The 71,873-nt window shown below is 38.4% G+C and overlaps 2 protein-coding genes across 6 annotated transcripts in view; both read right to left on the bottom strand.

Annotated features, from left to right (window-relative positions):
* Nucleotides 1-363, bottom strand: part of PHOSPHO1 (phosphoethanolamine/phosphocholine phosphatase 1) — a 23,180-nt gene extending 22,817 nt beyond the window's left edge. For 2 of the 3 annotated variants that reach the window (XM_081969716.1, XM_081969718.1), the window contains exon 1: nt 1-57. This exon is cut by the window's left edge. The gene's annotated coding sequence lies outside the window, so the exon portion shown is untranslated. The other variant, XM_081969719.1, reaches the window with a different exon arrangement.
* Nucleotides 364-17,797: 17,434 nt separating this feature from the next.
* Nucleotides 17,798-64,055, bottom strand: ZNF652 (zinc finger protein 652). Of its 3 annotated transcripts, XM_081970069.1 has the most exons (7): nt 63,466-64,055; nt 57,752-57,896; nt 40,572-41,694; nt 37,480-37,627; nt 35,607-35,722; nt 22,209-22,353; nt 17,798-20,460 (listed from the first exon to the last, which is right to left on the bottom strand). In XM_081970069.1, exons 3-7 carry the CDS (start codon nt 41,475-41,477, stop codon nt 19,940-19,942), a joined length of 1,836 nt encoding a protein of 611 aa, XP_081826195.1. In that variant the 5' UTR covers nt 41,478-41,694; nt 57,752-57,896; nt 63,466-64,055; the 3' UTR covers nt 17,798-19,939. The 3 variants fall into 3 exon arrangements, with proteins under 3 accessions (XP_081826195.1, XP_081826193.1, XP_081826194.1); XM_081970067.1 differs by lacking the exon at nt 57,752-57,896; XM_081970068.1 differs by lacking the exons at nt 57,752-57,896; nt 63,466-64,055 and adding an exon at nt 44,654-44,804.
* Between the last annotated feature and the right edge of the window lie 7,818 nt (nt 64,056-71,873).

The following is a 71,873-nucleotide window of genomic DNA, read 5'->3' as shown; positions in this document are numbered from 1 at the left end:
GATCACGGTGTCCCCGTTGCCCTTGGGCAAGTCTGAAGTCTCCCCCTCCTCCTCCAATGTGCGGCAGACTCACGTGTTCTTTTGGATCGGATCCCGCTTGCAAAAGGGAGTGAGGGGGAGGTCTACTTTCGCTTCAGACTCCCAACTTTGGTCACAGCATGGTTCTGATTTCGGCTGGTGGGAACAGCTTTCCCCTTTCCCCGTCCAGTTTGGCAGCGAGTCTAGCGGAGAGCTGTCCCCATCCCCGATGACCGGGGCGGAGCGGGGGTGGCGAGAAGGCAGGCCCGGCTCTTCTTGGCTTCTGCCTCTCCTTGCAGCATACAAGAAACCCCGCGACCTCCGGTCTCTCTTAAGATACGGAAACTAAGCCCGGCGCCTGATACATAGGACAACCGCAGTCCCCAGACGTCACAAGGGAAACGGCCAATAGGAATGGCTCGTGGTCACAGATCAAAAGAGGAGATCGCGACGGAGAAAGAGCATCCATTAGCGCTGCCCTCCCTTACTTCCCTACTTCTGCGCATCTCGAGACCACCGCGTAAACAGAATTTGCCCCGAAGTTTTTCCCGCGGACAATGAGCTCTTCCTCAGACCTTTTACGCACGCGAAAGATTAAAAAGCTAAATTTACTGCCACGCATGCCTGGAACGCCTGCAAAGAAAGAAGGGGAATGCGGGAAAACGTGTGAAGGAGAAAGAGCAAACAACCAACCTGTGCTTGCGCCATTCCGACGATAAAGCCACGCGCTGCCAGACTCTAAATAAGTTCTAACTAGGTCGCCTGCCCGCCCAGACCCATCCTTTTCTCTGTAGAGCAACCCGGACAAGCAAGAACTTCTTGAGCCACCTCCGCTATTTGCAATCGCAAACAAAGAACAAGTAGATTCTTCTGATAAAACTTAGTGTTCGTGCAACGCCTTATTCAACGCCATAAAACAATCTCCTTCCTTTACACTTTTAATATTTTTTCTACACTGTAAACTGTGTAAATGACATTCGCCAATCGGGGGTGGGGGTAAGTAAAATACAGAGAGTCAGATGAAGTAAAGAAAAAGCCCAGAATGCAGGAACTACAAAGTTCTACAATTCTTTAATACTTGTTCTACAGTGTTACATTTGGAAATACATAAAGAGGCTGATTTTTAAGACCCAATAGAGATGCTAGGAAACATACTGGTGCAGAAAAAGTTTCAGCGTTTTGCAAATCAACCCCTCCCCCGACTATGAAAAGTAGAATTAGGTATATCCTGAAACTGGAACCCCAACTTTTGATGGAAATAACAGAAACCAAGCCATTTTTGGAAAGTGTCAGAATATTTCCAGTTTCTAAACAAGATATGGGAACAATAGGTATGTTAGATCACAGTTGAAGGCACATGGAAGTCCCAGGTTCAATTTTGAGCACTCTCAATTCATAATAAAAGAAAGTGAGGCTGAAAAAGACCTTTCCCCTAAAAGAACTTGTAGGAATGATCAGGCTCAATATCCTAAACAAAGGAATGTTAAGGAATATCAAAGTAAACAGCAATATAATATTGTAGTATTTTTTCTCTCTTCATTCATTGTGCAAGTGTTCAACTATCTGCACATTTTGCTGGAAAAAATAAATCTATGAGACATGATACAAGGCAGGAAAATTCACTCAGTATTGACCAACTCATGCAAGTAAGACCAGTAGATAAATGCTATTGATCAACTCGGTAATCTAAAGGCCATAGTCATGTGTTGTTGTGAGGTAAGAAAAAATATATCCACACACAAGTTCCACTTTACTCACTTATTGTTATAATCTATACACAGAAATCGACTAATAGCACTTGATTAAAACTAGATAAGGGTCAACAACATTCAAGGGAGTTGAACTTAGTTCGTCTGTGACTATATAACAATCCTAAACTGATGCCTCTTTTAACCTTTCCCCTTAGCATTGCCCATCCTTCTCCCACATTTGTGCCTATTTCATGATTTAGAAATACATCAGAGATGAAATCTGCTTAAGTAAACACAATCTCAGATCCCTAAAAGTTGTTGGGAATTGGGTGAAACTTACAAGTTTGTCAATTAAATAAATAAAATTAATCTGAGTGTTGTCATTTTAAAGAACCGACATTAAAGATCTAAAGATTTACTTCCCCTCTTAACTTTCCATTTTCTTTTACCAACTTATCCTTCCAGTCTTTATTACTATACAACTCCAAACCTCCCAAAGGAAATTATAAATACGATGAAGACTTTGCCTCAATATTTGGTTGTAGGCAAACAAATTGATTTATAGAATTCCAAGTCAATATAAATAGCTCAATGAAATATGTCATCTCACCAACCATATCAGACTCCAATTTTACAGGTTACAAAATTCAGTACACCTCAGATGCCTTGAATAGTTTTAACAAGGCTAGTTCTCCCAACTCCACCTCCAGTTCAAGAGCAATGGAAAAGTAGTTTACAGAAGATCTGTCTGTCTGTCCATCTAATAACATTTTCATTTTTTCTTCCCTCTTAAGAGATATAAAATATGGGTACATCAAGAGTAAAAATTACTATGTTTCTTAGCATAGGATCATTTTTAAAATGGTAAATTTCAAATTAAGCAGCTTACAAAGATGTACAATATGTGCCCAATCTCAAGTCTTGGGTTTTGCCCCCAATCTCTTTCAAGAGTTGCCAGAAGCACATTTTTAATATGACAAAATCAATAAGGATCAACACATTAAACTGAAGCAACTTCAGTTTTTAGTAATGGCTTCATCTGCTTCTGACAGTATTCAACCCAGCCTATGACCCCCCCCCCAAAAAAAGGTTGGATCACATGCTAGATAGCTACCCCATTCCATAAGGAGAATGTGAAAATCAAGCAAACAAAAATAGACATGTTCTTCAAAAGGTTACCACAACTGGAAACCATTGCAACACTAATGGCTACTTTTACATTTCAAAGTCTGCCACATGGAACATTAGATTAGATTATAGGCTTCTTTGTAAAAACGTTGGATTACAGGCTTCTATATATAAAAAACTGGCATGTTAAACAAGTCTGCCTCCACTTTTTAGCATTTTGTGGGCAGTTTAGCAGCATTGGTTTTGCACACCCTTCTAATTCAGTTCCACATGGTTCAAAGAGATAAGGGAAACAGGTAATTAAAGTCCAGGGTGTGGACTTTACAAAAACTATTTTTGCCTGCAGGAACAGTTATAGATATTTTAAGAAATTAGTTGAAGAATGCCTAAAGCATGCTCTTTTAAGGGAAATGCTGCTTTTTCTTCAGCTGGCTATGCATTCCTGTAATAAACCTGCTTGCTACACATTTTCAAACTTTAAAAAAGTGTTTATTCTATATTCTTACTCAATATGATAGAAAAAAAATTACTCTAGTTTTTAGATTCTATTCCAGAAGAATAGAAAAATGACATTTGCCAAACATTTGTCAAATTTTCATCAAACTAGACTAATGTGAAAACAACACATCTTTAAGAGTCCAATCGTTATCCTAAATAAAAGTAGCAATAGCAATAGCACTTAGACATACTGTATATCAGGCATGTTCAAAGTGCGGCCCGGGGGCCAAATGTGGCCCTTTTTCAAATTTCAAGCGGCCCGCAGCCTCTTCTCCCCACTGGAATTATTTGTTTAGTCTTTCATAAAATACCGTATTTTTCGAAGTATAAAGATGCATCTTTTTCCCCTCAAAAAAGAGGCTAAAAATCTGGGTGCATCTTATACATTGAATACAGCATTTTTTGCCTCCCAAAACTCTGCCCCCTTCACCAAAATGGCTGTGCATAGCCTTTAGGAGGTTTTCAGAGTGCTCCTGGGGGCTGTGGAGGGCATAAATGAGCAAAAAATGGGCCATTTTTTGCTCAACTTTGCCCCCCCCTAGCCCCCAGGAGCACTCTAGAAGCCTCTTAAAGGCTATTCATGCCCTTTTAAAAAAAGGCCCATTTTCGTGAAAAATGGGCCATTTTTGGAAGAGTACAAAAACTTTTTTTAAAATTTGCCTCTTCAAAATCTTGGTGCATCTTATACTCTGAAAAATACGGTAGTCAATTTGCATTTAATGTTAAGGGTTCAAAGAATGTCAGGCTGAATGATCGGCCCCACACATTTTCACCTCACCAAATCTGGCCCTCCTTGCAAAATGTTTGGACACCCCTGCTGTATATACTGCTTCACAGACCTTTACAGCCCTTTCTAAGTGGTTTACAGAGTCCACATAATTGCCCATACAATCAGGGTCCGCATTTTACCAACCTCGGAAGGATGGAAGGCTGAGTCAACCTTGAGCCAGTGAGGATCAAACTGCTGGCAGTCAGCTGAATTAGCTGCAGTACTGCATTCTAACCTCTGCACAACCAGTACTGGGATACCACATACAGTACTGACCCAAAGGTGCTTTTTCAAAAGGCAACTGGGCTTTGTTTTACCTTGAAGACATTTCGCTTCTCAATTAAGAAGCTTCTTCAGAAGCTTCTTGGATGACAAGCAAAATGTCTTCAAGGAAAAGTTGCCTTTTGAAAAAGCACCTTTGGGGCAACCATGATCTCTATAGATACGTACAGTAATGAAGCACTGGTGAGAACTTCCAAAAAGCTTTGGGACACATATAAATCCCCAAATTTCCCATTATTTGTCAAATTAGCCAAAATCAATCATACAGAGGTATCAAACTCAAGGCCCAGGGGGCGGATCCAGCCAGTGGGGTGCTTAGATGTGATCCATGCGACTGCCCTGGAAACAGTGAAGGACTGGCCTGTGGTGCCTCTGCCAACAAAAATGGAGCTCGGGAGGGCTGTGGGCGGCCCTCCTGAACTCCTTTTTCGCTGGCAGAGGGATGCAGCTGAAAATGGAGTTCAAAAGCCCATTTTTGTTGCCAGAATGCTTGGGTCACCACAGGTGCTCCCAACGTGAGTGATGTCAAGCTGGCCATGCCCATCCTGGCCTCCCAAAGTCAAACACAATTCTGATGCGGCCCTCAATGAAATTGAGTTTGACACTTCTGGTCTAATATATGAGCAAATAGAAAGTTTGCTTGTCAATTCCTTAAAAAAAGCACCCCTACATCTGCTTTGCAGATATGTGGTAGAGACAAAAATCTAACCAGAAATAAGCAAGGAAACCACTCCAAAACATGTGTATTCACAAACCATGCCAAGTCAACATTGCAATGCGTACCAACTCCAGTTTTATTTACACTAACTAGTTTACTCACAATTGTTTTCCCACATAAGCCACAAATTAATGTGCCATATTTACTCACATATAAGCCCATCCAAGAATAAACCAACCCCTCAAACCTTTAAGCAATGTACCTGCAGATAAACCAATTTGTATTTTTCACGGTTGTTGATTTTTTAAAAGAAGTTAAATGTATATTAAGTTGCTGGTACAACATTCCACAAAAAAGTTCCACACAATTTACATCAATGCCTTTTAACAGCACAGACTATACTCTCTTTTTTACTATTTAGCAGCAACAGACAACAGTGTGGCTTTCTTAAAAAGTCTTTTGAGGCTTTTTATTCAGAAACATTTCAATAAACCGACTGCATTTATGGGGTGACCAACTAATATCAGGAGAGAACTGCCTGCATTCAATAACAAAAATCATTTAATCGGTCACTATAACAGCAATAGGAGAGAAGACCATCAATTACTGTGTGGTGAGAAGAGGGAGAAGTGAATTGGGAATATCTGAATCCTTCAAACAAACCAGGTGGTCCTTCATTAATATATTAATAGAGTTACCAGGGGTTGTTGGGAATACAAAAAGAGCTATTGTTTTATTCTTAAATCAACTGATTCCTCTGCTGTCAACTTCATCTTAAAGACCTTCAGTAGAAGGTCTTTTTATCTTCTAAAAAGGGAAACCAAGAATTCTGCTGACATTCAAATTCTCTACAATACCTAGCATTGTGTTTATAATGAAACAATTTCTAGGCAAATTTCAAATATTCCTAATATGTGTGTTTCAGGGTTATAAAATGTGTTTTTTCCACTCTTCTAAGCAAGCTGAAGATCATCCTCTAGATTCTAGGAACTATAAGCTGCCTCGTCAGCCAGTTGGGATTGACAAGAAGCAACTCAGAGAATCTCCCAAAGTCACGAGAGAAGGTTTTTGATGAAACTCTAGAAGCACAGCTGATTCACTTATTTTGAACACTGCTAATAGTGAGCAAGATGAAATACTAAGAAAAGGAATTAACAACAAACCCTATTAACATGATAACAGCAGAACCTAAGACTGGATTAGTGATAATATCCTCTCAAAAGGGCTGCAAGAACATTTATACCAATCTACAAAACCTCTGATTTACTAAGGGTTAGTTTGGTCTAGTGATTAAGGCTCATGAGACCATGAGTTTACGTTCTGCCTCGGCCATGAAACAATCCACCCCTATTAGGTTATCTTCCTGTTCTCCTACAGCTGATTTATGATACAATTTGTATATTAACATGGAATCTAGCAGGATGGAAGGAGAAACTGTGATCTATCTGAATTTCTGTCCAATTTTAGCCTGATCACAGTCATGGATAACATTTGCAGATGAATGAATCTCAATACCTGGTTCTAAGTCCTGGGTCATCCTGGCCCGGAAAGTAAAAGAGTGTTTACTTTCAGGTCAGGCCATATTGACAACAGTAGAACTGGGAGGGAAGGACACAGAAAAGACCACAGACGCCTCACCTTTTTGCTTAGCTATTAAATTCCAATATATGCCCTCTGTGATTGTGATGTTAAATGTGCATATATCCCTACAAACGTTTACATTTACTTCCCTGACATATGGATGAATTCAGAGCCAACTCTGATAGAGCTATATCTTGGAACTCATGACAGAGTTACAATTGTTTGGGAGATTTTAATGTGAGGTTGGCGCCTTCTATGCAAGATATTAATAATCTGAAAATCCTCAAAGAATTTAACTCTGCATTATCTTTATGGAAAAGAAATACTGCTGCATACTAGTTGTTAAACCCAGTATGCAAGTATAACTTGCAAATCCTAGGGGGCAAAGACCAAAGTTTTGTATATCCCTTTACTTACCACTGAGAGAAATCATGTAATACTTTATATTAGGTATGTCTCTCCAACAGTAATGTGACCCTTTTCCTCAGACTTCCAGGTTTATGGAAGAGAGGATATTGACTACCAATCTGTTGCTGTTAATTCCTATGAGCATTCAGACCTCAGACCCTACATTACAATTGATTTCCCAGGACAGAAGGATAAAATGGAACAGTGTGGATGTGAGAGCTTGGACTGAATATATGAAATCTATGTAAGCCCTGACTCTGGTAAAAAATTACCTCACTTTGCACAGATGTCAACTCTGTACTTATAGCCTATGAAAATTTAAATGTAGGATTTAGAAAACTCCTAACTGAAAGTGCCTTCCTAGAAGACCCCAAATAAAAATGTCACTCCCTGAGAAAAAGATTAAGGCTAGCTATGCTTTCGGTATGGAATTATGCATCAAATAAAAATCATGCTGTCATATTAGCATTTAGACAAGAGTACAGGAAAACTATCAAGCACAAGATGCCTCATTAATTGTCCTCTCTCTGGTTAGACTTAGCAGCCCAAACCCGTCTTTTTCTGGCATTCAGTTGCAGGACTATGGGTTCTCCTTGGTCACCCCTATAACTGCCACCACGCGTGAGGAATATTAGCGTTAATAATTCATTGTTCCAAGTTGCAGTGGACTACAGCAGGAGCCCCCACACCACGGGCAGGGGATCAGTATGGTCCATGGCCTGTTAGGATTTCGTCCACGCAAGCGGTTGCTGAGAAAAGCTTCATGGGAGAGGGATCTAGGTTGTGTGCAAAACCATCCCCCACCCAGTCCGTGAAATAATAGTTTTTCATGAAACTGGTTGCTGGTGTCAGAGAGGTTGGGAACTGCTGGAATGGAGGACCTACAAAATGATCAACAGGAGGCCTGTAGCTCCACTCCACCATGGCATTTGGTGACTGAATGGGATACTAGCGGATTCATCCATCCACTGAATTCCAATAATGCTCCTATATATGATCCTCTAATTATTTAAATGTTACATTGGCTACTAGGCTCTGTTACCTGCAGGTTTATTTAGCTACATAAATAATTCCTGCTAAATTGCAACTGGTTGGGAGCTCTCTATTGTGGTCCTCATTGACAAAAAAGGCTGATTCTTTGAATTATAGACAATTAGTCTAACTGACATAATAGCAAAACTGAAGACCAAATATCTTTTATATAAGGTTCAGGACAAGGTAACTGAAAAAGGTTTGCTTCCCAAGGAGCAAACCGATTTTGTGTTCGGTGGTTTCACTACTGAAAACATCGTTTTATGCCATGCCATCTAACAAAAAAATATAGTTAAAGGGATACAACTTTTTTAGGCCTCAGTGCAGCATTTGATTCAGGGACCTGCTCTGGACTTGAAAATGGGACTCCAGGCTCATCTTAATCAAAATATTAAACTTATGCCTAAGAATACCGGCAGGAGCACATTTGGAATACTGAATCCAGATTCAGAGAAGAGCAACAAAGATGATTAGGAGATTGGAGGCTAAAACATATGAAGAATGATTGCAGGCATTGGGTATGTCTTGTTTAAAGAAAAGAAGAAGAGATGACATGATAGCAGTGTTCCAATATCTAAAGGGCTGCCACAAAGAGGAGGGAGTCAACCTATGCTCCAAAGCACCTGAAGACAAGAAGCAATGGATGAAAACTAATCAAGGGGAGAACCAACCTAGAACTAAGGTGAAATTTCCTGACAGTGAGAACAATTAACCAGTAGAACAACTTGGCTCCAGAACACTGGAGGTCTTAAAGAAGAAATAGGACAACCATTTGTCTGAAGTAGTATAGGGCAGTGATGGTTAATCTTTTTGGCACCGAGTGCCGAAACTGGAGTGCGCACGGGAGCCTGGAAGACAGCAGCTGGCCGGTGTGCATGCGCCGGCGGCCAGCTGCACTTCCAGGTTCCATTGTGCACATGCACAACGGCCAGCTGTTCCAGTGCACGAGCACCAGCCAGCTGCTCTCTTCTGGGTTTTGGCATGCAACTAAACCTGGAGCAGCTGGCAACGGTTCGTATGCCCAGAGGGCTCTGTGTGCCACCTCTGTCATGCATGCCATAGGTTCACCATCATGGGTATAGGGGTTCTTGCCTGAGCAACAGGTTGGATTAGAAGACCTCTAAGGTGTTTCTCAAGGTGTTTATTTCTGTTATGAATAAATCCAAAATTAAGGTAGCTGTTTTTGGGAGAAAGTGTACGAGTTATTATCATAGCCTGTATTTGGAAACATATCTATACTTAGGATTGTTTTCATAGAGACAGGCTTCTGTTCCCACATTTTAAGAAGAGTTTTTTAAGGGTTGCAGTCTGTGCCAATGCCATAAGACAGTTCAAGAGCTATAACTATCGGAGTTCTTGAATTCTTCATAAAGATGTAAAACAGCAAAATACTTATACATGCAAGAACTTACAATGCTTACACATGGTGCAGAATTGTGGGGAAAAGATACAATCTACTTTTATGAACTATTTCTTGGGGAAGAATTAGTTTACATCAGTCCCTTCAGTAAGGGACATACCCTTTGTACAAAGTCATTTAATAATTCAGTTATTTAATTGCTGGCTGAAGATCCTATCCAGGGAACACAGATACCCAAACTGTTTTGAAGAACAGTTGCACAATATGCAACCTCACACTTAGGGCATCCAACTTTCAAATGCCATCTCTCAATATGGACTCTTCTTAAAAGCCAAGGAAGCTTTCAAACAAAGTATTATTAATGTGGTTGCCCAGTGTGATATTGCATCACTTTATATACAGCCTTAGAAGTGGCTGGGTCATGACAAATCATCCTCCCAGTTAGAAAAAAAATATGTAACGATCTACATGCACCACCATCTTGGAAGAGCTTTTTGTAAAGCTCACTTCAAACATCTGAACTCGATGGTAAGTCATGGGAGCATGAAGACTGCACTTGGAGCACCAGCCACAGAAGACATAGGGTACATTCTTGTGGGTTGCAAACTGTACTCTGCAGAAAGGGCTGCTTACTTAGAATCTTACTTAAAAACTAAATAATATTGGGGCACTGGGAGAAACCCTTACTTTTTGGAGGGAATGAATCTGCAAATTACTAATAAAAGTCCACTCTTAATTTCAAAGGCCATTTTGAAGAGGACACATCAGATTGGGATTATCTGTAGGGGTGATGACTTATTATAAACATGTCGTATTACTTTCTTTGTATTTTTTTGTATTTTTGTATTAGTTTTTTTATTTGAAATGGTCAATTGGCTTAATTAATAAAGTCAGATTATTCAGACAGATATTAATTAGATATATGTGTAGTTTTAAAAAGCATTATCAATACAATTGCAGATAAGGCCATCTCTGGATAAACTGAAACCAATTTTTAAGGTGTATTCTAACATGCACAATATTCAGTTTATCTGCAGGTGTATTTGGTACCATAAAAACAAGCAAGCCATTTTACTTTGGTGTGAGGTGCAAATTCCATCTGCAGCAATTATGCAGCAAAGCTACTTTCTGAAAGAATAATCTGTCATGAAAACACTGACCTTATTTTTTAAATATCTAGGAAAAATAGACATGCAGAAAACAATGCAGTGAATTCTAGAACTCAACATGAATTTGTCAGGAATAAGTTTTGCTCGATTAACTTTATCTCATTTTAACTATAGTCAGTCCCCATGTTGCAACCATTTATTCTGCAATCACTCAAAATTACTAAAATGCTGAATGAAAGGAATTTATTATAACTCCTGGGAGTTCCTGCTGTCACATGGTCACATTATTACAATATAAGTATTTGGTGGCTAGCTTACTATTATGACTTTGAAGTGAGTTGTAATCACATTTGTGAACTCTGATGTTTCCTCTGATTTCATTAAAGCATTTGGTATTTTATTAGGAAGCTATTTAAATGAGGGGTGGTGCATATAATTATGTGAAAACACAGCTGGTTTTATTGTTTTCTGATCAAACTAGACTGAGGTACTGAGCAAGGGGCCAATAGTTCAATCTTTTTTTCTCTATGTTCAAACATTTGCATTAATTACTACTCTACTAGACTGTCACACAACAATATGGGTTTGTAAATACTTCAGTTAAACATTTCCTCCCGATTTTTTTGTCTTACATATTTTAAATATGATCTGGTACTCCTGTTCTTTCATGCTGCTTTTGCCTTTTTTCCTCTTTTCTGCCTTCTTTTTGTGTAAATTGGCTACCTTTATGCCCTTCCCTATATAATACTTCTACTGAGTTGTACCTATATCTTGGTCATCAACTGTAATAAATGATTTAATTTATAAATTACTTAAGGAGGTGGATGGAACACTTTTCCCACTTGCAGATATCATTAATCAGATGGGATTGTATTTGAAACCTGAAATGACAGAAATATCTTCCACAATAATGACAGGAAAGAGAAACAAGCTAACATAGAAAAAAATAATGGAGACAAATGTAAGGCTGATGATTCAGTGTTGAAAACTACATATTAAGAAACAATCAGAGAAATTAGAAATAGTTCAAAAATGAGTAGTGATGTTGTCTTTAGCAGCTGGGTTTAACGAACTTGGTATGTTTAGCCTTAGGCAAATGTAACAAAGGGTATGATAGCAGTGTTCAACTCTACAGGATATTCTCTGCTACTCCAGAATGGAAAATATGAATTAATGATTTTATATTGATTGAAAGGCTGATTTCAATTAGTATTGTTTTTAATTTTATTGTTCACTAATGAACTAAATTATCTAGAAATGTGGATGTTGTGGTTACTGGATGTATTCAAGCAGAGGGTACCAATCACCTACAGGGAACTTTTAATTTGAATTTGTGCACTGTGTGCAGATTTGATTTGAGACCTCATTCAGCATAAAAACTCAAGGAACAAATCCACAAAGTGGATTTTTAAAATTTCAATATGCTTTCAGGTTTTTGCTTAGCTTTTTGTTGGTAGATAATACTTGTATTGCTATTAATCTGATAGATGAAGCATTGGACAAACTGGAATGTAATTTTCTGAGATTCTCCATGTAATTTTCATTTTGGATAGCTGCAGTTCAGAAGATTAATTTTTAATTTGTTTTATTTATTTGTATCCCACCTTCGTTATTTTTACAAATAACTCAGGGCAGTGAATATATCCAACACACTTCTTCCTATTTTCACCACCACAACAATCCTGTGAGGTGGATTGTGTGGTGAGAGAGTATCTAGTCCAAAGTCATGCAGTTGTCTTTCAATATTCTGAATCGAACTACAATTTAAAACAAGGAACATTTTGGTATTTTAAATAAAAGCAATCCATCTATTTAATAGATTTCAGGATATATACAAGAAGCATATTTTCCCCCTTCAGAAGATAAATATTAAAATATTATTAAAGGATATCACAATTGTTTATTAATATTAGGTGTGAAATGTTACAAAACAAAAATGGCCAAGTTTAATAATGCAGTACAAGCGCATAACTTTATACTTTGATTTTGCATGAAGAAAATTTGATATTGAATACAAAAACTTGGTTTTGCAATCTATTTTTAAATTGCTCTTATAGCAGTATCACTGATTCAAAAATGTGAGAAACATTGAACTGCATTCTTCATAACTCTTTTCTCTTGCACAATTTTGATAAATAAATTTGCATTAAAAAGTGAAAGCAAACACAGGCAATTTTGAAAACAAAAGTACAGATGCCAGATTTAGGTTTCTACCTAAACTACAGAATGTTACAATTACTTTTCTATTACACTCTGTTTTGTTTTCATAATTGCTGCAATTCCTTCAACTGGCATCCCACTATCTGGTTTCATTCTCTCTTCCTACTATACAAAGTTTTTGAATAAATGTTGGAACCTTTTACCTTGAATTGTGCACAAACTGTGTTGTATTTACAGCTTAAATATGAAAAGGTCTATGGTACTGACTGTACCAACAGTTTGTTCACTGACATGCAATTGGTGGGGATTTCAAATATTTATCTCAACTACCAAAGGCAGCACAGAATATTTCTCAGCATCAACTGGTCAGTTAGGATTCATAAATAAGTAATATTCTGACCTAACATAGCACATGATAATGGACAATATCATCCTGGGTCTGTAATAGCAATGTAAGATATAACACCTGCATCACAAATAGATATACAAAAGCTTCACTTTTGCACTCTAGCCTTTCTTGTTATTCGACAGATATTCTTCATATATATCTAAATTAACTAAATTACAGCAATTGCTTTTTCCTTCACTGATTTGTTTAACTTGCCCCGAGTTACACTTAATTTGTGGAAGCAATAGGCCTTTGAATACAACAGAAGAACCACAGAGCTAATCTTTAGTGATTTGCATATGGATTCCCCCAAGTGGATGGCCATTGGGGAAACAGAATGCTAAATGTTTTTCTGGTGTGAATTACAGAAAACTCGTTACATTTTTATCTGTTCAAGGCAAAGTCAAATGTAGCTTAACTGCTAAGACATCCAGTTGTGGTCGATGATATAACTGAAAAATAAAAGCAAACCTTATAGATTTCAACATACCAAAAACACAGCAAGTCAGGAGCCACAATGCCTATGATCATGTTATTTTTATCCAAATGAAGATTTAAAAAAATATATCATTGTTAACACATAAAAGACATATATGCATATGCACTTCTGAAAAAAGAGAAAGTATGCAAAGAAATGCTAATTTAATTTTTAGGAGGAAAAATAACAACTAGCTTTTTTGAAAAAAATAATGGCAGTTCTGTTTTATGGGCATGCGCTCTTCTGGATAGAAAAACATATTGTCATGGAATTTAGAATTTAAATGTATATAAAAATGATGAAAGAAAGCTGGCACTGTAGTAAAACAAAGCAGATATCTTATCTCTTTTGCCTAGTTGCCATTCCCTACTCTTGCATTTCCTTGCAGTAGAATATTCAAACAGTAGATTACCATATTTCTGTTCCAGGAAGCTTTCAGTTACACATTTTCCAAAAAACAAAAGACAAAAAGAACCTTTTGTATAAAAAGTAAGCTGCTCCCAGCATAGAGGGGAAAAGGATACATTAACTTGCAACTGTTTTGTTAGATGGAAGTTCAAAAATGATCAAGAAAGGGTGTTGGAATATCTGCCTAAATGTCTATCTAACTAGAATTTGTTTAGTATCACAGTAGCAGAATTGCTTGGCTCCTCAGTGTGCATTTGTCTATATATCTATTAAGCATACAAAGAATAAAAGAACAAATTGCACAAATCAGCAATTTCTTTTGAAGTCATTCTCAGTTATATACAGGATTCTACAGGCCAAGGAAAATGTCTCAGCTAAGCTGAAAGAATATTTGTATCAATTATACTAAGAGTTGCATACATTATAAAATAGTTGTGACTATGTAATTCAACAAAAATAATATTCAATTTTTAATTTTCACAGCATTTGAAATATATCAACAAGAACACTGATGGGAAAAAATTCACAGAGAAACAGAAAGGGACACATAGACAGAAGAGAGAGGTATAGTATGCAGTCCTAGAAAACCATATTTAAATTACATTTTAGTTTTCACATATAAGATGGTCCTCTGTTTCTTTTCATTTCAAAAATTGTTTCATAAATGCATCTTTTTTTCTTATTGCTTTAAATCCAATTAAATTTGCATGTAAGTTCTTAAGTATTCTTTCTCAGTATGGATTAAGATGGCCTCTCTGCTCCAGGTTTTAACAGTGCCAAGCAGAACACAAACTTCTTATAAAACAATACAGCATATATGTATAACACATTCCAGTCAACAACAGGAAAGCTTCCTTTTCAGGGAAAAGGCAACACACTAATGTTCCACATACTCTTGTCCATCTTACGTTAAAAAAAAATCTATCTAGTCCAACCCTCTACCCCCAATGAAACTACTCTTGAAGATAATCCAGTATGATGTTGTATAGGTAATTATGGGTATTTCCTGTTATGGCCACATGATATATCCATTTCACAAGCTGCACCTATTCCCCATAGGCTTTCAAATGCAATTTAAGGTGCTGTTCAACACCCAATTGCAGATTATTAATGGAACTGCCTATTTCCTAAGGTATCTGTCCCACCCACATATTTCATCAGGGAAGATTCACTCCAGGTCTCCTCACTGAGGCGCTGCCACTTTATGAGAGTTCAACAATGTGTCTTCCCAGTGGCTACTCTACTTTCTGAAATATTTTGTTCTCCTAACAACTTTGTAGCAATATTGCAAATCTCTACAAAGTGGAAATTAGCACAATGAAAAGACAACAGCAAGTCATTTCAGAATTCATTGTCAAACAAAACTTATACGGCTATATTCATGCAGTCATCAAGAGTCAGATGATTCAGGGAAGTATAGCAAAATTAATACAACAAAAATGAAAAAGAAGAAAAATACTCAAGCAACTCATGCTCAGTTGCTACCTAGTTTTTTGTTGTTGCCTTTGAATCAGTTTTGATTTTAGGTGGCTAAATGGTCATTAGATTTTCATTTGCATGCAAGGTTAGCAGTGGTAAGAGTAGTTTAGCATCTTAATTCTGCCTGCCAGAACAGATAATACCATTATTAGCAGAAATAATTTATATTAACTGAGCAAAAATAAATATTACATATGTCCAACAGACTACGGCTGTGAATTTAACTTATTCCATTTCACTTAAAATTCAGGTTTGTTATAGAGGAATACATATTTAATTAAGAAGGTCACTACAGAAAGGTTCTTAGTATGCAAATAATTAATTCAAAGAAATTTTTTCATCTGGAAAAATATAAAACTATGGTGAATGAAAAAAACATTTTTCTAAGTTTGTAAAAGAATGTATACACTTTATTTGTTTAGGGAGATATATGAATGATTAGAAAGGAAGAACAGGGAATGCATTCACAGTACATAGCAGACCTGCCAAAGCAAACAGATTTCGTGTCAGAAAACAGCATAGCAGTTTCTAATTTTTGCAAATATGTTTGCAGTCGCAGCCAACACGTATATTGACATTTATGCTAAACTTCTTACCCAACATTATTTCTGCAAAAAACCCACCTACCTCAGAACACTGTACAATTCTCCTTTTAAGCATGCACATGATCTATTTATGCTACAATACACTGACAAAACTGTAACATGTCATTGTTAACTCACCTCTCCAATCTGTTCTTCAACCTTATTAAAATGCCATCTGTTGCCACCTTGAAAATCAAACTGTTAAGAGCATACATTCAATTCTCATTCAAGAATCTAAGTTGATTGGTAAGTAGAAAAATATCAACTTTACATACAACTCATGGTAAAGGAAGGAAGAATATGAGAGAAAAGAGTTTCAACAGTTTGATTTCTTTTGTTGTTCTTGTTTCCATTGCTCTAGTTTTTGGAGAATGTTAAATATTCCACTAAGGCAAATCAGCAAAGGAATATTCCTTACTGTTCCACTCATTGCAAAATTAAAATTAAATCCAACCATTAAGTCTTCAAATCATACAAGATATATAACAAGGCAATACTTGTATTGCCGGAGTAAAATTTATTTCCAAATCAAGCATATTTTAATATCAGGTAATCCTTGATTAGCAATCACAATTGGTAGTGGAATTTCTGTCACTAAGTGAAGTGTTGCACCCAATTTTATGCTGTGATCTTTAAGTAAATTACTGTGATTAAGTTAATCATATGATTAAGTCCAGCTTCCCCCACTGACTTTGGTCTCAGGTGGGTAGGAAAGCTGCAAATAGGGATCACCTGACTCTGGGAGGCTGCAACCATCATAAATATATATTGGTTGCCTAGTGTCCAAATTTTGATCACATGACCAAAGGGATGCTGCAACGGCTACAACAATCATACGTATAAGAACTGGTTTGTAAATTACATTTTTCAGCACCACTGTAATTTTGAATGGTCACTAAATTGTAAGTTGACTACCTATATAGTAATGGGAAGAAAATAAGTTGTTGTTCTTTTGCTGTTATGAATTGAACTGAACAATAGTTCTTACAACTTTGTGCAATTGCCTTTTTTAGTCTTTCAGGGGGTTGGTTTAAGTATCGTTTTTTCTGGGGAGGGAATCACATATGCTGTATTCTAGTATCAAAATCAATCATCTTACAGCAGTTTAAAAACAATTCATTAGCCTTTTAAAAAATCACAGTTCTTGCTTGTTTAGATCCTCCTTTGGGATTAATTACAAAATGCAGGTATAAAAACAAACTAATAGAATAAATAGGCCCTTTTATTACAGTCACTGACGAGCAAATGAATAGAAATTCATAACTGTAATATGTTGAAATTGTATGTGTCTCTGAAGAGCTATACAATGTCATATTTAACTTCAATATGCATTGCAATTTTGTGAAGTGCTTGACAAGTTCAGTCAAAACTAATGCTGAGAATGACACATTAAGGTCCCACACATTTGAAATGGATTCTGAATGGCTACACATTTATGTTTGTGTTTTGAAAATATTTTTAAAATAAAAATGAAAAGGGGCCAAAAGTATTCTACAACATTGCATAAAGACAAAAGTGTAGACCTCTATCAGTTCATATACTCATTAATGATTGTGATTACAGGGATGACATTGCAATGAACTAAATTAATTCTAAAAAGAAGCCTTAAATATTTCAATAGGATAGATGCAAATTCATCCACACAAGAATGAAGAAACTTCAATGGCGCTTGACTCATTTTTCTAGTTCCCTTTACTCGTTCACAGCTCTGAAATGAATGTTAACTTTTAGAACAGACAGCACAGAAATACACTCCTCTCATGTAGTAGGATTTATAAATAGCAGCCAAATACTGTAAATTTATTGAAAAAAATTCTTGCAAATTGGATTACAATTGATTTATCAGGTGTGACTTTTTACTTTAAATTTGGAACAGTGGATTTTACAGGCCATATTGTTGGTCTGTGGCATTTTATACAGAACTGCAATTTACAAGATGACATGAAATGTATAAAACCAATCAAGATAGTAGATGATAGTGAACTGTTAAATATTATTCATTTTTATAGTCAGCTTTACTGCCTAAAAAAGGAGAAGGAACAAATAAATGTTACCACAACATTTTAAAAATACTTTTTTTTCAGAAAAAGGAGTTAAGAAGTTTTCAGTCAAATATGAATAGATACCGAAAAGTCAGCTATTTTTATTTTTAATGCAAAGTTAATAAAAGGCGGAAACACAATCAGCAGCCTAAGGGAATGAAATAACAAGGGCTTTCCGTTTCATCCAAGGTAATATTCCTTTTAAAATTAGACTTAAAGCCTAATTTTCAAAGGCAGAACAATATCCTAGGAATCAGCATGATGGTCTTTGAGCATGAAAATTAAACTTAGAAAAATTTAGACTCCAAGTATAAAGGAATTTCTATGCCTTCTCCTCAAGGTACTCAGTAGATCCTTAAATGGTGCTGTACTTTATCCAAAGTTAATTACTATGATTTTATTCATCACAACTTAGAGCCATTGCAGACTGAAAAAAATACAATTACCAACTTGCTTAACATTCAACATTTCTTTCCATTTATCTGTGGAACATGGTCAAACCTGAAAGACATTATCCCCTATAATCAGTACTATCTGTCCTTTACACAACTTTAGTGTACGCACATACTCCATGATATTCATTTTTTCAGCCATTATGACAATGGCTTTCACACCAGTTTGCCTAATTCAGGTTTAATTTTTACAGATCCAAATAAATTGCATCTAGTTTGCAGTTCCCTTGCTTATCGCCTAACAAACTTAAGAAAAAACAAGCAGCATCAAATCGGTCCCAATTTAACTCATACCTTATACACATGTCTCTATAATGAACTAGGTTCTAAGGTATGCCCATGATAAGGTAGCATACTACGTTTGAAACCATATTTGGTTGAGACTGTCCCTCATGTGCAATTTTCACTCTATCTAAGAGAAATCCTTTCTGAAATGTTTCATGCTTCAGTATAACAAAAGTGAAATTTTGGGGCATACAGTAGTTCAATGTCCTTATCTAATCGCCCTCAAGTGACATGGAAAGAAGATATGTCTCACAGTAAAAATTCCCCTCCCCTTACAAATAAGTTATATAAAGTTCTCAAATTATCTCCACTTCTGAGGCAGCTTTACAAGAGACTTCTTGGGCTTCTTCCTTTATACGTCAAAGCACCTTTTTAGAGCAGTACAGATGTAAGAATAATTTTTACTATAGAAGCTATTTGCATCTTTTTTCTTAAAAGAATCACATTTGAATGATTATAAAAATTATCTATTGTAACAACATAGGTCCAGCTACACTGAAAAAAATTACATCGCTTATTCGAAATACATTTCATTTTAGAAACAGGCTACTAAATAGGTCTATACAAAAACTCTAAAATAATTTTTATAATAAAATAAAGAGTGTGTTAGGAGAACTATTCAAATGAGATTAAATTCTGTTTACTATTGTTGTTGTTTTTCCTATGCTTCATATTCTGCAATCATGTGGCTGGTTCACTCCATAACCAGCACACCCACACCCACACAATCTCTCTCTCTCTCACACACATACAGAGCAGAAAAGAAATTAACAATACACAGTGATCATTAATGCTCTGGGATTTAGTCTCACAGTCTTTCTGATTAGTACAAAGGAAACCAGACTCATCCCCAATTTGAGGAGAAAATCCAGAATACAAAAGCAAGCATACCTCATTAGCTGATATGAAATTATAAAAAAATCCACAATTCGCAGTCCTTTTGAAATTTATAAAAGTCAACAGTAAAACGTGCAAGCCAAATTGGGCATCTGTCCTATTGGCTCCCCTAAGTTGGATGATCACCAAAAGTAATGCAAATTTACTTGGGGCCAAAATGGTACCTTTTCTTAGGGAAGAGCACAATTCCAGATTTTTAAAATCAGGAGAATAGCAGGCAGAAGACAAGCAGTTAGTGGTGCTGCACTGAACTGTTTTTTTCTGCTAGGTGTCGCAGAAAACTGTCCTCACCTTGGCCCCTATGATTTAAAGGCTCACTCTTAAATAGAGCAGGAGGTGGAGGCAAATGAGGGACTGGAGGGACGGGGACTGGAAGATGATGTTGATGATGTGAATGAAGATGCAGATGAGAATATGGATGGCCAATTGGGCGAGGAGGAAGTGTGCTCGCTGGATTCATATTGATTGCTGAAGTGGGAGCAAGTGGATTTGGTGTGTTTGCAACAGAAGATACAGTGGTGGCAGATGATGTTGTGGCAAGTGAGATCTGGGCAGAGGGTGGCACATTAACAGGACTGGTGACACGGAAGCACTTTTCCTTGTGTGCCTTAAGCATATTGGAGAAACGGAATCGCTGGCCACACACATCACACGGATACGGCTTCTCCCCTGTGTGAGTTCTGCGATGTCTCTTCATGTTTGGGCGACTGGTGAAACTTTTGCCACAGATTTCACAAATAAAAGGCTTCTCTCCTGTTAAAAGTTATAAAATGACACTTTTAATCAAATTCAATTTTTATTAAAAAAATTTGAAAGCAAATCCTAAATGAAAGAAATTATCAAAGACTCATCTATATTGCTGATATACAATTTTTAAAATCATCCATAGTTGGTTATTTTGGCTGGGGTTCATAATTCAACTCAGATTTGTCAAGTTAGAACTCCCAATGCATTATCTTTATTTATACCCAAGAATTCTCAGTCCTTCCAAACTTCTGGTCCTACAGGTTATACCAGTGATGGCAAACCTTTTTTCCCTTGGGTGCCAAAAGTGTGTCTGCGTGTGCTATCACGTGCGGGGGACGTGCCCACAACCGTAATTAAATGCCCCCCTTGCGTTGCACTCACCTGCACATGCATGTGAGCCTCCTCCTCCTCCGCCCCCCACGCATGCGCGCATGGTTTCCTCCCGCCCCAAGGGGAGGAGGAAGCAGCACATTTCCTGACTTCTGGTGGGCCTGTTTTTCGCCCTCCCCAGCTCCAGAGCCTTTCCTGCAGCCTGGGGAGGGCAAAAATGCCCTCCCAGAGGCCTCTGGAAACTGAAATGGCCCATTTTCTGACTTCCAGTGGGCTGGTAGGTCCATTTTATGCCCTCTCCAGGCTTCAGGCGGCTTTCCTCAAGCCTGGGGAGGGTGAAAAATGGCCTAACAGGCCATCGGAAGTTCGTTTCTGAATTTCCAGTGGGCACGTTGGGCCATTTTTTCACCCTCCCCACACCCTCTGGAAGGCTGAAAATCAGCCAGCCAGTGCACGTATGTGCGCTGGTGCTGACATAAGGCAACGCCTTGCATGCCCTCAGATATGGCTCCGCGTGTCATCTGTGGCACACGTGCTATAGGTTCGCCATCCCGGGGTTATATCATTCACTTCCAATCCATCCTTCTTTTTATATACTTTTAAACCATTTTCCAATTTCCAATCTCACTTGAAATGTCAGCATCAATAACCCTCCCATTATTATTTAATCTATGACTATTTATCCAACTATTCAACCACATTATCTTTTTATATCTTGCTTTGAATTCTTAGACTATAACCCTTTAGTCACAATTAATTCTTCTGCTCACAATCTCCTGTAACCAGATTTTGGTTCTCTATATTCAACGTTACCTTCCTCATAATTTATTATATATCTTGCCTCACTGTAGTTTATTCAGGTTTCCTCACAGATTTCATCAGATCTGCAGGAAGTTGATACAGTGCATGCTTTTATGCTTTGTCATTTCTAGCTCCAATGTTTCATTTTCTTAATCTCCCATTCCTTTTTTACTTCATTTGCATTTGATTCTTTCACATCACACTCACATCTCTATCAACACCTCTTCTTAAATTTTCCCAGTGCCATTCTACTGCTTTCTGCATCTAATACAATCCCTTTTATATTTTCTGTTCTTTTTTAATATACACATATATTGCTCTTCTGGCCTAAGAGTTTCTCATGCATTGTGTCAAGAGCTTTCTATTTCCAAAGAGATTGTGCAATTTTATTTCCTTAAATTCATTCTCATTTTTTTTTGCTTTCTACTGTTGAAATTCAGATGATATAAGAATATCCTTGTTCAATTACATTGAAAACAGAATTATATTTAGATTTTAATGGAAGGAAAAAGCTTATGTGGAAGGAAAAAGCTTATGTGCTGATAAACTTAATCTATTAACTGTCCTAAGAATTATTACATCAGGAGTCTTGTATAAAGATAACAATCAAAATGTAGCCTTACCAGTGTGCGTTTTCATGTGTTCATCAAAGTACTGTTTCATATTAAAATCTTTACCACACCACTGGCACATAAACTGTTTGTGTCCAATATGGATGCTCATGTGGGAACGAAGTTGATACTTGTACTGGAACCTTTCATCACAATTCTGGAACACAAAATGGGTAATTAGTCTCCTACTTCAGGCAAGAAAGTTATGATACAATAGCAGTATATCAAACAGAACAGAGCTAAGTTTATATGAATGTATTTGACATTTTATTTTACCATCAAAAGTTTCAACACTGAAATTACATTATATCAATACATACAACAATTAGAATTTTAAAAATGCAATGGAATCCTATTCAGGATGAGTTGGTTCTGGTAAGAGAATAGTTTCAAAGTGAAACAATTATTTTAGGTAAATACTAGACAATTATGACTTGTTGGGTCATTGTTTCAGAGATACCTTTTTACAGATTCCTCAATACCTTCAACAATGGCAGACTTGAAAAGTTCTTGAACATTTAGGGAGATATTCGGAGATGCATGTGCCTTGAAAATAGTCCATGATGAACTAAAGACACTGCCAAACATCAGAGCAACTTTTGCCAAAGCACCAAAAACTGGGTCAATGACCTTGGGATTACTGTGCTTGATTGGCCTCTCCATTCTTTCTCCATACTCTGGGTCCTTGGTTTCCAAATGAGATGCAAAAGTTGCTCTCATCAGAAAAGAGGACTTTGGACCACTGAGCAACAGGACTTTGGACCACTGTGCTTCATTAAGACCAGGGTCAACACAGCTGTCTACCAGGAGATTTTGGAGCACTTCATGCTTCCTTTTGCAGACGAGCTTTATGGGGATGCTGACTTCATTTTCCAGCTGCTCACACTGCCAAAAGCACCAAAACCTGGTTCAATGACCGTGGGATTACTGTGCTTGATTGGCTAGCAAATTCGTCTGAACTGAAGCCCATAGAGAATATACAGGGCATTGCCAAGAGAAAGATGAGAGACATGAGACCTAACAATGCAGAAGAGCTGAAGGCCGCTGTTGAAGCATCCTGGTCTTCCATAACACCTCAGCAGTGCCACAGGCTGATAGCTTCCATGCCAGGCCGCATTGAGGCAGTAATTGCTGCAAAAGGGACCCAAACCAAGTACTGAGTACATATCTATGCTTATACTTTCAGAGGTCCGATATTGTTCTATGTACAATCCTTGTTTTATTGATTGCATGTAATATTCTAATTTTCTGAGATGGTGGATTTGCGGTCTTCATGAGCTGTACGCCATAATCATCACAATTATGACAAATCATACGGCTTGAACTATCTTGCTTTGCATGTAATGAGTCTTATCTCATATATTAGTTTCACCTTTTAAGTTGCATTACTTAAATAAATGAACTTTTGCACGATATTCTAATTTTTCGAGTTTCACCTGTATGTATGGAAGGAAGAGATAAAAGACAAAACCTACACTGGCTTGAATAGAGAGTATTTTGTCCCACTTCTTTGACTGACTGGATAACCAAGATTTAAGCTGTTAGAAATAATTTTGATTCGGAAGTTTTAACACAAATGTGCATACAATGCAGTTGTCAACTGCAATTTGAAAGTGCAGAATTAAAGGTATCATTATTTTCTACTCATTTCTTCAAGTCAAATTTGGAGAAGGAAAAGCATTTATTTAAGGTAAAAGAGTACTTTATTTTGATTCAAGGGTGGGCAAAACAATCCAAATTCCAACTAATTCAAGTTTGTAGTGGCCATTTTAAATGTTTTAAGGTTTGAAATAAATCTAGTATTTTTAAGCTATTGTGTTGAGGAGGGAGTGGAGTAGGTAGTCAATAAAAAAATCACTACTAACTAGTTTGGGCATTAGAAAAGATTGCTCGTGCTCTTTTACTGAAGTTTAAATATTTGTTATTATTTGAAAGCATTGTGATTGTGCAGGCTCTAAATGTTGATATTTACAGCCAGTCAACCATGATGGTCAATCTACATTAACAACTATGACACACCAAGTCAAATTATCCCACCCTGTATCTCTACTAGAAAGGATTTTATTTTATAGTTCAACTGGGGAGAAAATAAACTTCTTGGCAGTATCTGATTGATTAACATGAAATTTCCTCAGAAGATGAATAAATGAAATGGTTTTAAAAGTTGTAATGACAGATTTGATAAACAAATAGATAGATAGACAGAACTATCTGAATGGAAAAGGGAGGATTTATTAGTAATTTATTAGTAATGGAAAGAAAAAGGATTTATTAGACATAAATAATCAAAAGACAGAATGGGAGTTCTTTGCCTACCTTATAAGTGGCAATTCAAGTGAGAAAAATGAGTAAGTATCTCAGTTTTACATCCCATCTCTCACACTGGGCAGGAATATAATTTTGTCTATAATTTTCTAGTAAATTATAAACATAAATCACAACATCTCTAGGTCAGAGCAAGAATGCATTCATTGAGGCAGTTCATCGCCATCTCAGTTTGCCTGGCATACTGCATTTTCTTTTATATTTTTTAGGACTTCTATAATTTCTTCCTGTCTGATGAAGTTTGTTTCTTTTTAACCCTAGTGAGGTTGGCTTTTCTCAAGAATGAGAAGGCCAAATGCCTTTGAAGGACATGGGCAAGTAGTATGTACATTATTCTATGTCAGTTTCCATTCACCGCTTCCTTTCATTGTTAAAAAAGGAAAGAAAAGTTGTGAGGATTTTCTTTCTCACCCACACAGTTATTAAGAAAAAACTGTGAATTGGAAGACAAGTTGTAGCAGCAGATTTTTATTTTTTATGTCTTTTTTTTATAGACCCTGTAGGGTTCTTTGCAAGATTCTGGAAGTATTTGCCATTTCCTTCTTTCTAGAGTTTAAATAGAACGTCTGGCTTTCTCACCCAGCTAACTTTGTGACTAAGCTGGGGTTTGAACTCAGTCTCCTGATTTTTACCCTATTATTTTAACCACAATACTAAACTTGCTCTTAGCAGCAGAACCTTCTAAACTGCAATCATACAATAAGAGATGTAGCCAAGAAAAAGATACAAAGCATGTCTGGGAAAGGAGAGCTTTCTGCCCTATGGGACCAGGTGTTGCACCTCAAGAAGGGCCAATAGTTATACAGTAATTCATCATTCTTTTTCCTTTGTTTTGGGCTATTTCCCCTCCCCCCTCCAGACTGCCAGTCATAGACACATACTCTGAATATGTACTGTATTTTATATTGCTTCTATAACTTTTAAAAATGTATTTATCATTATTTATTATCATCCCATGGGGCAAATCTCCTGAAAGTTGGAAGGGAAATAGTACTGCCTTTCTCCCTACCAATTTTATGGCACAGGGATAATATATAATTAAATGTAAGAGTTCCCATTGTTTCTTTATGTTGTATAGTCAAAATATTATAATTTTTATATTGAAACAGAAAACATGTAGAATGTTCCAAGGACACATTTTGAATTGAACTGTTCTATTTATAGCTTGAAACGGTTTTAAAAAAATATATGCATACCAGTATTGACCATTCCATTCTCTAAATCTATACTTAAGCCTTTATATCTGAAACTGTATATTCAGCCTGTCTAAAGGCTCCCTGTGTAATATTGATAGTTAAAATTTATTGTACAACAGCTTCTCGTGAATTCACAATATAACAGCAATGACAACTATAATCAATCAACTATAATGTCTTATTTATTTAAACAATTCATAAAGCTGCCCATCATACAGCAATGATCCTAAGAAGCATACAGAAGATGAAACACAAACTAGCAATGTAATATACAAAATAAACTTTCCAGTACTAATCGAAAATAATATACTTATACCTGGGGTCTACACATGATACTATTTTCAATCAGCATAAATCAAACCAGACAAATCCATCAACAGAGCTGATTTAACCTCCTGCCCCAAATGCCAGAGGAAACATCCAGATCTTTAATGCCTTTTGAAAGGCCAATTGAATTGAAGCTTTCTGGATCTAGTGGGGAAAGGTACTCCATGGGCAAGGTGTGGCAAAAGAGAAGATAATATTTCCTAATAAAAAGTCAGAACCCGACTGGTTCTGACTATCTGAAGATAGACCACCTCAAGAAACAGACTCTAGAAGGGCATTTTAGCTCTACTTTACTATCTAATAAAAGGACCTTGAAAAATAGTGTTTCTCTCTTTTAGCCCAAGACAATCCAGAGTTTCTTGCTCACTGCCACTTCTATTTTGAGGCTAAGATTACAACTGCTGAGTATTAAGGCCATCTTTACATTCCTCTACACCAGGGGCGTCAAATTCATAACCCGCAGCCCAGATACGTCATGCGCTGGCCATGCCGTGTTTTAGAAAAGTGGGGAAAGGCACAATATGTCATGTGTCACCACTGTGATGTTAGTTTGACATCTGACTTCCCAGGTCCCATATCCAAGACATTAGACAATAGACATTAGACAATATTTCACTCATGAATGTGGAGATGGTCACACTGCAATTAATTAATCTAAACAACATTCCTATGTATTCAGATTGCTGTACCTGGTATCTCAGCAAATTTTCATGTCCATCTTTTATTCTGATTAAATTGTGTGCATCTATAAAATCCATTTTTGTGAAAATGTGTCTTTTGAAGGCTATCCAGTAAGTCTGAAATAAGAGGTAGTGGGTAGGGACCACAAACGGTCACACCCAGGAGCTTTTGGACACATGGAATCTATAGTAATGAACATCCCTCAAGAATTTTTTCTTCTCTGACATAAAATGGTAAGTCTTTCTGTCGGCTGCCTGGGCTCTTCTTAATAGCTAAAAGGCTCTCCTGGTGGATTCCTGAGAGGGAAGTCTATCTTTCCCCAAAGATAAGGCTTTTGAACAGGTGGGGCACTTGTTTATAATTCCACAGGTGACAAATTGACAGAAGTACCTATTTTTGTGATGCAAGTCTAGGCTTTGTATTCTAGGGCTACACAGTAGAAACATAAACTTCAATCTCTCCTTCTCTATTGAGGACATGCATCTCTTTATTACTTCTATTTGGATTCTGTAACACCAGTATCTGAGAAGGTCATCGGGGTGGGCAGAGGTGAAAAATCTTGCTATTTCCTCCATGCCTTAAAAGTCTTTCAATCACCTTCTATTAATATTCAATATTGGAACTGTTTTTTCAAATTCTCTGGTATGCCATTTAGCACTAAAATTCTTTCTCGGTTCATTAGTAGGAAGCTGAAAATTAGCCCATCAGAGAAATATTATTTTACCCACATCTCTGGCAAATAACTGAAAATCTATATCTATTTATGAACTTTCTCATTACTTTATTTTAAACTGCAGAGCTCTCAATTTGTTATTGCTACCCTACTTGAATAATCAAATGCCAACTTTAACTTTTTACGATGTTCTGGTAACTATGCAGCAATATGAACATTGCCTTCGATGAGGGACACAGCTTATTTGGCTGTTCCATCTTTCAAAAGATTCAGAACAAACATTGGAACAATTTGTAAGAAATGCTGTTGGTTGACATTTCATAAACAACTCAAACTGAGTCATAAAAGTAAAAAAACGGATCCTGGTCTCTTCCAAACCTCCCCAGAAATTCCTTTAAGAGCAAAAAAATACTGGCTGGGATGCAGATTGTTGAATTGCCCCACGAGACAAATCTTGTTTGAACTGCTGCATTAACTGTACTATGATACTGTGCAGTTTGTTATTTGTATTTCCACTTGCCGTTATTGTTCTATCATGCTTGAGCAAACTGATCTATGAACAATAGGGTGCCTGAAGATTTGATGCAATTTCTATAATCAAAAGCAAGATTAATGATTTCATAATTAGAAAGCAGTGAGGCTTTCAAGACTGATGTAAGTCCTTATATGTAGGCCAGGTCAGGAAATAAGACTCAAAAAGGACTGTTGTAATTTTATTGCTACATAATAAACAGAATCTATGTAATAACAGAATCTTGAAAGCCTAACAAAGATTCTCTCCCTCCCTTGGCTTATATCAAGAGGATCAAGGTATCACAATCTTGAGTTTCTTTATACTTCCTCCTCTTTTTCACAGCTAAGCGTGTTTATCTAATGGTTATTGAATATCTTTTTCAAACTCATCTCTGAATACCTCTACAGGCAAGCAAAAATAATCAGAAGTGTCATTCCACAACTAATCTGATCATAAGCCATTGGGAGCCAGTACAGCCAGTGCAGCTTACAAAACAGGTGTATCATAAACACCCAAAACTGCCTATGCCTCTGCATTCTAAATCAGCTGCAGCTTCTAAATGTTTTTCAAGGACCACTTCATATGTAGACTACATTACAGTTAATTCAATTAAGAAATGAAAAAAGAGTTTCCTGGATACCTTTCTGCAAATATTTCCCTGATCCCATGCCTGAAATAAGGGCAGAAAATATCACATTCTACCATCCTTATCTTTACAAGATAATGTTCAAAAAAGGCTCTTAACCATTTTTGGTCAGATTTATAAGTAGTCCTCAATGTACAACCATTTATTTGGTGACAGTCTGAAGTTACAACCGCACTGAAAAAAGTGACTTAGGATTGTTCTTCACACTTTATGGCTGTTGTAGCATTCCCATGGTCACATGATCAAAATTCAAACCCTTGGCCACTGGCATGTATTTATGGCAGTTGTAGAGTCCTAGGGGCCATGTGATCACCTTCTGTGATCTTCTGACAAGCGAAATCAATGGGGAAGCCAGACTCACTTAACAACCATGCTACTAACTTAACAAATGCAGTGATTCACTTAACAATTGTGGTAAAAAGGTTGTAAAATGGGGCAAAACTCACTTAACAACTGCCTTGCTTAACAATGGAAATTTTGAGGGCAACTGAAATTGAATACTTTATTTGGTTAAGTGTGATTAGATATACAAGGAATTTGTTTCGGGTGCAGAAGCTCTCAGTGTACATGCAAAGCAACAGAATCATGATCATGATCAAAGGAGGGACTTAGAAGGCTAATAAGAAGGGTAAATATTAATGCTACATCTGTATTAGATAGATAAATATACATAGACATTAGACAGCATTGTGAGAATTAGGTGTTCAGCAGAGAGATGACACGAGGGAAAAACTGTCCCTGGGTCTAGTTCTTTTGACATGCAATGCCCTGTAGGCTGTCTGGAGGGGAGGAATTTAAGGAGTTTATATCCAGGATGTGAGGGGTCTAGGGCCCTTCTTCTGACCCATACAATATACAGGTTAGGCAGGCTAGTTTCAGTTATACTTTCTATAGTCTTAATTACAGTATTTTTTGGAGTATAAGACGAACCTTAATTTGGGGAGGGGAGGGCAAGAAAAAAAGAATTCTGCCTCTGCCTACCAGCATCAGGAACAGCGGCGTCCTTATTTCCACTCGGATTTTGATAACAAGCAACAGAGATCTTTTTATCCATTTAAAACAAACCCTAGCACTCTATGCACATTTAACTGGAGTGAGTGGAGTGGGGGATGATTTTCATGGGGGCAGAAGAGGGACTTGGTACCGAAGGCTCCACTCCTGAGACCCCCCCTGTCTTTCTACCTATAGCCGTAGGAGTTGAAAGCTTGGCTTTCTTGCAGCTAGGCCTGATAGAGATGCAGCACTTCAGTCCTCCTGGACGCTGCCATCTCATAAACACAGTGCTGGGCTTCCCAGCAAACCCTTTGCACCTTTGCTGCCTTGGTCGGAGCCTGATTCCGCAATGGAGGTCAGGACTCGGTTGGTGAAGGAGGTGTAAGGCAAGCAGGCTAGCAGTTCTGCTTACCCCTTCTCCATATGACCCAGGCGGAGGGCAGAGGGCTGAGGAAAGAGGTGAGTCTGCAGAGAAGGAGGGTGTACAGGTCTTCAATGTGCAACACGAAACTGGGGAGGAAAACATTTTCAGGTGGCAGCATCGGCTGCAGTCCCTGTTTTTGGATTCAGGGAGTGGAATCCGCCTGAAAACGCTTTCCTCCCCGATTTGGGCAGATGCCAAAAAAGTGGCTAACTGCCTGAAAAATACCATTCCAGGTGACGCGGATTGCCAAAAATCCCAGCTCCTGGGCACAGAGAGGGCTTAGGCGTTGCCACCACTGCCTCACATTGCTGGGGAGTAAAGTGCCAAAAATGAGCATCACTTTTTCAGTCTCTGCACACTGAGAGATAGGTGGCGGCAGCAGTTAGGGTGCCGCTTGGAACCTGCCGAAAACCACTGCCTGAAAAGCGTGACTTTCTTTCCCAGTTATTCAGAGGCTTTGATTTAAGGTGGCCCTGCTTTATGCCGCCCTACTTCTTCTCCTGCAAGCGAGAGGTGCCTCAGACACTCAGCTAAGAAAGAGCTTGTTGATTACTGAGAAGTTCTTTCTCGGAAAACTTATCGAGGTGCTCCTGTGATTCACAGAGACTACTTACTTTCCCCAAAGAGACCCCTTGCATGTTCTGGGGGGAGGTTTGGGGCACAGTCTGAGGAATGAACCTGTTTCGGATGGCCCAGGAGGGCGGGGCGGTTCGCGGCTGGTCCCCCCTCTGGCTGCTCAGCAGGCAGCTCAAGGGAGACAATGGCCACAATGACTTCACTTCCCAGCAATGTGAGGAGCCACTGCCACCGCCTAAGTCCTCTCCGCGCCTGGGAGCTGAGCTGAGTGGGAACTCCGAAAGCGAAATGTCCTTCCTTTCCAGCCACTGCCACCCGTTGGCCCAATTCCCTGATGCAATTCACAGAGCCTGCTTACTCTCATGAAAACGCGGGGGCTGGTGGTTTTCGGCTGATTCCAAGCAGCACCCTAACTACTGCCACCGCTGATGTCCAAAGCGCTGCTCGTTTTTGGCAATCACTGTCATTTGGAATGGTGTTTTTTGAGTAGTTAGCCACTTTTTTGGCCTCCACCCAAATCGGGGAGGGAAGTGTTTTCGGGCTGCATCACTCTGATCCCATCCCCAAATCCAAAAATGTGGCCTGCAGCTGGCGCTGCCACTTGAAAATGTTTTCCTCCCCGTCCTGTTGCACATCAGAGCCGTGCGCCTTCCTCCTCCTTCTCCGCAGACTCACGTCTTTCCTCCTGGGCCAGGAGCAGAAGCCGACTGCCTTCTGCTTGGGTCATCTGGAGAAGGGGCAGGCAGAGCTGCTAGCCATGTTGCCTTGCCTCCTGGACAGCGCCCGCTTCACCAACCTAGTCCTGACCTCCATGCTTCCCTGGGCTGCTTGCGGGTGGGGGCCAGAGGGTGGGCGGCCCTACCCTTGGAGTATAAGACACACCCAGATTTTCATCCTCTTTTTTGGGGGAAAAAGGTGCATCTTATACTCCGAAAAATACGGTAACCATTGGAATCTATACCAAACCAGATAGTTATAGAAGTACATACAAGAGACTCAATAATTTATCTGTAAAATGGTATCGAAAGCTCCTGGGGCAGTCTGAACGTCCTGACTTGACGCAGGAAGAACATTTTTCACTATGTCTTTATAATGATGGTTCTCATTTTAAGTGTCCATTTCAAGCCCTTGGAGATTATAAAACCTCCAAATCTGAAGGACCGCTGATACTGTGCTATCCAATATGGTGAGGTGGTAAAACAGAAGGGCTCCTCCGAAAATCCATTCTCATCTCTACAATTTTAAATGTATTCAGCTCCAGATTGTTACGGCTCACCATAGGGACGGTTGTTCAACCTCCAGTCTATATGCAGACTTATCACTATCTAGAATGAGGCCAGCGATTGTTGAATAGTCTGCAAATTTCAGAACAAAGGGTTCCCTTGAGATGCTGTCATTGGTATAGTGAGTAAAGAACAATGGAGAGAGCATATAGCCTGAGGGGAACCTGTGTTCATTGTTTGGGTACTAGATGAAATTTTCCCTAGCCTCACCTGTTCCTTCCTAACACAAAAATAACTGTGGTCATAAAGGATTACCCGTATTCTTTGTTTTTTTCCATCAATGTTCTATGTCACTTCATTACATCTGGATTCCTTTGAAAACTAGAGAACTGTCTATGGTATAGACTAGAGAGCTAGCAGAGGTGTGATCTGATTGAAGGACACACTTGCTCTCATATTGCAAATGATGACTAAGACTTCAGTTTAACCATGTACAAGAGTTCCACAAATAATTCTACCCACCTTCTGAAACCCAGTCAGCCTATGCCTACCTCTCTGTTGTGGAACAGAGAAAAATACAGCCGCAGAAAAATCAAAAAATCAAAGTGGGAATAATCTGTCCATGGTAAGGGATTCATGGTAATACTTTCCAAATCCAGTTTATATTGCAACTGTCCCAAGATAAAGACAAGGTTCAATATGTGACACTTTTTGGTCTGTGTTTTGGCATAGAGGTGTTTGGTAGCCACCTGAGTACCCTCCAAGCCTGCATCTGAAATCAGCAGATTAAAGTCTGCCATACCATAAACCCATGGAACTCTATTGCGGTGGTTCGGCTCCTACCTCTCTGACCGGACGCAATGTGTGTTGGCAGGGGGGCAGAGGTCGACCCTGAGGTCACTCACTTGTGGGGTGCCTCAGGGGTCAGTCCTCTCGCCCCTTCTGTTCAATGCATATGTGAAGCCGCTGGGGGAGATCATCCGTGGTTTTGGGGTGGAGTATCATCTGTACGCTGATGATACGCAGCTGTACATTTCCACCCCAGACCACCCCAACGAGGCTGTCGAGGTGATGACTCAGTGTTTGGAAGCCGTCGGGGTCTGGATGGGGGACAACAGACTCAAGCTCAACCCCTCCAAGACTGAGTGGCTGTGGCTACCGGCACCCCGGTTCAGTCAGTTGATTCCATCACTGACCATAGGGGGTGAGCAATTGCCCCCTGTGGAACGGGCGCGCAATTTGGGCTTCCTCCTAGATGCCCGGCTGTCAATGGATGACCATGTGGCAGCCGTGGCGAGGGGGGCGTTCCACCAGGTTCGCCTGGTGCGCCAATTGCGCCCCCTACTGGACCGGGATGCCCTACGCACGGTCACTCATGCACTGGTGACGTCTCGGCTGGACTACTGCAATGCCCTTTACATGGGGCTTCCCTTGGGACGCGCTCGAAGACTGCAGCTAGTCCAGAACGCAGCCGCGCGGGCTATTATGGGGAGTACTAGGTACTCCCACGTAACACCGCTCCTGCGCGAGCTGCACTGGCTGCCTGTGGTCTTTCGGGTGCGTTTCAAGGTGTTAATTACTATCTTTAAAGCGCTCCATGGCTCAGGACCTAGGTACTTGCGGGATCGCATCCTACCACACACTTCCCTGCGACTGATTCGCTCTCACAGGGAAGGACTCCTCCGGGTGCCGTCCACTAAGCAATGCCAATGGGCGGCGCCTAGGAGTAGAGCCTTCTCTGTGATGGGCCCAACCCTCTGGAATGACCTCCCCCCCGATATCAGAACCACCACCGACTTCCGCTCCTTTCGACAAAAACTGAAGACTCACATGTTCCGTTTAGCCGGCCTGGCCCATTTATAGTTTTATTCTACCTCCTGGCAGATATTTTAATTGGGTATTTTTAGGGTATTTAAATATTGCTTTTAACTACTTTACTTCAGATATGTACAGTTTCTTATTGCCTCCTCTTTGTGTTTGTATTTTTTATTTATTGATGTGTTTTTATTTGACTGTACACCGCCCCGAGTCCCTTTGGGGAGAGGGGGCGGTATAAAAATCTAAATAAAAGTAAAAAAGTAAAGTAAAGTAAAGTATTGCCAAAACAGCTATGAATTCCAACAGGAACACAAGCACAATTTCCTCTGATCCCTACTGCCCAACTTCACAAGCAGGAATTTGCAACTGGATACTGCAGAGCAGTGCACTTGAAAGCCATCAGACTTTTCAGATGACAATGGCTACACCCCACCTTAACCTGGGCTACCCCTGATAGCCAGCTAGATTTTGGTAATTCAAAAAAAAAAATCCAGCCCTTTCATCCACAACTAAGCTGTGGAGGAGAGCTTTATTATAAACTAGTGTTATCCATTAAATAGCAACAGTTAGAAACCAGGGTATTATGAGCCTTCATTACTAGATATTGTGGTATAGCACAAGAGTCCATCACGATTGGTACCAAATATCAAGGCTCTCATCCCTGGAAGTAGCTATAAGGAGCATGGAGATGATGTTGGAGAAATCACCCAGAAGCGATTAAGAGGACAGTGCATGCAGAAGTAAATGCTGAACTCAGAGAGCCTAGGTATCAACCCTCGAAACGGCGAGCCTCCGGCAAACCATCTCGGGATTGCCATTCGGAAAGGGGGGTGGGGGGAGAGGCTTACAAGGATAATAAAAAACAGTAGACTCACAGCATGGGAAGTTGACAATGAAGAAGCAGCCGGCCGACAATCATCTGGAGAGAAGGCCGGCAACAGAAGAAAGAACTAGGCCAACATAATGATTCCAGGCTTCTCTAGAAATACAACAGCCATGTGGGTGGGGGCGTGCAGGGGGCGTGGTTAAATAGGTAGGAAAGAAGCAGTAATTATTGCTGCTTTTGTTTTGGTTGCTATGTGCCGATGTTTCGAGGTCTGCCAGAATTAAAAGCAATTAATCGAACCTTTTATTTCTGTTTCTTGGTTTTGGAGAATCGGAACAGTGACAGTAGGAATATTTGAGACTAATATGGCTCTCCTAATTTGCAGAGGTTAAGATGGAGGGAAGTAAAAACACAGTCAGACTTGTAAGATGAATAAAGGAGAATAGCTCAGGGCTGAAATGAGGAGTCCTTGGTGCTCTCTGAGCTTGCTTGTTGTTTATATTCTAGTGGCTTGCCCTGTCAGTGCTGGTGGGAGTGGCCTTAGAAATTCCTTGGTTAAACCCAACCAAAGATCACCCCCACCAATATTGACAGGGCAAGCCACTAGAATATAAACTGACAGGAAATTGCACTTTTTACTAGCACTGATGTTACCTAGTTTGGGTCATGAAATGTCTGCAAGAAAACAAGCATGTTCAGAGAGTACTAAGGTCCATTCAAACTTGTAAAATTCTGTTATTATAACCTATCTCAATAAATATAGTTCAGTGGAATCAGTTCCCTAACCTGGTTTACTTAATATATCTGACAGTGATCTAAACTGTTTTCTGCCATTATCTTCCCCTACCCAATGTATCTTCATCTGGCTGCATTGCAGCACAACAATATCTTTGGTTTCTTATCAACCATTGATAAATATTATGATTTTGATCCTCACTGAGATATAATCCATTTCTGCCATAGAGTTAAGAAGGCATCATGAGACCAAAACAAAAATTGCAGTGGATTGTGAGAATATCACTATCCTTATCTGTATGGTGGTCACTACAGAAAGAGAATGTTAGATAAGAGATAACTTTGATCTGTAGAACAGGTTTCATTGTTCACGTTTATTCAATTTTAACATTACTTTATAATTATATGCTTTTTTTTACAATTAGACAAGTTACAATTGATCAGAATTCATACCTCACATCGGAAAGGCTTCTCTCCCGAATGCTGTAGTGAATGAACCTTTAACGACATACTGCGTTTGAAAGATTTTCCACAGGTTTCACATGTAAATGGCATGTCCTTAGTATGTGCTGAAACATCAGTCAATTAAGTCAGTCAGTCATAACTAGCTTAAATCTCAGTGGTTTCAAGAGGTATACTTTGAGCATAAATAAGATTGTATCCAGTTGAATTTTTATTTTATTTAAAACATTTATGAGGGTGTCATTCAATTAGAATGGTTCTTGTGGCCTGTAGTTAAATTATAATATACCATATTTTTTGAAGTATAAGATGCTCCAGAGTATAAGTTGCACATTAGTTTTTGGGGAGAAAAACAAGAAAAAATTCTGCCTCTGCCTATCAGCATCTATCAGTATTCATCTGGCTAATGTCCTTGCAGCGAACAGCCTGGTCAACTTCAGTATGTTATCACAGCCCGATTCAGCACGAGCAACTGATTGGCAGTTGGATTGGCCACCCGGAATACCACCAATAAGCTGTTCCAGGCTGTGGGGATCACCACAACACATCGCAGCCGATCACTGCCTCTGCAAGTCGTATTTTCAGCCTCCACGTGTCGCATTTTTGGCCTACGCAGGTTGCGTTTTTGGTCGGTTCCAGGCGACACCTGGAACCGGCAGAAAAAGCAACACAATGCACAGAGGTCGAAAACGCCACTTGTAGAGGCTAAAAACGTGACGTGCGGAGGCTGAAAATGTGATCTGCCGAGGCAGTCATCGGCGGCAATGTGCTGTGGCAATCCCCGCAGCCTGGAATGAGTCTAAACTGGAGTGAGTGGAGGCCAAAAACGTGTCACGCAGAGGCCGAAACCAGCCGAAGGGTGCGGGCCAGTGGGAGTTCAGTAACATTCGCTGAATAAGACGCACAGACATTTTTACCCGTTTTTTTTTGGGGGGGCGCTTTATACTCCAAAAAATACGGTAAACAAAACAACTTCAAGTAGCAATTAACACAGGAAATAAAAATGCTATTTACTGTGCCTTATAATATAGAAATCAGCTTAGTACAGATTAAAAACAAAGTATGCTAATTTGACTATAAATTATGGTAGGCATGTACACAGAGAACTACATATTTAGACTTTGTGTAATCACTAGACTAAAGTGTCCTATTTCATTAACTCCCTTTCTCAACAGCCCAGTTAAGTTCAAAAGTAAGTTCTTAGCTATCTCACCAAGTCAAAATTATTCCAGCTAAGTAAGAATAATTTCTTAACAGAAATTATTAGAACAGTTCACCCTTAAAAGACGTTCAACTTGTCATGGAAATGTTCTTTCTGTATAATTTAAATCTATGGATAGGTATTTTACAGTGAGGGTATCACACATTTTACCAATGTTATATGCTTCAATTCTTTCAAATGTAGATTTTGGTTTTAAAGGCAAGAAGATGTAAAAACTCCCTAACTTCAGTGCTTGCGTTCAAGAAGATGCACATCAAAGTTCAGAAGTTTTATTATAAAACTAGTAATAAATATGGCTTAACTAAAACACCAAATCTCTGCATTGCAAATAAACTAAAATAACATTTCTCCCTCCAATTGCATCAGATTCCCCACATTATAGTCCCAGATAGTCTTACATAGAGCAGGCTGAGATCTGCTTTATCCCCTTTTACTTGAAAGGCTTTCTATAGTGTTCTCTATCTTTCCAGTAATGGCTAATGGAGATGAATAAGGGCATAGGAACAGAGAGGTGTTTTTAAAATGACTAACCTATTTGTAAACAAGGAGCTACCTAAACACTACATGGACAGTTGACTGAACATCAGAATCATAAATCGGAAGGAAGCTCTATGCTATGCAAAACAAACAACAAAAACTTACCAACCATGTGCTTTCGCACGTGAGCCATGGTATAGAACTTCTTTTCACATATTTCACAGGAGAATTTTTTCTCTGCATATCCATGGACAATCTTGATATGCTCATGGAGGGACCAAAGCTTCTTGAATGACTTATTACAGGAAACACACTGAATGGGTGGATAGGACAAAGAAGAATAATTTAAACAAAGTTCACTTCAGATGGTACCAGGAAGCTGTAACCAAATGAAATGAACATACACAAGGAAAAGGCTGCAATTGTATGTATACTGTTTGTGACAAGTATTAAAATGCCACTCAGTTCATTGGAAACCACAGAAAACAAGATTTAAGTATTCGTGTGCTTACATCGCCACCTGCTGCTTCCTCAAGAGCAGATCAGCAACAACATCCAGGCTTCTACTAGCCCTTCACACAGACAGAAAATACATTGATGGAATGAGCAGTGATGTGAAAGAATATTGACTATTGAGCTAGCCTGCCAGCTTGAAAATGATGTTTGATATCAAAAATAGCTTATTTGTATTTAAGCATAATCTGGGAAGTATATTGCTGTGAATTGTGGGATTACAATAAATTACTCAAAACAAAACAATTATTTTTTCTTATTTGGAGTAGAGCAAGTTAGACTATGGATAGAAAATAAGAGGGAATGAAATAATACATTTCCTTCCAGCCAAAATCATGACAGATCATATTTAAAGAAAGTAATGTGATTTTGTATTAACGATTGATTTAGTTGGATACTTTTTAATTAATTTTTATCTTGTGTAAGATAAGTTATTAAAGCAAAGCAAAATAAATATATATGTAATTTGTGTCATTATTCAGTGCAAGTAGTCATTAATACATCTTACCATAACCCTAGCAAACCAGTAATGCTCTCTCTGTCCCCAAATTTTAATTCTGTGCCAAGAAACCAGAACATTATCAATTATTTAGACTGTGTGAAACATAGGCGTAAGTTAGCAAAATATAATTTTAAACAACACATTTAGTCAGAAAAATATAAGATCCATGGAGATTTTTTAAGTTAGTCCAAAGCACTTTAAAAATACAATAGACCTACAACAAAATGCAGATTAGAGTTAACTGACTTGAAACTCATTCTTATTTTCCATTCAAATTGGAAGACAGAAGTGGATTCCAGTTCCTAGGGCATAACAGCATAAGAATTCTGGACCAGAAGATTGCTGAAGCTGGCACAAGGAATAACAATGAAATGGAACTGTTGAGTAACAGAGTGGACAGAGCAGTACCAGGAGGCTCATCTGTGTCTTACTCCTCTGGGTTCACACATATATCAGAAATATCACATCCAGTTTACAGAAGAGACATAAAATCAGAACCTGGGATAACAGAATACTAAACCAAAATGCTTGATCCCAGCAATTAATATGAGCACACTGAAGGAAGCAAATGCAAACCAATCACATAGTTGAGGACCACTTATCCTTTAATTCAGACTGGGCATTTCATAGCTAACAAGTGAAAGATAAATATCAGACCCCCAGAAGGAGCATTTGAAGGTTACTCTATGTTTTATGTCATGTTTATTTAAAATATGTATTATTTAAAAAAAAATCAAAATTGATTAGAATAAAAGGTATAAATGCTCCCAGATTAAATATTGATATAATCAGGCAAAGAGTGTAGTTGAAAATAAACATCTTGCTGATCCATTTATTAAACACACACAAATGCTGACCATATGTACAAGGATTTTTCATTTGTATTTGTCCAAAGATTCTTGATTTGCTCATTCTGCATCATTTCCAGGACCAAGAATCATAAGAGAAATAAGCTATAGGATCATATTGCTAACTAGTTAACCTACTAACTTAAATTCAACATCCAGTTCTATGGGGAAGTAACTAAAAATATGCTTTTTTAAAAAGGGAACTTTTCTTAGGGAAACTGCTCCCTATCACTTTGCTCTATTAGTCCCTTTATGTTCTCTGTATACAATACCTAGTTTGTTAGGTATTTATCTAATTATACTGTATTCAGTTTCATTCCAAGAACTAACCTGAATAAATTACATGCAAAAATGCAGTGTTTCCCAATATTCAGAATTACCTGTGTATAATTCACAACTATCTTTTATGGAATCATGGAACCCACACTCACTTTTTTCTTGTTGTCCGACTGATCTGCTATTAACTTCTGTTTTCCATCTCCCATTAGCGATCATGAAGTCCATATTTTGCCTTCACCATTATTATAATGGTAAGTTAACCTCCCTCCCCCCCATCTATTTCAGACAGCTGGAGGAAACATTTTCTGTTAACAATCCTTGTGAAGATCACAGACTGGTAATAGGAACAATAACAATCTTATAAGATGGACAAATAGGAAGGCTAAAATGCTGCTTCTTAAATTGTGAGAATATGAATAGTTTTGAGCTTATTTATCCTGGTCAAATGCTTTATTTCCTCTTCATCCAGGTCTACCCATTCAGGCAGTTCCAAAAGGATTCTGAGGAATTAATATATCTCTCAGTCCCCAAACATAGGTCACTTATTTCTAAATAATTATTTCAAATCGAACAACAACCCATAGCACGTTAAATAGCAAATGGATATTTGACACACTTACAGATCAAATATATTTCTTACATTTACTGAAAAGTACAACAGGCTGTTTAGTTTACATGAGTGTCTCATTGTCATATATTCCCTAAACAATTTATAGCTAAATAAGATTTAGACAATTTCATTATTACAAATTAATCTTGCATGCTGTCATATCTCAACTACACCTGCAAGTTTATATATCTTGCATAATAGTTATTTTTAAACTAATGTGTCTTTATCTTCCATTTAATACTAACCAATGTACAATATGTGTGTAGGTTTAGAACCCGATGTTCCATTTCTTCTGTAAGATTGTGTAGAGAACTCTTACAGCCAGGCATTATTCCCTCTCCTCCCCACATCCATGCAAGTCAATTTCCTTAACTGTGCAAGAGGAAATGTTGATCAAAGTAGAAAGGTTTGGGAACTTGTCCTCCTCAAAGGATTTCCCCCCTTGCAAAGTGTCCAGGGGACAGCAGAAGGTAGGGAAATCTGGCAAACCAGTGAGAAAACCTACCTGAATGTTTTTTTCACAGTCTGTTTGCTGGTGAAGGGAGAGCTCACTTTCTAGAACAAATTTCTTCCCACACTTGTCGCAGATCTGCATGCGCCTATGAGTGACGTTCATGTGCTTCTCCAGATACCAGCGTGTGTTAAACACTCTGGGGCACTTCTCACAAGTCAAAGTCTCCTTTTCTTCACACTTTGATTTCTGCACAGGTGCCTTGGGCTCCTTTGCAGCTTTCTTCTTACGCTTGGGAGGCTCAATGCTCTTTCTACGGCCCCTTGTAGTTCTGGAAGTAGGGGAAGATGTGGCGGCTGCAGTAGATGCAGCTCTCCTTGTCCTCCTTTGTGCAACACTATCATTTTCCTCTCTTTGCTCTTTTTTCTTCTGCCTCTCATTTTCCTCCTCATCATTACTGTCTTCAGTGGCCTCTTCCTCCCCACTGTCACCCTCCTCTTCCTCACTACTGGTCTTAAGAACAGCAGTTTCTTTGGATTGGGAAGGGACCCCTTTCTCCCCTTTTGAAACATTTAATGTTTGGTTGTTAAGGTTTACCTCTACTATTATCTGCTCCCTTTTGTAAGTCACTTCATCTTCTTCCTCGTCCTCCTCCTGCAAGTCGTCAGAGTTCTCCCTGTCTTCTTTCACGGCTCGGGCCTCTCCTACTGTTCTGTCCTCCCTGAAATATGGCTGCTCCTCTCTGTCATGAAGATGTGGCTTATTTGCTTTTGGGTCCACCAGTACAGAATAAGGACTCCCAGACTCCCTTTTGTATATCTTGGTGGACAAATCAAGTTCCTGGCTGGCATCATGATAGAAAGTGGGTGGTACTTGACCCCTGTCCTCCTGTGCCATTCCTGCTACATGTGTGGTGCAATTTTTAGCCATCTGCTGGCAAGAGCTGGCTGTTTCATTCATGGGGGCTCTCGATTCATTGAGCACCTTGTATTCCAGAATATCAGTGAAGTAACTCCTGTGGAACAAGATGAATATCTGGAAATAACTAAGTCATGACTGTTTTTGGGGAGCAGAGCAAGAAAGCACGTGTAGGTCATGGAACTCTGGTTTTATAGCACGAAGACATCGACAACAGTTCACAGGAAGAAAGCTGTCATTCAACAGATGAAAACATTGTCTAGAAAAAAAAGAGAAAATTAAGTTAGTGGCTTAAGCATAGCAGGAATATGTTATCCTTGGAAAAATCTGTTGCTTAATATAAACGAGGTATAGGATTTGTTCCAACAGTTGTTAACCATTTATATTAATAACAAGCTAATCATTTTATTGTCTACAAGAGAAAAATGGGAAATGCTTTTACTACATTGCCAACAAATATATATTATTATCTGAATTTTAGAGCAACAGAAGGCGCTAAATATAATTAAAAGGAAATGGTTTTATATATTTAAGAGGTGGTGCATAATAGTTTCTTTTACTATTCTCTTACTAGGTAACTCTTGCAGTTATGTAAGATTATCGATGCAATTAAATGTTTGAAGTTATAAAGCACTGAGCTTTGCAAATAATGAACATTTGTAATTTCAATTTTCAGAAAATTCTAGTTATGTAACTATAAAGATAATCTTGAAATATTATGACTGTGCCTAATGAAATAGGAATCTGTGAGATACTGTGTTGCCCATAAACCTAGTATCATCTGAGTATCAGATTCTCATGTCTTTCTCATCACTTGCTACCTAATTCTTTTTACAAAAGGTATCAGGAACTGATCCAGGAATTTCTACTAGCAAAACATGCACTTCACCAATAAATGACAATCTTTTCTTTTTGAGAAGTGAAACATGGATCAGTAGATTCTGGTGGTGAAATAGGGGTGGGGTTTTAAGGGCAAGATGTACCGGCTTTCTTATTTTGATAAAGACACAGATGAATAAATTCATATGCATAACACACATAATTTTATTTCTTCCTTCTTTTTGTTAATCCACAAAATTTTGGAAAAGCCACATTTTACCGAATTCCAAAAGGCCATGACAATAGAAGCAATCTTTACCTCAGGAGATAGGCTGTTCCTAAGTAAAAGAATAATATATAATCCAACTATGCTGAGCTTCCAAAGAGGCATAAGGGCAAAGTAGAGTGATCTGCTCGATATTTTTAATATTTTTTTGGGTAGGGAACACATTTGGGTCAGCTATCCATGCAGATCATATATTTTTCTATTAATTGTTTCATGATTTTTGCTGTTATTCCTATCCAATAATCCCAGCCTCCATTTGTATAGTCAGAAGACCAGAAAATGAGCAAGATAAAGCTTACCAAGTGAACATATAATTTAACCCTATTGGGTAAGTCTCCTAGATCCACTCTGATTGAAAGGCATATTAAGCTGACAAATAAAAGTTCTGTTCCAAATTTGAAAGGCTTGACAGAAACATTTAAAATTGGCTCTGTTTCAATGGAACAAAATTAAAAATATTTCCAACTTCTGTCATACTGAATAATAGGAGCATAAAGCAAGTCTCTTGTTTTTTATCCTGGAATCACAGATATTGTACTGTAGTCCATTCAAAAATATTTCCTTCCATTCAATCAACAGAAAGTTTGACAAAAAGATGACTTTAAAAATTGTTATTACTTTTTAATTAATAACCAAAAGAAAAAAGAGCAAAACACAAGGTAATAGTGATAATGATATATATAATATTGTAAAAAAGAAACAACAAAAAAAAAGCTCTAATAAAAAAGTGAAAAAAGTATAGCAGCGGAAAAAAAAGGCAGGTAGAGATCCCACAATGTTTTGATTTGAATTCAGAAATACCAAGTGCCCAAATTTTGAATGGGAGGCATATAGAATACACATTTGTGATAAAATTAATGGTTATACATAATATAAAAATAAAATTGAAATTAAAAATGAAAGGGAAAATATTTGAAAAACAAATGGAAACATTTATGGCTAGATAACCGTCTACAGTTTTATACAGACAAATATTGAAAAAGAAAATGCATTAACAACTATCATATCAAGCTGACAGAATTTATGCTTACATATCTACGACAGATATTGGGAGAATGGCAAAAGGTCCAGCAATATATAGGCTAATCATTTAAAATAAAGAAAGCTATAACAATCATTCCAATAGGAATCTATAAACTACAATGGATATAAATTGTCAATGTGTAAAATTTTATTCAGAATTATATAAAGCAGTGGTTCTGAACCTTCCCAATGCCGTGACCCTTTAATACAGTTCCTCATGTTGTGGTGACCCCCAACCATAAAATTGGTGTCTCGGTTCCTAAGTCCATCGAAAACATGTGTTTTCCGATAGTCTTAGGTGACCCCTGTGAAAGGGTCGTTCGACCCCCAAAGGGGTCCCAACCCACAGGCTGAGAACCACTGATATAAGGTAAATGTAAAGGTACCCCTCCCGACTCTAGGGGGCGGTGCTCATCTCCGTTTCAAAGCTGAAGAGCCAACGCTGTCCAAAGATATCTCTGTGATCATATGGCTGGCATGGCTAAAGGCCGCAGGCACACAGAATGCTATTAACTAAGTGGGAATATATAGTAATATATATAATGTTATACTAAATAGATTGGCTTTCTTAGAAATTCGTAAAATAGATTAAGGTTTAATATGAATCACCCACAACTAAAGTAAAGACTGATGGCATGCTATCTCTACTTTTCTAGAATTCAGAAGAAGTAGACAAGGATGTCCACTTTCACCCATGTATTTTAATATCCATTTTAATATTTGTTTGTGCTATTAGACAACATAGAGAGATTTATGGAATAGTAATTAACTTAATTAACAATTAATACAAATTAATTTTGTTTGCATATGATATTCTTTTCTTTTTTTCTAATGTTATATCACTATCCCAGTGTTTATACAAAAGTAGTTGCTTTTAATAAAACAGGATGCACTATTAACTGGTTCAAATCAGAATTGATGTCAATAGGTGAATATTGAGTTACCTATCCATTTAAGATATATCAATTTGGTATTTGTACCAAATACATTATATTCCAAAGGATATAACCCAGTTACTAATATGTAATATGAATAAAATATGGATAGAAGTTTCTTCAGAGATTGATAATTGAGAACCATTAAACCTTACCCTTTGGGGAAAGGTGAACACTGCATCAATACAGGGATAATATTAAGATCACATGAAGTATTAGTATTGTTTTATGCTGAACTGGTAAGGCCATACTTCTAATACTGCATCCAGTTTTGGTCACCACAATACAAAAAAAGATGTTGAGATTCTAGGAAGAATGCAGAGAAGAGTAACAAAAATGATTAGAAGATTGGCTAAACTGTACAATGAACATTTGTGGGAACCAGGAATATGTAGTCTAACAAAGGGAAGGACTAAGAGCGACATGATAGCAGTCTTCCAATATTTGAGAGACTATCACCAAGAGAAAGAAAAATTTAAAACTCAGTTAATATGATTAGAACTAAAAAATAATGTTCTCTACAAGTATTAGTTGTGCAAGTGTAAGCAGAGCCAACTTTTAAAATAATTTATTTTTGTTGTAATTTATTTTGTTGTGTTTAAAATAGTAACAGAATCAATAAACAACTCCCCACAAAGATCCATACCTTTCAAAATGCATAAGAAGTAAAAAATGAAAAACACAAAATATAGTATGTTATTAAAACAGTAAAGAGTTATAATTTGATATATAATTATGTAATAAAAATATTGTGTGTGTATAAGAGGGAGGGAGGGAGAGAGAGAGAGAACAAGAGTATTAGAGGGAGAGGTTCCTATATTACCCAATCAAGGGGAAATTGTTTCAACTTCTATAGCAAGAGTGTGAACAAAATATTTACAACTTACTGGATTCACCATATCTGTATAGAAAAGGATTGTCTAAGACACCATTTTGTTAGTGAAGTAATAAGGAAAAAGCTCCTTTGAAGTTTTGGGTGAAAATACTGGATTATATAAATGTGACTGTGGCAAAAACTGATTTTTTTAGAATATGTTCTTGAATTATATACTTAATACATGGAATTTAACAGCTAGATATAATTCTCCATGTTCTTACTATTGCAACAATAAATTGAGCAGCAGGTTGGACTACAAGTCCTCCAAGATTCCTTCCAGCTCTATTCTGATTGTAAATTGTATGATCCCTTCACTTAATGTATTGAAGATCTAATTACACCTGCTGCTTATGAGCAGATTGGCGACATAGATTTTGAATGGATTCTTATAATGAAATATGGGATTCATCTTGACAAAATAAATAGGTTAAGAATGATATTTATATAAATGTATTTGAAATCATTTTTATTCTCACTTTTATTCTCATTCCAGATTTGGGGCTTGTAGATGCTCATGTTCTGCACATTTTAAATTATGGACAGACTAAATCTATTTTTCAAGTAAACTATACTGAATATGAAAGGGCATTTACAAGATCTACTGCAACAAAAAATATTTTTGTGTTTCAATCTTTTAAATAGAAATAGAAATGGTATCATCACCAGTCTATTTTTATTCAATCTCTCATTTCCGGTCTTGCATGTAATTTGGCCACACAGAAGTTTATTAAAATAGCTAATTAAGAGTTAACTTCAAGTATTTAGGAATTCCAAGTATACACAGAACAACACTGCAAGAATAAGACATATTCACAATTTTCATTTGATGATGGTGAAGAAACACAATGGATCTATATATAAATTGGTTTCAAGCCATACATCACAGATATACTAATTAAAAAAAAATACTGATATAGTACCTGGGAAAGATAAAAAAGGTAATAATGAAAAAGTATGTTTTCCAAAAGAAAAAAAAGAACACATTCAAAGATTTTATATATTTTCCCACACTAAGCAAATACACATTGAAGAAAGCATGAAGAAATCGTTATTCAAATGAGATCTAGTTAGGAATCATAATTTGTAAATACTTCACCAAACTACTATGAAATGTACCATAAATAGTAACAGTAACCATTCTTACAACTATTCCCAATTACGTATTTTTTAGAGAATAAGACACAGCAAGATTTCGAAGAGGAAAACAAGAAACAAATAGTGTGTAGCCTCCACACACCTGGTTTTTGCCCTCTCTGGCCCCCAGGAGCACTCTGCAGGCCTCCCAAACCCTCTGCATGTCCTGTTTTTGCAAAAATATGGGACACGTGGGGCAGGGATTTCAGGATGCTAAAAATGGCTGTATTCAGTGGATAGGTCGCACCAACATTTCCACCCTCTTTTAGGGGGGGGAGGGGTGTAGAATGTCTCTTATACTCCCCAAAGTATGGTACTACTTCTGAGCTTTTCATGAAAATATGGGAGGGCAGGGGGAGTCTCTGAGTCAATTTTGGTTCCTGTCCGCTCAGTTTACAAGTGCAACTTTTTTTTTACCCAAGTGGTTTGCTATATGGCCTTCTAGTGCTGAACGAGACTAACCCAAAGTCATCTAGCTGGCTTTGTGCCTAAAGCAGTATTAGATATTAGTGTCTCCTGGTTTGTATGTCAGTGCCTTTAGCTACTGCATCAAATTAACTCTCATGGCAGTATTATGTATTATGCTATGGCCAACCTTACTTAGTTACCATGAACTTTGTTGTTGTTCTTTGAGATGCCTCACTAAATAATGGCAAGCATATATTGGGAATGAAGGTAAATGTTCCTTTATCTATATAGTATTAACATTTTTAATTGCTTCTGACTAGAACTCTGAACACAAGATGGCCATGCAGGAATATGGATACCCTTCACTTTGCTACACTTTTATAATTTACATGGGCTATTCCCAGTAACCCAAGGACCAATCTGATGTAATGGATAAGGCATCAGGCTAGAAACCATGAGTTCTAGTCTTGCCTAGGCAGAAAGCAGCTAGGTGACTTTGGGCTGGTCACATTGTCTTTGCCCTAGGAAGTGGGCTATGATAAGCCATTTCTGAAAAAAACTTTGCTAAGAAAATAGCAGGGATTTGTCCAGGTAGTCTCCAAGAATCAGACTCAACTGAATGGAAAACAAAATTACAGCAAGCATAAATGAATGGCTTAAGTAATTTTCTCTGTTGTTTGCTGTTGTTGACTGTAATGTGAAGTGTTCAACCCAATATCTGTGTCAAGATATTGACAAATGTAACATATTAGACATTTAGAAGACTCTGACATAAGATTTTCAAAGGCTTTTAGCAATTGCAATACAGTTGTCATACAGATTATATTTTTAATCAAAAATGTATTTACTTGTGACAATTCATATATGTCATTTTTGCTTTAAAAACATTCTGGCATTATTTGATTATTTATAAAACAATTCCTTAATCTTAAAAGGGATTGCACACAAGTAATTCTTATAAATTATTTGGAAGATGACTCATAACCCATAACTGCTATTAACAAGAGGGAGATACAACTAATTTTCCTCCCTGTACATCCAAATTTTCAGAGAAGAGTCAAGAAACCTACTTAAATATGTATGTTTATGTTTTAAAATATTTTAATCATTGAACAAAAGTCAAATGGATGACTCAGTCAAGTTCCGTTCCAATAAATGCTTGCTGGAAGAACGTTAAGCATGATGTTGTGTATGACAAGTCCAAAAATGGTACAAACCATTTCAGATGAACAGCATAAAAAAACCATTGCAGAAATAAACAATTTGGCCAGGAGAATAGGGGAAGTAAGTTTCAAGGACTTAGGGGAGGAGTACATCAACATTTAATTGATAGAGAGACATTATTACTAATGGGTAATAAACTCTTGAGAATAAGGACAAGGTTAAAGAAGAATCTGTAAAGAAGGCAATGCATGATGCCTGCAAATTTCTACAAATATAATTCATGCAATGAAATTCAAAGAAATCCTTGACAATATTTTAATTCCATACACAAGCCATGTTCAACCAGTTCACATAAAAGCAGCATTGGCTTCTAATCACAAGGTTCCTGAGAAGTACAACTATTACATCACTTAAAATTGTTATCTCTGAACTGGAAACTTTGATGTCTCCAAATCCTTTTTCAGCCTCCGAGACCCCTATAACATGGTATAAAATGCTAATATAGTATTTTTAGAATCAGAGGTCCAAAATGTTATTATAAAACATAATTTAAATAATTCAAAATCTATCTAAACATTTTTCTGCTAAGTATCAATGATTATGTAAGTGTGAGGGTACTGATTTTCAGGGAATTTTATGTATTGACATATAATTCGTGTGAATAGAGAGATTGCTTAAAGTATGTTAGAAGCAAATTTGCTTGGATTCATATTACGGATGCTTTATTTGCTTCTTTATACAGAATACAATTAAATGTAGCTTAAGATGTTAAGATGTCACTGTATACATAGTACAGTGTACAGTGAGAGATTAGGAATTGGACTTAAATTCAATCATGTTTATTGGGTAACTTTAAGCCAGTCACTCTGGCCCTATCTTTCTCACAGAATTTGTGGAGTGGGAAATTGAAGGATAAAGTGATATGTATACCATATTTAGCTACTTAAGGAAAGATGTGATATACAGATAAATACAAATAAAATCAAATTCCTAACTATAAACTATTTTACTTTCAAGCTATATATTTCACATTTGCATTTGACTGCATTTTTCCAGATATAAATAGACTTATTCATTCAAACTATATGAAGTTCTCTATTCTATCTCTAACAATCTTTAAACTGTGCTCGGTTCTATCAACTTTATTTCTTTAAATTGCAATCCAATTCTCTGCATATTAATCTGTTTTAAAATTGTGTTAGATTTACATTATTTTTTCTTTTGAGATGTCCTAGCCAGCATCCATAACACTTTCTCCTGAAAGATGTATCTGTGAGGCATATCAAAGCCACTGCAGTACAGTACATAAATTATGTCTAGAGTATGCCAGTTCAAGTAATTTTTAATTTATGTTCACTTGATCCCTTTCAGTCAGTTGCCATCTCTCAGTTCAAGCAAACAAACATAAATTTGACTTGATATACATTATTATGAATGTATGTATTATGAATGCAGTTTGGGAAAAATAAATTCAATGTACTATTTATAAGAAAAAATAACTGTAACCATTTAATAATTGTTTTCATTATCTTGATTCAATATTTTCTTCTGACAGAGCAATATAATCAATTATATATTTTTTAGGGTGAAAGTAATTTTCTTACAAATCAAACTTTTTTTAAAATCCCAGAATTCCAATCCTAAAAAGGGTAAACATAGTGGGAACCAGTTCTTTTTTTTTTTTGAAGAACAAACCCCATTTTTCTGTTGTATGTTAGAAAAATTACCTTCATTGTGATTTTCCTCATTAGTCTCTCATAGAACCCTAGATTTTTTCAGAACATAGTGAAATATCCTATTGTAAATAAAACCAAATCAGAAATCTGTCAAAAATATTGATAGCCTAAATAAGCAAGCAAAATGTCATTAATTTTTTAAAAATAGTAAAATATGTCTTATGTGCTTGCAAAAAAAGGAAAAGCCAATAAAAATGACCAAATGATTATTTTTATATTATTTGGATAAAACGTTAGCATAGATATCTAGGATGCTAATAATTTCATGTAGTCCTCAACTTATGACTGGTTCTTAACAACCATTTGAAATTACAGCCGCCCTGGAATCGTTGTTTTATGGCTCATAAAACATTTCAGTTGTTGTAAAATGTCATGCCACTCCCGCATTTCAAGTCCTTGATGACCGATTCACCTTTCAGACCAGTTGCAGCATCTTGCAGTCACGTGACCATGATTTGCAATGTTTTTTGCCAGTTTCCAGCATCAAACATCCATTCAGAAGAGTGGGTTTGCACTTATGACTCTAGAGTCACTTAACAACCATGGTGATTAACTTAAGTATCACAGCAAAAAATGTCATAAAATGAGGTCCTATCATGTGTGCCTTGACTTATGACTGTAAAGACAAGACATATGACCAAAAACCCAGTCGTAAGTTGAGAACTACCTGTATGATGGTGATAAAGAAAGAATGCATGTATTAGTATCTTATGTAAAAAAATTTTTTTCCCTGGAATCATGTGCTTACTCTAAATTAACTGAAAACAGCAAATAAGGAGAAATTTTAGAATTAAGGAAATTTTAGCAAATCAAGATTTTTAAATGTTTTTGATCTGCAATCTTTTATAAGCCCTGAGTATTTAATTGTACAAAAAACTGTGGTATAAAGCAATTCCTTTGAACACAATTGTCTGATTTGTTAAAAACATAGTATCACTACTAAATCTAATTCTGGGTCCAGTTATCTTTCCACCTGAAATGTAGGAATGTAATTCAAAATAGAAAGAGTATTATTTAGTTCAACATAATATTTTTCTTAAAAATAACATTAATATACGGTACTTCTCAGAATGACAGTTGGTCTTACCTGAACTGTTGTTTTAGGAGGTTTTGCAGAATTACCCAGGATTGGGTATTGTGATGTCCAATTGGCCTCGAGACAGAGTTAAAATTGAACCCACGCCTCTGTGCTAATTGCTTCTGGTTTCCAGTTTCAACGAGTCAAGACCATTGCAAAACACCTGAAAACAAGTCATAAGGGAACACACCCTACCCCCTGAACTCTCCAACCCCTGGACCAACGCTAGGGCAGGAACCTGGCTAATCCTGCTAAAACAATTGTTCAGGTAAAACCAACTGTCATTTTCTGGAGGAATTTTGCAGGATTAGCCAGGATTGGGACATACCCAAGATAACATCCCTGGGGGGGGGGGCACTACTAGTCCTGGGCTCCTCATGTGCTACCACCTGTTGCAATACCCTATGACCAAATGTCGCATCAGCCGATGCAAATGCATCTAACTTGTAGTGTCTGATAAAGGAAGACGGGGACGCCCACATAGCAGCCCTGCAAATCTCCACGATAGGCGCCTGTGTGGCCCAGACCGCCGAGGTAGCTGCACTCCTGGTGGAGTGTGCTGTGATGCCCTGGGGCACCGGAAGGTGCTGAACCTCATAGGCTAATGCAATGGCCAGTTTGATCCACCTCCCTATAGCCGAGGAGGACACCCTCTTCTCCAGGGAAGACGGATAAAAGGAAACGAAGAGCACCTCAGATTTCCTGAGGCTCTCCGTGCGCCTCAGGTAAATGCGCAAGGCACGCCTGACATCCAGCTGGTGCCAAAGGCTCCCTATCATGAGATGGTTCCAGACAAAAATCCGGTAATAACACCTCCTGTGATCTGTGGAAAAGGGAGTTAACCTTGGGAATAAAAATCAGATCCAGTCGCAGGACGACCTGATTATTGTGGAATGTATAAAGATCCGACCTGGAGGACAACACTCCTAGTTTGGAGATGCGACAGGCTGAGGTGACAGCCACAAGGAACACTACCTTAAGGATTACGAACTTCAGGTCAACTGTTCTCAGAGGTTCAAATGGTGCTCCTGTCATTGCTTGGAGAACCGTAGTGAGGCTCCATGTTGGAAACCTGCGGATTACCGGGGGACGGAGATTCCCTGCACCCTTCAGGAACCTCTTAATTAATGGAACCTGGGAAAGTGGAAGGAGCCCCTCTCCCCGAATAATCATAGAGAGGGTCACCACCTACCTCCTAAGGGTGCCATGTGAGAGCCCCCTATCCAATCCATCCTGGAGGAACTCCAAGACGTGCTGTACCAAAGCCTCATGAGGATTCACTCCCGAGATCCAGCACCACTCTGCAAAGATCTGCCAGGTAGAATCATAAATCCTAGTGGTGAAACCCTTGTGTGAAGCCTCAATTGTGGAGATCACCCTGTGAAAGCTGGGCGGCCCTCAGGCGCTCCCGCTCAATCTCCACATGGCTAGCTGCAGCCACTGTGGCTCGGGATGCACCAGGTTCCCATCTGAGGTCCACTTCCCTCCCTGGGATCCTCCATGGGTGTGACACTGACAGGCACATTAGGTCCGCAAACCATGCCCAGCATAGCCAGTAGGGCGTCACTAAGATGAGCTCTGGCCTCTCAATCACTTTCCGAACTACCCAGGGAGAAGGGGAAGGAGAGAGAAGGCATAAAGCAGGCCCTCCGGCCACGGAATCCGAAGCGCATCGACTCCCTCTGTCCCCCGAGTCGAGAACCGAGAGAAGAACCGATCCACCTGAGCGTTCTGCAGTGTAGCAAACAGGTCCACCTCCGGATGGCCGAACCTGGAGCAGATGGCCTGGAAGAGTTTCAGAGAAAGGCTCCACTCCCCATGGTTGACCGTAGCCCGACTGAGCCAGTCAACTTGATGTTTGTTCACTCCTGTGATGTGCTCCACCCTGAGCGATCGAAGATGCCTCTCCACCCAGGCCATTGCCTCAGTTCAAGGAGCCCTGGAATGTGTGCTGCCCTATCGGTTGACGTGGGCCTTCGCCGCCACATTGTCGGTCAGCACCAAGACGTCTCTATTCCGAACATGGTCCTTGAAGTGCCGCAATGCCAAGTGAATCGCTCACAGTTCTAGCCAATTTATATTGTGTTGGAGGTCCACAACCTCAATGACAGCTGCACCTGTGGTGTCACTGGAACCTTTTCCTTGGAATGCCTGGAGTTGGATCTCTGATGCGGCAAGAGATTGGAGCGGCTTCGCTTGTAGGCGAGCCCAAGGCACCACGTCTATGCAAGAAATGAATTTCCCCAGTAAGCTGGAGAGCACCATTACAGGAACAAAATGTTGACTTCTAACTTGTCTAACCAAGGCTAACAAACTTTACGGTCATGGGATAGGAACACCTTCCCCAGCCTAGAATCTATGATGGTGCCCAGGTAAGGAATCCTGGTGGTGGGAATGAGGGAACTCTTATCTAAGTTAACGAAAAACCTAACTGTTGTAGTGTGGATACCACCAATGAAATATCCTCCCTCGCCTGCTCAAACTATGTTGCTTGGATTAAGATGTCATCGAGATAGCATTGACCCTGACAGCCTGCTAACGGAGGGAAGCCGCCACCGTGGCTAGGACCTTAGTGAAGGTCCAAGGTGCCGAAGCCAAGCCAAACGGTAGGGCCAGATACTGATAGTGTCTACCTAAATAGAACCTGAGATACTTACGATGGCCAGGGAAGATGGGGATATCGAGGTAAGCCTCCATCAGGTCGATGGAGGCCATGAAGTCATTGCGCCTGATCCCCCCCAAGATGGATTTAAGGGATGCCATCTTGAATCTCCTGTAGACTAAGTGAAAATTTAGCAGTTTAAGATCCAGTATCGCCCTCCATCCCCCCAAACTCTTCGGAACGACAAAAAGGTTGGAATAGAAACCTGACCCCACTTGGCCTGTGGAACCGGTTCCACGCCCTAATCTCTAGGTGTCAGATCGCCTGTCACATGAGAGAGTGCTTATCTTTACGCTTGGCGACCGAAAATATCCAAAAATGGTTTGGTGGAATGGAGAGGAACTCTAGGCGCAGGCCAAATCTGATGATGTTCAGAACCCAGGTAATCTCTGCCCAGGCGTCGGCAAACAAAAGCAGTCTGCCACCTATGTCATCTGCCCCGGCGGTAGAGACGGCCACCTTCCCCCGGAAAAGGCCTCTTCCCCTGAGGTGGAACCTAGGCCTATCCCTGGTGTAGTGCCTATCCGACTGCCTATCTGATCTTGGAAAATACCTGCTGTGTTGAGCATTCTGCTGCAACTTCCTTGCAGGCGTGGGCATGACCTTCTTTTTGATCTTGTCCTCAATGAGGATCAGGTCCAATGGGGTACCGAAAAGGGATTCCCCGGAATAAGGAGATGATTCCAGATGCCACTTCGCCTTGTTCTCCGCTTGCCACCCCCTCAGCCACAGGAGACGTCGGGAGGTCACCGAGGCAGCCATTGCCCGTGAGGCATACTTCATGGCATGCAGAGTGGTGTCTGCAGAGAATTGTGCAACAGCAACCAGCTCGTTGAGATCCTGATGAGTATGCACCTCCTCAGGCAGAATCCATTCCTGCATCTGTTGTAGCCAAAGGATAGCCGTGCGGCTGAAGAACGACACAGAGGCATCTGCCTTGATGGCCCATGTGGAAGACTGGAATGTTTTATGAAGGGTCAGCTCCGATTTCTTGTCCTTGGCCTTCAAGTAATCAGCCACATCGCCGGACACCACCGTTGATGTGGAAACCAATGCCACCACTGGAGGGTCCACTGTGGGCATCGCAAAGCCTCAGAAAACTAGGTTCCATGCTAAAGAACTTCCTATCACTGCTGCTGGGGTTAGGAAATGTCCCTGGCTTTTCCCACTGCTTTTAAAATACTTCTAGGAACAACTTAGGGGCAGGTATGTCTTCCTTCGCTGGAGGAGGCTAAGTTTTCTCCAGACCACCCTCCTTGGCACCTGACCTGGCGCCCTCCGTCTCACCCAGTTGTGCTGTGGCCCTGGCCTTGCGCAACAGTGATTTGAACAAATCCGGAGGAAACAAACCAGAGAATGCTGGTGCCTCAGGCTTTGAGGGATCCTCATCATCGGACATGTCTACTTCTCTATGAACCTGATCCCCCGCCATAGAACCTTCGCTAGCCAGAGAAGGAGAAACAGGCCGGCACACCTCCAAGGGGGAAGACCTCGGCCTGGCCTGAGCAGTGGCATCCCCCCAGGGACCTTTGCCACCATTGCAGGTCGCATAGACCCCTTATGTAACCTAGCAGAAATTCCATGTGAAATTGCAGAGGAGATAAGCCTCTGGAAGCTTGCTGGAAGCTGCTCCATGTCTCTAACGAAGGAATCCTCCTCCTCCTCTTGTGCACAGTCTTCAGACTGTGGAGACAATGCTGGCCTGATGGTACTATCCCCCCTGCACTGAAAAGGATCCCTTAGATAGGGGCCCTGTTCCACCATGGAGAGTGGGGGGGGGGGAAGTGAAATGTCCCTGAGATACATTGGGGAATCCCCCCTGTGAGGAGACCTAGACCTGGATCTAATGGGCAATCTAGATCTCAGGGGAGAACTAGACCTACCCCTCTGTTCAGCCCTGGACACCTGCTTTTCCAGGGCCCTGTGCCTCCTTTCCTCATCCTTCTGCAAGGCCTTGGAGGATTTTCCAGCTGCTGTAGTTTTTCGCAGTCTCACAGAGGCTGTGGGCCTCACTCGGGCCCCACTGGAGGTCCCCTCCCCAGGAGACAATGGGGGGGAATCCGGCCTCTCCTCTGCATCTGCCATGGCACCAGGTCAGGGCTCCACTAGGTTCAGTCCACCCGAACAGCAGCGACCAAAACAGCTCCCCCAATCAGTCACGGCCTCCACGTGATAAAATCGGCCTCCGGTAGACCTTTCTGGCCCCTTTTGCAAGCCGCGCGGCTGCTGGCAGCACCATGCACTGCACCATGCAGTCTTCGCTGGCCTGCGCCGCTCCGGGCCTTCTTGCGTCGATCTGGGCCTGCAGGGCCTTGCTGCCACCACCGCAGAAGGGATGGCCACCCCAGGAAGGCCGTGATGAAAAAGAGGCTCCGTAGTAGCCTCTGCCCCAGTCCGAAGGAAATTGAGGCCCCCAAATGGTCGCCTTAATGGCGTCCTGCCTCTATAGCCCCAAGAAGCAACTTTTAAAGCCCTTACCGGTGGCCGGGAGCGAGCCACACCAAAGGAAGGCTTCCAGGTATTAGATGGAGGCGAGGGGAAGAAGGCAGGGAGGAGGAAATTGCAGGATGGCAATGGATTGTTTTTGGAAGAATCGGGAACCAAAAGCAACTCGCCTTTCTTCAGCCAGACAGAGTTGAAACTGGGAACTAGAAGCAAGGAGCCCAGAGGTGTGGCTTCAATTTTAACTCTGCCTCCAGGCCAATTGGACATCACAATACCCAATCCTGGCTAATCCTGCAAAATTCCTCTGTAAAACATTGTGGGCCTCAAACTAAAGTCCTGCTTTATTCCAATGAAGATTTCCATGCAACAACTAAAATTCTTCTTCATAAACAAGAGTAAACTTCCCTGCCAACAACTATTTGCTTTATATGATCATTGGATGTATGTCTGCTTGCTTATTTTCTACTTCTATCTTCAGATATGTTCCATACTTTTACACACAAACACTCTATCAATTTCAAATATATATATATATATATATATATATGTGTGTGTGTATGTATGTATGTATGTATATATATTGAGAGAGAGAGAGAGAGAGAGAGAGGGAGGGAGGGAGGGAGGGAGGGAGAGAGAGAGAGAGAGAGAGAGAGAGAGAGAGAGAGAGAGAGAGAGAGAGAACAGAAATTAAAGCAAACAGCAAATCCCACATCTCCTCACTATCCATAATCCACCCAAAGGATTAAAACAATTAATAATATACAATTTAGAAAATTAAGAAAGGGCTACAAAATCTGTGCAACATTATGCATATTTTACAGTATCTGAACTATTTTCCCTTCAGCACAATGTTGCCAGATTAGGTAATCTCTGAATGAGAAGCAGATCACGGCTATGCACATTCTCCATTAAAAAAACAACCCTGGATAAATAATTTGAACTTTTTATTTGAGAAATATGGAACATTCCTAAGACAGGCACTGTATCTGAATGAATTTTACTTTTTTCTTTAACTTGTTTTATTTTAGCTGCCTCATTTTGGTTTGTAAATTGTAAATTTTCCCTAGTTCAACCTTCAATGTTAAGTGTATTGTTTAGTGTATGGACATATAAATAGTCCATACTTATGAACAGAATTAGAACCAAAAATCTGGTCATAAATTGTTGTGGTCATAAATCGAGGCACCCATGTGATTGGAACTATTTTTTGGTCAGGTTTTGCAGGAGTTGTGAAAGCAAATCACAATGGTTAAATGAACCATGCAGACACCAGCAAAAAAAGATGCAAATTGTGGTCAGGTGACCACAGCATACTGCAACCAGTCGTAAAGGCAAGGCAGATGTCAAGTTCACCAAATGCAGCCAAGCAACCAGCGTGGGGAAGCGATATTTTGTGATGGCTGGAAGTGCTTTATGGACTGTAAAGCATCTATACCTTGGCAAGAACTACCTGTATATGCATACATACACACAGCCACACAAACCTCTAAGCTGTTGATCAAAATTTCCAAATTCATTTTTCTTTCTTTCTTTCCTTCCTTTCCCTCCCTCCCCTCACTAAAAAGCCATAGTTAACATAATACGTGAAAAACTATCTGTTTGTTCCATGCATTTTAAACATATAATGGTTCTTAAAAGTTTTTGAATTGAATTTTCAATATTCTGCATAAATATTATAAATATTATAAAGATAATCCAAGTAACAAGTCAAAATGTTCATTTATTTATAGGAAAATAATCCAAACCTACATATTTGTGTGTGGCATAATCAGAAGGAAGGGATGACCAACCAGCAAAGTGGATGGACAGTATAGTTGCAATAGGTGCATCAATGGAAGTCTTGAAGGTCCAAGTTGGGGACAGATCCTCTGTTGAAAAACGGTCTGTGTGACTGCTAAAAGTGGATACCAACATGATAGTACATAATCAATCAAACAGATACAACCATGTAATTTAAAAACCAATCTAAGATATCTGCTCTTCTGAATTATACTGACCACCAGGCGGCATCACTTCATCAATTTAATTTTTATTGGGAATTGCCACTACTAGCATTATACCCTGAGTATCAGCTAACCAGAAAGCAAATTGCATTTATAAAAACTAGGACCATATAAGACCATTTTAACGGGATCCCAAAGTCCATAGAATTTATTAGATTTCCCTCCATCCAAAGTTGTATGGGAAGATATTATGGGAAAAAAGTGAAATGATACCGCAATAAAATATCCATCAGTTTGATTAAAAGAAATGTACGCATTATAATCTGAGATTTGAACTCTTTTGAGTTCTGGTCATTGCAAGACATACAATAAACATAAAAGTTGCCCTTTAAAGAAGAATCTTCCTAGTAGAATAGAGGGTGGCATTTTCTGAATCATACTTTCCAGAATAATATGTATTCAAGAGAATGTCAATTCTAACAGATAACACATCATTTCATTGTGTCATTTATAAGAGGCCACAAACATTCAATATTTTTTTTTCAAATTTCTTTAATACATAGAAAAGACATATTTGACAATTTAGGTACATCCACGGGAAGGTGGAAATGAACAAAACACAGAAACTTGCACATTTCCATATGCATGTGCAGAAAATGTGAAATGAATAATGCTGGGGAAGCAGAAAATGAGTGATAACAAAAGGTACAAAAATTACTTTACTGAAACATGTAATTCAACCACAAAGCAACTTTTATTACTGGAAATATAATAAAAGTACAATGCCCATGAAAGCTGCATTTAAACTATCCATATGAAGCTTGAATCACATGAAAGTTTACTGCACAATCAGCCAGATGTTTAGAATGGATCTGGATTTTTTATTCACCTATCAAGTCATTTCCAGGAATCTGGAATAGGCAGATGTTGTTTGATCATGTTAAAGTCTGATGGCAGGCTATAAAAATATAAACTATTCCAAATAAAGCTGCCTTTTGAAATCGACTGATTGGGATTTTTGTCAATGCTGAATGATGATTATCACATCATCACAACTGTCAGTTGTTTAGCTAATATTGGCATTCATGTGCAGTGAATTCTTCTCAAGAATTTAGTACGTTGTCATGTATCAGCATAGTATAGCATGGATCCAAGTATGTGCAGAGCTCCTTGGGGGGGAGAATTGACAGGTGAAAATTTTGTGCAGATTCTCTAAGTGTCAGTCAATATTTTTTGGTATGGCACCCAACAAGACCTGCATATACCATAATCCCATTTTGATTTTCAGGTCTTGATACTTTGTGATCTTCTCCAATTCTTTGTTTTCTATTCTACTATCTATTGGTTTTGCCACATCAATTATCTTCTTTTCAACCAAAGTTAAATCTGGTGTGTTATGAACAAAGATTTTATCAGTTTGTATTTGGAATTCCACAGTATTTTATTCTCATTTTAAATAACTTTTTCAATTCTATATCCCTATCAATTTTTCAATACTAGGACATGATAATTTTTACAGATGTCCTGTTTAATCATTTTGATGACTATGTTATGTTATTATTTTATGGTTGGTTGTATAGTCAGCCAGATATTTAGACTGGATTTGGCATTTTTAGCCACCTTTCGAGTTCTTCCCAAGGACCTGATATAGGCAGATGTTGTTTGAGGGTATTAAAGGCATCATTGTTACTTATTCATTTCTTTGTTAAAAAGAGTAGCTGAACTGGAATCTATGATTGAAGAGGAAGTGAAATAATGTACCTGTACATTAGAACAGTAAGAGGTTTAAAAATTTATTTACTTAACCATTTTAAATAGCTGTTAGTTTTACAACAGTGACTGATGACACAAAGAGGATCAAAGCCAAAAGAAACAAAAAATCCCCCAACAATTTAATATACTGTACAGGGTGAAGCATTGACATGTTAAAAACAAGACAACCAAACATTAATGAAACATACTTCAGAATCTTTAAAAAATCATCCCGTTTTCAATTAATAAGGACAAAAAATGGCAGATGTACTAATAGAAACTGATTTAGTTTCTTAATCCAAATACCTCAGGGACATGACACAATTCAGAATTGAAATCAATAAAATATTGGTAGATGTAACTGTATATTGAAAGTAGCCTTTATGAGGGACTTTAATTATTATCCTTCATGCAGGATACAGTACATACACAAGAAAAATTAATAATGCAGCATATACTGATTTCATATGGCATGCCATAGTCCTTGTTAAAATAAAAAGTTTCGACACACTAACAAATCAATCTATTCCATTACTCAATTACTGTAATTTGGGAATATGAAGTTGTAACTTTGGAAAGAGGATTGATATTGGGTAGTGCAAGCAAATAAAACTTGAATTTACTGTATTCTTTCTCAATGTTTATTTTGTATTAAACAGAAATTGTAATAAAATACAAAAACAATGTTAAAATAGATTTAAAGTAGCATTTTAATTAAAAAAAACCATAATCATTATAACAATAAAATCAGCACCCACTCCAAAAAAACATTCATAGAAAGAAAATAGTATAGAATCTTGTCCCCAATAATTCCAGGCCTGCACACCAAACAATATGTTACTCTATGGATATATGTAAGTATTGTTTGCATTCATAATAATACAGCGTAAGGAGGCTTTTTATTATTAGGGCAGTGTGTAACATTTCTGATTTGATTCTTTAAAAAGTGCTTTGGGGAATGCAGGAGCATAAACATGTATGCAACTTTTTAAAACAGTTGGGCCTTCTGCCAGGTTCACATGGCAACCACAGAAAGCAGGTGCTACATTTGCACTCCAAAACACTTTTTGGAATTTAATTTGAAGTGAGGCATAGGTTCAGTAACAATCCGGAAACTGTCCTGTCATTAACTTGCACCACAGGCAATCCAGCACACTGTATTAAAGCAAGCAATAAAATAATAAATAATATTTAAATCAACTCTTAATTAGATTATCTAGAATGCAGAATGAAAACGTGTCTCCCAAATTTAGATTAATTTTAAATCTGTTAAAGCATCCTTCCACATCATACTGCCACTTCAGAAAACATTTAATTCATTATGTTAAACTGAAAGAACTAATGTGCCTCCAAATGAACACAGATTATTATAGCAACTGTAATCAATCCAGTTTCTTATCTGGAACAGTTTGCTGGGAAATATACAGTCCCACTGATTGTAGTATTTCAAAACTGCAGTGCATCTAGCTAATATCCATATTTTAAAATTATTGAAGCCTACTGGTACTAGAAAATATCCTTGCCTTCCTAACCATGTAATGCAAATCATGATATCAATCAACTACCCCAATGTCTTCCTTTAAGTATTTTATTTCTCCAGTATATAATATATAGATTATCAATATAGCAATTCCATTTGTACCATTGGTACCATGCATTAATGTTACAGAATACAAATATGGCTTAGATAGATAACTTTCTCTTGCTAAAAGTGGTGTTACTCATAAACATACTGACCTGAATATATTTTTTACTTATTCACCTATCCATTTATTATTTTATTTAAGTTTATATGCTATTCCAATTGTTATTGTGTTTTCTATTCACCAAGTAAGCAGTTGTCAATAACAATTGCTACCATACTACAAGGTAAAACAAAATCATAACATATCCATTTCCCAGTCCTGATGATGTAGCAGTTTTTAATAACCTCTGTAAAATCAACAGAATGTGAATGCAATTCTAGGATGAAGGAAGTGAGGAGTTATTGGGTGGGCAGATATAATCAGAACTAAGCAATCCCAGATATACCCCGGTCCAAAGCCCTGAAAGGTTTTAAAGATGACAACCAGCACCTTGAACTGCATCTAGGAGAAATGTAAAAATAACTCAACATAAAGTGAAAACTTTTCTCTAAAGGATATAAATTATAAATCTGTAAACTACTTCGTTCCATAAAGTTGCTGTGCACCGAAACAAAATTTGAACTAATATAATTCTGGCAGGTTATTACCCAAGTAACTATTTATCAGGCATAAAGATAATAGGGAAAACAGAATAACTAAAGATGAATTTGTTTTCAGGTTGTTAAACACCCCTATAATACCAGCTACTATCTTGTTTTCTCTATCCTCCAGCCACCATCAACATATGATGCCAGTAATATACAATATTCTCAAGTGGTGTAAATACAATATCTTTCCTACTCCACACATTTCATCTCTCGCCATTTTATTCTTGCTCTGGGAAATCTCACGTCCATCTAAATTTTAAAGGTAATATAACTATTGCAAAACCCATCTTGGTAGAAATAGTACAGGTCTGTTTCCAAATTGCACATTTTTCTTGGGAGCAGTATTGTTTCACCATATTGTACTCTTTCTACTCTTCAATAACACCCTAAAGATCAATTCACTTGAAATAAGTTATACTATTTTGTCAGGCAGAACATCAAGGAGAATAGATATTTATGTTAATTTAGTCACAAATGTTGGTTTTTCAAACAAATTTTCTCAATTTCTCTCACAATATCATCCAGAACATTTATCAGAATAAATATACTGTTGATCAACATACAGCAAAGGATTAGCACTTGAAGAATAAGATGTATTCTCATGTAGAATGTCTGAGCTTGAATTTCATATTGATGTATCACCAAAAGCCTAACACACAGCCATGCTTTATGAAAACTACATGCTGTCAAGTATTTTATAACCATGCAAACATTGATATTTTATTTCTTAATCTATTTGGACAACTTCAGTGTATTTCAAAATTGGGGAAGAGTATGAGACATAACTCCGAATTTCTTTTTATTTATGTTATTTGAACTACAGCAAATCCTTATCAAATGCAAATTCAGTGGAGATTACTTTTTAGTAGATATATAAGAATGCAGTCTTTGTAGATTGGAAAGGGAAAACCATACATAATATGTCAAAAAAATATTATATAACATTTTTTGTTTATAATTACCAAGAACTTCTTTGCTTTCTGGTGGAATTCAGAAAACAAAAAAGAACTGTTAATGTAAGAATGCAAAATAGAGATGATACTACTTCATAATCTTCAGATAAATATTTCAGATGATGAAGTCCAATAATTTTTAAAGTGTCAAAGTAAATATTTTTTCTACATATATCTCTCAAGCCAATTTCTATCTCAGCTTTTCAAAATTTTATGTTTCAACTTAGTCTTCCAAGCAACCAAGCTCATAATCATTTCCATTAGATCTTCACTTCTGCAGAGTGAATGGTGGCTGTAAGAAATATTGCTCCGAAGAGAAGAGTTTCAAGATAAACATGACTATGTCCTCTGGGCTAAATCTTGATGACTTTAACCAAAGCATATCAATAATCAGTTACTTTGGACGCGCTCAGATGTACATTTGACGAAACATACTTTTATTTTGCTGGAAACCTGTATCACTGCACTTCCTGGAAAAGTGGGAGATAACAACTAATCGAACAAATGAGGTCTGGGGGCTCATCAAGGGAAACTTGCCCTGCTCCTTCTGCCAACTGGGCCTCTTGCCTTGCACAAACTCACCCAGGCCGGGATCGTCCGCTGTTGTCGCCTCCACCGCTCCATCGCCGCCGCCGCGATCCATGCTTAGGCGGGGGAGGGGAGGGGAGGGGGAAGGAGAGGGCGGTCAGGGCCCTCCTTCCTTCCTGCCCTCCCCTGCTTAGGGCCCCCGCCGCCGCCTGGTTTTAAGACCAGGCCTTGGCCCCTCTGCAGCTACCTCCGCCGTGGTTCTGCCTATCCTTCGATCGCCCTCCCTGCTGCTGCCGCCGCCGCCGCCGCCGCAGCGCTACGTGGCCCTCGTCGCAGCCAACCAGGCAGTCAGTCAGTCAACCTCACGATTACGCCAGCCCTCCCCCCGCTTCCCGACTCGTTTTTTCCTTAAGCGTCGCTCTCTGGCTGGTCCTAAGGAAGACAACGAATGCGCCTGCGTAGGAGCTGTCGCGCGAGAGCGCGCGGCTTTCCTCAGCTTTTTTTTTTTTAAGCGATCTCTGCCTTTTTTTCGGCGTGTTTCCTGCGCGCGCATAAGCGCGAGTCCCTAGCGTGAGCGCCAGTTAAAGAGCTTAGTCCACCGTCGTCTCTTTATTTTGCCCACTGTGCCAATTGCTTCTCTGCCCCCCCCCCCGCACGTTCCATCCCGGGCGAATGAACGCGCTCACGTTACAATGGAAAGGTTGGTTGGCCAGCGCACGCGTGGTAAAAATCAATGTCTACGCTTTCGGGGGGGGGGGGAGGCATGCTCTTTGCCTCAGGTGAGAATCGAAGACAAAAAGAGGGCGGATGGGGGGGGGGAAAGAAACAAAGCATAAAATATCCCCCACCATAACAGAAAAGCACCGTGTGTGTGTGTGTGTGTGTGTGTACGCGCGTGCGCGTTGGAAAAAGACTGAACATACGTGCTGAAAGCCCATTTTTTCGCCGAAGCTTTTCATAAACAAATAACATCTGATACATCCCAATTCCCAAAGCCTCACACTTTACATTGAATACAACAATTTTGTCTGAAATATTTTAGTAGGCATCCTTGTTAAAAGTTTTAATGTGAAATAAACAAAACTATTAATTGTTAAAATGGGGAGAAAGAAATAAAAAATAATAGTTTGGTCCACAAAAAAATGATCTTTTAATATGTTAAGATTGAGTTAGTCAGAAAAGGTAAATCAAAATCTAATGGCACATTTCTGTATATATTATACAATGGCAGCAGAATGAAAACATTGTACTGTTGCAGTGGGAATAGACTTGGAAAAGTTGCTCTTTTAGAGAGTGATGAGTGATTTCTAAATTTCATAAAGCTAATTAACTAACCACATGTAGATTGATTTGTAGAGGAATTGTACAAAATAATAAACAAGACTAACTTGAAGAAATTATTCAACTACAATGACATTTTAGGTTATTTGCTGGAACATACTGTTGCCTAAGAAACTCAAGTACTAGAGTGAAGTGGAGTTGTAAAGAACCTAGTTCTTGAATTTGAGAAGCACTCAATTCCTTTGTAAAGTGGCTTTTTCACACACACCCTACCTTCATGAACCACAAATGCCTCAGGCAAAACCAAAAGCATTTTATTAAAACAGGTGAAATCTTCATATAAACTGCAGAAAGAAAATGCATAAATTTAATATACAGTATATCTTGCATCAGTGAGCTACAAATCAAACAATAAAAGATATCGATTAGATGTGGGAAAAGATTGGAATCATTAAAGCATGTTGCATCTTCCCTCTTTCATTTCTTTAACATCAATTAAAGACTTCAGAATGTTTGTGAGTTCCTGAAAGAGTTGATTTTCACATATCAAGAAGTGGCTTTTGCTAAAAGGAAAAATATGGTTTATCATGATTACTAAAACTGGTGTCTGTAACCTTTAACTGTGAAACAAAGCATCATAAATAAAAGTTTTTGAAGTTAGGTACTTCAAAGAGGCTAAGTTACTTAATTTTGAATATTCAAAATCTGGTATGAGTCACATGAAATTTGAATTTGGCAAATGTTATAAAATATTTTATGACATAATACAAAATATCACAAAATGTCTGCTGTGGGTCAACTCCTAGAGATTGTGCTATACAGTTCAACCTGGGCTAATTTCAAAGCAGATATAGTTCTGAATATTTCCCTGAATTTCAATTTTTCTTGTGAAGGCCCTTCATTAGAAGCTCTGCTGTTGAGACATTGAGGAATTTGGTAAGAAAATACCTTTAAAATGATGATCCAACAGATCACAGGTGGTTTAGTGGTTTCCTAAACTTCAAAAGTGGGCACAGATGCCATGCTAAAATACTAATATTAAAATGCTAACAATAAAAACTAAAATTCCAGGTAATAATACCACAACAAACATAGCTTACCCAGCTCGGTGAAGGACAAAAATTGTGAAGTGTGTGATATATTGTGTTACATTAATATACATCATAATATACATCAATATATTGTGTTTGATATTGTTGCCTTCAACCTGACTGGGATTTCTATGTGGTTAAGAATTGTGACAATAATTGTACAAAGACATCTATCTAGAAGGCACTCGACTTCAGGGAAGCCTACAATATATTATTGAAGCAATACATATTAATTTTGTATTGAAGGCTGAAACATATCTAAGTGGTAGGTCTAAAATCAATAAAAGCATTTTGCTTCCTTCTTTGGATCCCATCATTTAAATAGAGGTAAATTGCACAATTGTCACTGGACATATATAACGCAGTACTGGCTAGCTGTAGCCTACAAAGCCCAAATACTTCCGTCCCAATTGTTGCTAGAAAGACATAGAATTTAGAAACAGTTCAAATGCCCCAAAGTTCAGCCCCAAGGCAAAACTCTTATTATTTTTTATTTAAGTTTGGGCAGTTTATAGAATATTTAAAATCTGAAAAGACAATAAAAACAAGAAACTAAAAGTTAAAAGATTGTAGAATAATAAACTTAAAAGATCATCCTCACCAAAGGCTTTTTCCTGGTTCAGCCGAATTGGTAGTGGTGGTGGGAGGTTCTGTCCACCCGCCCGGATGCTTTTGTGCATGAGAGAAGCATTGCACATGCTCATGAGTGAACCAGTAGTAAACTAGTTAGCAACTCACCACTAGCATGAATGAATAGTTAGATCTTCAGGCTTCTTCAAAACACTATAGAGTGGGATCACTTGGATCTGGGTGTGGGGATTTGTTCTATAGGAATCTTATTCTAAAGAGACTGCTTTTAGGGTCCTGGCAAAGGGCATTACTTAACTGAAGGAACTCAGACACCAACCATGTCAGATCAAATCAACTAGGCAATATGTGAGATGGGTGGATTCTCAATACCCTGAAGCAGATGAAACAAGTGCAGCTTCCACAGCAAATGTATTAGTACATGGGTATATTGAGGCATGCCTTCACTGCTTGTATCACTGCATTCTGGATCAGTTTCTGTGTAGTCTTCAAGGGCATTCCCATATAGAGTGTGGTTCAGTAGTCAAGCCATGAGTGACCAGACCCCCCCTGATCTAGAAAAGGGTAAAAATGTCATAATGGTTTAAAAATGAACTCTACTTTCTGTCATTGTGGCAGAAGGCACATAAAAATAATAATGTAAGATCTTAATAACAACCATAATATGGAATGCCATCAATATAGTTTACTTGGACTTCAGTAAGGCATTTGATAAGGTAGACCATAACCTACTACTAGATAAAGTAGAAGAATGTGGGTTAGACAGCATCACCACCAGATGGATTCGTAACTGGCTGACCAACCGCACTCAACGTGTAGTCCTCAATGGAACTGTATCTACATGGAGGGAAGTATGGAGTAGAGTACCCAAGACTCTGTTTTGGGCCCAGTACTTTTCAACATCTTCATCAATGATTTGGATGAGGAAATAAATGGTGAACTCATCAAATTTGCAGATGACACCAAGCTGGCAAGAATAGCCAACACTCCAGAAGATAGGCTTAAGATACAGAAGCATCTTGACAAACTTGAACATTGGGCACTATCTAATAAAATGAAATGCAATGGTGAAAAGAGTAAGGTTCTACATTTAGGCAAGAAAAACAAAATGCACAGGTACAGTATAGTTGGTACCTTGCTCAATAGTAGTAACTGTGAGAGGGATCTTGGAGTCCTAGTGGACAACCATTTAAATGTGAGCCAGCAGTGTGCAGCAGCTGCCAAAAAAGCCAACAGAGTTCTAGGCTACATAAACAGAGGGATAGAATCAAGATCACGTGAAGTGTTAATACCATTTTATAATGCCTTGGTAAGGCCACACTTGGAATACTGCATTCAGTTTTGGTCGCTACAATGTAGAAAAGATGTGAAGACTCTAGAGAGAATGCAGAGAAGAGCAACAAACATGATTAGGGGACTGGAGACTAAAACATGAAGAACGGTTGCAGGAACTGGGTATGTCTAGTTTAATGAAAAGAAGGACAAGGGGAGACATGATAGCAGTGTTCCAATATCTCAGGGGTTGCCACAAAGAAGGGGGAGTCAAACTATTCTCCAAGGCACCTGAGGGTAGAACAAGAAGCAATGGGTGGAAACTAATCAAGGAGAGAAGCAACTTAGAACTGAGGAGAAATTTCCTGACAGTTAGAACAATTAATCAGTGGAACAGCTTGCCTCCAGAAGTTGTGAATGCCCCAACACTGGAAGTCTTTAAGATGATGTTGGATAGCCATTTGTCTGAAACGGTATAGGGTTTCCTGCCTAGGCAGGGGGTTGGACTAGAAGACCTCCAAGGTCCCTTTCAACTCTACTATTGTATTGTATTGTATGGTTTAAAATTCAAATCTCCCCTTGCACTAAAATAAACTGAAATGGCACTCTCAAATGTGTCACACCCATTCACCTTCCTCAGGGATCAAGTCAAAACACCATATGCAAAGCATCCTATGGGCAAATGTGTTATTCCAGTTTTCAGATTGTTTGGGTTGTCTGCAGTTTTTCCTCCCCTTTGATTTCAGTTTTGGCATGAATGGACATATTGCCCAGGCAGAGAAGAAATGTAATAAAACACACCTCTCTCTGCTGTATGATCTATTTGCTAACAGAAAAGGTGACATAGAAATTTCATTTCTGTGGTTTTCCTTTTGTTTTCTTGGCTCTGGAAGTTGTAGATTCTTAACCTACTTTCCAAGAGGTGCTTTCTAGCCCTCAGTATTTCTCATGGCCCTTTTCTAGTTTGTGATTATAATTTCCTAACATTTTCACTTGGCAACAGCTCAGAACTGGAATTCTTCTAAATTAACATATGGCTTCTCTATCTTAAAAAACGTTTGACAAATAGATAATTTTAGGCCTTGGACTTAATGATTTTAGTTTTTTTCTCTTTTGATATCTATGGGTATTTCTTGGAAATAAGCTCCATTTTATTAAGAAAAAAATCCTACAAGCACTTATTTTATAATTTTCAGGCTAATTGTTTTTGGAATAAGTGATGTCATGCAAATTAGAGAAAAGTAAATCAAATAAATTAAAAACATAAAGAAGAAAGAAGATAAAATTAGCTGGATCTAGTTTACACCAATATCTTTCACTCATCTATATATTTCTGTCCTTGCAAACCATCTTTGCTCCCGTTACAGTCGATAGTTCTCCACTTACCCGTGTTACAACAGCACTAAAAAGTGACTTACAACAATTTTTCACACTTATGACCTTTACAGCATCCCCATGGTCACATGATTTACGTTCTGATGTTTGATAATTGACTCATATTTATGTTGGTTGCAGAGTCCCAGGGTCATGAGATCAACTTTTGCAAACTTCTGACAAACAAAGTCAATGGGGAAACCCGATTGATTTAACAACCAGGTTACTAATTTAACAACTGCATTGATTCATTTAACAAATGTGGCACAAAAAGTCATAAAATGAAGCAAGACAAATTTCTCACTTAGCAACATAAATTCTGGGCTCAATTGTGATCATAGGTTTGTCCTTTATTCAGTCAAAATCTTCCTCACAGTCCATTCACTCTTCCCTTTATTTTTGCATATAGAATAGAATAGAATAGAATAACAGAGTTGAAAGGGACCTTGGAGGTTTTCAAGTCCAACGCCCTGCTTAGGCAGGAAGCCCTATGCCATTTCAGGTTCCAATCTCTTAAAAAATTTCCAATATTGATTTTTATATATTCTTGGTCACTGAAAATGGAGCCAACAGGCAAAGGTTGGCTCTTTTAATCCAAAAGGAGGGCTAAAATGTCTGGACCTGGTACTGGGAATCTGTTCTAATTCAATTTTAACTCTTCCTCTGATAAAGAACAGTCTTCTTTTCTTCTCAGATCAATTTGGACCAAGAAGGAAGATTTAGCACTAAGTTTCTAACGAACAAGTACAAAGGAGAGAACATAATAGAAGTGCACAATAAGGCAGTCACAGAAGGGGGTAAGGAGATAATCCTCGAGTCCTATATTACCCCATTAGGTCTGTATTCCCACCATTTCTGCTCTTACAAGCAGTTTTCACTAAAAGAGCTATTAAAGGTTCCAGAGGGTATTAGCTAGAGGGATGGCCACAGAGGAAACTGGCAGGAATAGCAAAGAGGCTTTTTGCTTCTGTTTACAGCATGATTTTGTGGGACTAGAGTGCTAGTGACAAAAAAGACTATAGGGGTTAGACTGGAGCCTAGACATCATTACATGTGGGTGATCTGTTTAAAAGATTCCCTTTCACTCTACTAAAGAATCCTAGATCTACTGTATCTACAGTATATTGTAAATGGCAATGGTAACATCTAGAGACAACAAGTATCTAGAGATAACATGGACATGCTGGCCAGTAAGAAGTATATCACATAGGCACAGGACAAAAACAAATGTAAATACTATTCAGGAACAAAACAGAGTATTTTCTTTCCAGAATGCTCCATTTGATAGTTCTGTGTTATAAGGAGTATGTAAGGCAGATTTTATGCATGTTTGCATAAAATCAGAAGGTTGAGAAATCCAGAATTCAGATATCTTGGTCCTTTTCCGAGTTTCCTTCTTTGTCCTTCCACGAGTTTCAGTATTTAGATTGTTTTACATCTTACTCTCAGGGCAGGATGTGACAAAGGAAATTCATTATGATTGGTGAATACAGGGCCTCTTAACAAAGTAGAGCAATGGGCCATGGTCAGGGCAGAACAAGGTCTACCTCTTCTATCCTTAATTGTAGAATTGATAATCAAAGATGATTTCAAGCCAATCTATTTCCAGGTCTAATGAGAAAGATGTTGGGAACTATTAACTGAAATACTGATCTTACAATACATGCAATGTCATAGCACAATCAATCACTTTCTAACTACTTTATTAGAACATTCTCTACAAACACACACATACCATATGCATGCACAAAATATACTTACAAAAAAAAGGAAAGATGAAAGAAAGACCCCTTACCTGTTTACCAAACAAAAGTGAAGTGGAGGGTTCATTTTTGCAGATTAATCTCAATGTTCCAACACCATGATGGCATTTTTATATTGTATGAATCATATATGCACTATTATCCACAATTAATGTTCCACAAATCTCAGGGGTTCCACAAACACTCTAACATCCTGGGAACAGGGCTCCCGGGTCAGCCTTTTTTCAAAAGAACAAAAAGTGAACTATTTTTATTTCCAATTTCATGATATACAGGAAGAAAAGACTGAATTTGTGGTTCCTGTATTTCCATTGGTCTTACCATAGTTTACTCAAGAGTAATACCTAAAATGTAGATGCTACGTAAGTTATAGATTGCTGTCTTATTGTCCAGGAGGTTGTGACTGTCAACTTGGTGATATAACTGGCATCTTCCAGCAGTGCTGAATCTTCCAAGTCGCAGTTTGCATTGTTTCATCTTTGCTTAGAATCTTACAGGGCTCAAAATAGTGGTGATTTGAGGCCAATTGCTATTCTTTCTATACAACCAAACAACTTTAATTGCATATTTTTCTATTGGCCACTACTTCTTGTCAGTCTGTTCATTCAGTTATTACACTTTTTAAGGAATCTATTCCTGCTGCATAACTTTTGTTTCTCTTGACATTCCCAACCCTACTTTGGCAATTATATGCCTACTCAGCTCCTCAGCGCCTAATGCAGGGGTGTCCAAACTTGGGAACTTTAAGACTTGTGGACTTCAACTCCCAGAATTCCCCACCCAGCATGGCTGGCTGGGGAATTCTGGGACTTGAAGTCCACAAGTCTTAAAGTTCCCAAGTTTGGACACCCCTGGCCTAATGAAATGTGTTTTAAACAAGCAACACAGCAGATGAGAGATCTTGCATTTTGCCACTAACCTGCTTGTCCCTCTGGGTGTTTTATTAGCCACTTGTGGTTTGGCCTCGAGAGCCTAGCTTTGATGCAACTCCAGTCTTAATGCATTTTGTAAACAGAGCTACGATCTATTCTCCTTTACTTTCAGGAATGTAATTTGTTACGTTATGTCAAATTACTTACCCGTACTATAATAA

The sequence above is a fragment of the Natrix helvetica genome (assembly GCF_964273705.1).
Source record: "Natrix helvetica genome assembly, chromosome: Z".
In the NCBI taxonomy this organism is placed as follows: domain Eukaryota; kingdom Metazoa; phylum Chordata; class Lepidosauria; order Squamata; family Natricidae; genus Natrix; species Natrix helvetica.
The sequence above is the reverse complement of the archived record's forward strand: the minus strand, read 5'-3'. Positions and strand labels throughout refer to the sequence as shown.

What these genes read in the sequence shown, in the direction of transcription:
- ZNF652 (XM_081970069.1), bottom strand. Translation starts at nt 41,477, where the DNA reads ATGAATGAAACAGCCAGCTCTTGCCAGCAGATGGCTAAAAATTGCACC. An exon ending in CGTGCGAAAGCACATGGTTG is followed by an intron (nt 35,723 to 37,479) that starts GTAAGTTTTTGT and finishes CTGATGTTTCAG; the next exon opens with CACATACTAAGGACATGCCA. An exon ending in AGAAGCCTTTCCGATGTGAG is followed by an intron (nt 22,354 to 35,606) that starts GTATGAATTCTG and finishes TTTGTGTTCCAG; the next exon opens with AATTGTGATGAAAGGTTCCA.